This window comes from Malaclemys terrapin, chromosome 9 (genome assembly GCF_027887155.1).
Source record: "Malaclemys terrapin pileata isolate rMalTer1 chromosome 9, rMalTer1.hap1, whole genome shotgun sequence".
Classification (NCBI taxonomy): Eukaryota; Metazoa; Chordata; order Testudines; family Emydidae; genus Malaclemys; species Malaclemys terrapin.
Genome location: NC_071513.1, coordinates 2,250,347 through 2,322,181, shown reverse-complemented (window position 1 = coordinate 2,322,181; position 71,835 = coordinate 2,250,347). Strand labels below are relative to the sequence as shown.

Genomic DNA, 71,835 nt, shown 5'->3' with positions numbered 1-71,835 from the left:
GAGAGCCTTCCACATAGAATCATTAGCAATAGCAAAGTCCCTAGCAGACTTCATGGAGTCTCAGTATAAAAAAGGTGAGGGGATAAATACACCCCTGATGTATCATCCCTTTCTCTCCAGTGGAGTTAAATCTGAGATGAATTTGCCAGAAGCTGCTTTGGAATTCATCACCACAATAAATTAATAGTGTCTATGCCCCTTTTTAAATAGAATTTTATTTTCTGCATTTTCTGTGGGACAAACGGGCGAGCAGACCTTTATTTCATGCTCTGTCTGTGAGGAATTACACATATCAGTGTACACAGATAAACGACAACTTTATTTTTATTTGACTGCTGATAAGAAAAGAGATTAATACACATAATTCCACTACAATTGGCAGGAAAAAAATGTCAAAATATTGGAATAAATTCTGTGGTATGCTGGACTTCTTTGCACTGTTCTAGCGACACAGGTCAGCAATACATCTGCTGTGAATGGCTAATTAGCTGGGTTACAGCTGCTTTGCATTGCCAGCCTTCAGTAAAACAACTGGATATGTATTCTGGCCCATCGGTGTTACTCCACAGGATCTGACTACAGAATCCCCCATGCCCCAATTGAAGAGATTTTATTTGCGTGCTGAAGTTGTGTTCGCTTTGCATTGTGACATTTCCCCAAATCAAGCGTTGTTATGTTTGGGTTGTCCAGGTGATTTCCACTGTCAAGGGACACGTCTTCAGAAATTCAGGTCCTTTCACATTCCTGGGGGTTATTATCCAAATCTTCTGACACCAATCCAAACCCAGAACATTTTGGATCCATCAGCCTTTGTGCAATAATTAATTTGTCCATATTATCTCAACCCAATAATCCTGTCATTTGCTACCTCTCCACATTGGAGATGACATCTGGCCCTTCCTTGCCTGACATGACCGGAAGAAACGTTTGCAAGGTAATGTTGTAATGCAGCTTGACGGAGTGTGGACATCATCCTGGAACAACCTAGCCAGGGAACACATGAAGCTACTGCCACATACCTCATGGAGGGGCCACCCAGACCACGGTTCAGTGAAAAGGTGGCTTTGACAGCGCCCAGGCCAATCAGAACATCAACAGAAGCATTGGCCATCAGAAGACCAGCCACACAAGAGGCTCCAACTCATCATAGACATCCATTGATCGTGAATCTGGCAAGAACATGGCTGATATTGCAGAAATACATATTCTGATCAAGTGGTACCTGAACATCCTGATATCAAGGATGGTAGAAAAAATATTCCCCAAGAATAACAGGAACAAGCTGACCCCTGCCAGGATGACAGTGCGTAACTGGTTTGTATCAGGATATAAAAACGTACCTCAGAGGCGTAACTTGTTTGTATCAGGATATAAAAACGTACCTCAGAGGCAGGATCTTTATCCAGCCAAGAGGGAAATGGAAAGTCCTGCCATTCACTGAGCTGTGTCCATTGTCACGGGCGTACATGTCTTAGTATCCTTGTCGAGTCTGCCAGGTGCTAGTACCATGTTCGCCGGTCTGCTGTGTCCGCTATGTGCACAGAGCTGGGACAGCACACAGAAAGAACACACACACGCAGCCGAACATCTAACCACATGGGTGACTCCGACTGCTGATCTGGTAAGTAAGCGAGCTGTCCTCTGTAGGAATCGCAATCTAACATGACAGAAACCCATGAGCTAGGAACCCCCTTAACCGCTCCCTTCAAATCCTCACAGAGTGTAATAAGGTATGGACGTGCTGGGTTGCTAGCAATAAAGGTCCATATGAATTTTAAAAATATAGTGGGGAAGGAACATGGAATGAAATCTGTAAGGCTAGGGCAAAAAATTGTAGCCTTAAAATGTAAAATATTGCAAACTATAACCATGGCTGTTAAATGGTTAACACAACATGCCACAAAATTGGCAAATGTTATCGGGAAGACATTATGTTGTTAGTAGCTTTTGTTGTGCAATGTTCTGTGCAGAGACAGTGGAGAGGAAGCTGTTTGAGAAGCAGGAGAGATTTTTGCTCAATGGCTTGGTCTCTGATTTGAGTCAGTGCTCAAGCTGGAGTTACTCACGGGGAACTGGTGCTGGGCTGAAATTCTGGAGAGAAGAGATTACCCTCCATGCTGTTTGTCCCCCACTGGGCTGGTGTATGTGTGTAAAGAAAACAAGGGACACTAAGAATATACCCAGTCTTCACATCACTCATATCTCTTCCACTGGAAAGCCAACCTGCCAGGGTACCAATATCTGCTCAGCAGAGGGGTCACACTAGTACCATCAATGGTCACTGGTGTCAGAAGAAAAGACAACACTATAGTGTGAATATTTCCAGCAAGGGGTTAATTCTGATTGTCTGACATTTCTCTTCTATATGCCTAAGTGCTTCCAGTTAGCTGGCTGTATCCGACACACAAAATTGTTTTTGCTGGCTAAGTTGCAATTTTTGTGTCCAACCAAACTTGTTAAACTAGTATTACGAACAAATGGAGGGGGGGGGGGGGGAAATCTGATCTTGGTATAAAGACAATGGGGCTGATTAACGAATGAAGAGACAGCGCCAGGTTTGCCTTTGCATTAGAATGGCATCTTGGACTCAGGGACTTGTTCACACCATGAACTGATTGAAACAAAGACATTTTCACATTTGCAGTCTTACGGGGAATCACAAGGAGAGTTACTTCATGCCTGGACAGATATTTGCCCATGGAAGGCTAGAGGAATAGTGATGGCAACAATCTCATCAAAACTCGGCTACGTTTGTCTTGTTGGAATTTTAGTAAGTTAGACATTTCAGGGGAGAGGGTACATGGGCGCTACTGACAATACACATCAAGTTGTATTCAATGGTTTGAAAAGCCCCTGTTCCTGGTGATGAAGGGAGGCTGGTAAGTTTAAAGTTTTGACATTGCCGATGTATTAAGGTAAATTCTTTAGAGTAATCGCTAAGGGTGATTTCCCATTAGAAAGAAAATGAGGTAAACTGGATTTCAGAAAAACTGACTTACATGCTGGCTCCCTTCCTTGTTCTAGTCTATGGCTCATTCCTGATGAGAAGGGAATGAGGTACAGTTGGTGAAGTTGTGATTACTTTGCCTTTCAGAGCTCAAACTTACATAAATCCACATTTCTCAGGTTTCCCTGGGCTGAGATTTTAATAGGGTTTCTGTGCTACTATCATTTTCCTGGAATCTGGTCTCTCTTGATATAAATCTGAGCCCCGGATTCGGCTTTTAGTCCATTCTGGGTATGCTGCGGATGCTGTGAGCATGGCTGGTTTGTTCCTCGCTAAGAAAAACAGAATTTTTTAAAATGAAAGGAATTTTGTGTGGATGTTGTTTGTCCTCTTGGCTTTTTTATTTTGGTTTTTTTTTTCAAGACTATGTGCAAAGGCAAACATTAACCCAAGTTTCAGTGTTAATGAGAGACACCAGAGAGAGTAGGAGAATGACATTCTAGAAGGACCAGAACGGTTCTAGAGGGAGCAGAATATTCTAGAAGCTTGTGGAATGGCATTTCAGCCAAAGGACTTTACCTCCACATTGGGTTAGAAAAGTGAAAAGAAGGCGCTTGTTCCTTCGTTAATGGGTGAGTCGTCCCAGCTTACACAGCAGTGAGATCACCCATGATCTGGGCTCTGCCTTCTATCCTGTTTGTGGGTCATGGACAGTTATGCACAAAGCTCAGATATGCTGGCTAGGGACAAAGCAGTGACCTCTATGTTATGGCCTTGCTCCCACATGGAGCAAGTATGGAATATTGCTTATAGTGCACAAGCAGTTCCTGAATGCCCAGGAGGACTAAAGCTCCTTCACTGGCCTCAGAGCAGCCCCAGAGCCATGTCCTGCTGAACTTCCCCAGAGTGTAAACCAGCCTGTCAGTGCAGAATACCAGCACCCACGGTCACGTCCCAGCCCAGCCTGCTGGGAATAACGGTTAGCGTGGTCTGTGAGCAAGACCTGACAAACGCAGGGTTCCATCCCTCTATTGCTCCCAGACATTGGAAGCTCTACACACAGGGCCCCTTCCTCAGATGCTGCCCCATTCACACAGCTACAAGACCTTAAAGCACTGAAGGAAACCTCAACACATCGCATGTGCTTTGGAGCCACAGCGAAAGACACTGGACTCTTTGCTAGCCTGTACAGCAACACCTCCTTTGAGGAGGCAGGTTTCACCCACCCTAAAGTACAGTTTCTTCAGCACTACAGACGACATCGCTCAGTCTACCTGACCTCATCCGCTCCAACTCAAGGTCTGATCTCCATTCCCTGAGCACAGCGACTCAGAACCTGGTGAAGAACCATCTCTCAACAGCTCATCGCCTCCTCCTGTGCCGTGGACCCTTCCCATTTGGGTGCAGACCAGGATGCAATGCTGGCTGCACCAATGCTGATCTTCATGCTCCTGGATCATTCCAACACATTTAATAGTGCCGACCATGAGAGGTGCTGGTGCACCCCAGGGACCTGGCCAGGATGAAGGTAAGTGCATGGAGCTTGTTCACACCTTTCCTCTATCCCCTGAGTGGGATAAAGGGCACAAGGGCACCTCCACCCATAGATTCCTCAAGACTTGGAGTTCTGTGAGGTTCTGTCCTCTCTCCCATAAACTCTAACACATGCCGCGTTCTATAACTCAGAAACAGTCACCTGCAATTTCTTTTGCATTTTGCCAAAAAGTTTGTTATTTTTGGACTTCCATTCAATAGGCAATTTGTGGGACCATCCACGTACTGGGCAGTGCATCTCCCAGGTGATGGAGGAAAACCCGAAGAGGTTACTTCTCTGAATGGCTGCAGCAGCCCTCCACAGTCCCCACAGAGCCCTGCCATGAGGGAGAACTAGATGATCCATGCCACAGCCAGGCTTCCAGCCATGCTCCACCCCAGCTGCAAAAGTTGCCATTTCTCATGTCCTAGGAGCCAGTATAGAACTGGTCTCCAGCCACATAGGGGGATGCACTCCCTAAATCCACCCCCTCTTTGTGCAGCCGTGCTGCATTGGTGCCACTGTGGAAGCAGGCTACGGGAAAGGGGAGATGGGGATCCCTGTGCCCAGAGAGAGAGGGGCAAGACTTGTCTGTAAATTACTAGACTGATGTGGTTTGAATGGGAAGCTGTTTGGAGCCAAGCAACTCACTCTGAGGAGGGATGACTGCAATAACATCTTGTATCTTCTATGTTAAGCCTTTAACATCCACGTATAATAGTTCGGCTGGATGTGCGGTGCATTACTGTGGAAATCTCAGTGCTCCATAGGGCCTGGCTGAGCGAATGAGCCCTATGCCAAAAACACATGAACTGAAGTCCAAAATAAAACCCTACGATCGGTAACAAACACTCTGTTATTTCAATCGTTTTCAGTTAGAGACACCACATCCTTGGGAGGGAACATGGCCTAGTGGGTGGAACACCGGGCTGGGGTCAGGAGACCTGGATTCTGTGCCTGCCTCTACCATTGGCCAGCTGGATGACCTTGGGCAAGATATTTCACCTTCCTGTCTCAGTTTCCCCTGATATATTATCCTATATAATAACGATACTGACCTCCCTTGTAAAGTGCTTTGAGAGCTACTAATGAAAAGTGCTATGTAACAGCTAGGTGTTATTACATGCAGAGAGTTTATTGTCTGACACTGCACCCCAGTGCTGTACGTCAGCAATAGGCCTACCCAAACACACCCCCACACTCACCCAGGTTTGTGATGACAGTAGGATAGCCCCCACAAGGGTGAAACTGGAGTGGTTTGTGATGTCATCCAAACCCTGAGGTGCTCTCTCTCCCTCTCTCTCTGTTTCGGAGCGTAGTTCTACAGTTTTCCTTTGTTGTGTTAAATATACTTGAAGGTTATTACAAAAGAATCTTATATTAAACACCCCACTGCTCCTTATGTGATATTTGTGGACAAACATTTTTGCATCCTGGGAAAATATATATGTCCGTAAAAGTGAATCACTTTTCACTCTATTCTCTGTGCAAATTCTGCCTCTTAAAAATTGGACAGACATGCTTTTAAACTACCCAGGTTTAACCCTCACATGCTCTATACCGTCACTGCCACAACTGATGGTTCATATCAGGATGGAGAGTGAGAGAGAAAGCCACACTACAACACTTGCTTGAGGAAGGAGGATAACACGTGTAACTCGTTTGTCTGGCTTCGACATAGAATGCTTTGCCTGCTCCCCACCCTCTTAATGAGATGCCAAACTTAGCTTGTGCGCATGCAATGTAAGATCAGTATCTGCCTGGGTACTGGCTCCAGAGGTGTCAAGCATGCCGATTAAAGACGCCCAGATATTAATTTCCAAGCCCAGCATTAAAAAATTAGAAAGATATCAAATTAATATGGCACATATTACAGGGGTTAAAAGCTGGCTGACTGATAGAGCTCAAAATGTAGTTGTAAACAGGGAATCGTTGAGTGGGTGTTTTCCAGTCGGGTCCCACAGGGATAGTTCTTGGCTCTACACTATTTAGCATTTTTATTAATGACCCAGAAATAAAACATAAAATCATCACAGGTAAAGTTTGCAGACAACACACAAATTGAGAGAGTGGTAAATAAAGAAGAGGACAGGTCACTGGTGAGTGACCTGGATGGCTCAGTAAACCGGGTGCAAGCAAACAATCTGCATTGTAATATGGCTAAATGTAAATATATACACCTAGGAGCAAAGGATGTCGGCCACACTTACACCATGGGGGACTCTATCCTGGGTAGCAGTGATGCTGAAAAAAATGTGGGGGTCCTGGTGGATAATCAACTAAACGTGAGTGCCTGGTAGAAGGGCTAACACGATCCTAAGATGTATAAACAGGGGAATCCGGAGTAGGAGTACAGAGGTTGTTCTGGTCTGTATTTGGCTCTGGTGTAACCGCTGCTGGAATCCTGTGTCCAGTTCTGGTGCCCACAGTTCAAGAAGGATGTTGATAAATTGGAGAGGGGCCAGAGAGGAGCCAGGGGAATGATGAAAGGGTTAGAAAAACCTGCCTTATAATGATAGACTCAAGGAGCTCAACTTATTTTGCTTACCAAAGATGTGAAGCAATTTTATTACAGTCGATACATATCTACCTGGGGAACAAATATTTAATAATGGGTTCTTCACGGTAGCAGAGAAAGATCTAATATGACCCAATGGGTGGAAGTTGAAGCTAGAGAGATTCAGAATGGAAATAAGATGTAAATATTTAACAGTGAGGGTAATTAGCCATTGGAACAGTCCTGGCGGATTCTCCATCCCTGACAATGTTTCAATCAAGGCTGGATGTTGTTCTAAGAGTTCCGCGTGAGGAATGATTTTGGGGCAGTTCTCTGGCCTGTGCTTTATGGGGGGCGGGGGTCAGACTAGCTGAGCACAATGGTCCCTTCTGGCCTTGGAATCTAGGACTATATAAACAGACACCTACTTTCCTCCATTCCTGAGTCTTTGCTCCTAGCTTCCTCGTGCTGAACCAGCCTCTGATTCCACCTTCTCCCCATCTTTTATGGTTCGGGCCCCACTGCAAACTGCCTATACCCATCTCCCTTGAGGCAGCGTCTGTGCTGATGAGCACCACGCTGACATAAGTTAAGGGGGGGAGGCACCTCATGCAAATTACTCATTGTAATCCACATGAATGCCACCATTGTGTGGGCCCCTCAGCAGTAGTCTCCTCATCATTGACTTGAGTAAACCTCTCCTCACCCGCTAATCCCTAAATGCTAAGCTGACGGGCAGTTTTAATGCACACTCTATATTTGCAGATGATAGATTTTCAACAAAATATGTTATGTCCTCGCTTGAAAATATACAATCTACTCCCTTGGTTTGGGGCAAAATCTAAGAACAGTTCTTCAGGAAGAGCAGTTTTCATCTGTTTTCCTCATCAGCGTGGTGTAACGGCCCTGGGGAGTCTGACCCCTGCAACCACACACCCTCGAGTGGCTCAGTTCTCTCTCTGTACCTAACAGCTGTTTCCTCCTCTGTCAGGCTTGCCTGTTGTGAGCATTACTCCTAGCTTTATGACACTGTTTACCTCATTAGTTACCCCCAAAACAACCAAACAATGAAAGCAGCCAGCTATCTATTTGTGAAGACCAGAAATTATTCACCAGCTCGGCAGCAACTGCAAAGAGGCAGGTTGTGGGACCCACACATGTTCACAGGCTGACATATAACAATTATTTACTCTCTGGTGCAGTTACTAAGCAATCAAATCTGGTTGTGATCCATTCATGGCAGAGGTGTTAGTCAACGTGCTTGTTCACCTGCGCGGCCCAATCCTGCAGGCAAACCTCATCTTGACCAAATTTCTCAAACATGACTAGGGATTTGGGGTACCTCCATTTCTGGGTACCAAATGTGAGAGACTGTGAAGGAGAATGTTCTGAACACCCACTTTCCGAAAACCAAGCTTCTTCAGCTAGGCACGCAGAACCACTAGTCGCTATTTGAAAATGCCGGCTCTTGACTTTAATGTCTGGCCTCCCAGCAGAGGGAGAGTGAATGGGGCTTCATGTCAATAAATCTGGTTATTTCGTTCTGCAAACATTGTGGCGAGACAAATGTAAGGTTCCTTTGTCCATAAATGCAGCAACACGATTAATTATAAGGTGTTGAAACAACAAACAACCTCTATACACAGAATAGGTCAAAACCAAGATATACAATTAATCAAGGCTGAAAGAATTGGTTTTGTTTAGTTTGGAAAAGAGAAGACTGAGAGGGGACATGATAGCAGTTTTCAGGTATCTAAAAGGGTGTCATAAGGAGGAGGGAGAAAACTTGTTCACCTTAGCTTCTAAGGATAGAGCAAGAAGCAATGGGCTTAAACTGCAGCAAGGGAGGTTTAGGTTGGACATTAGGAAAAAGTTCCTAACTGTCAGGGGGGTTAAACACTGGAATAAATTGCCTAGGGAGGTTGTGGAATCTCCATCTCTGGAAATATTTAAGAATAGGTTAGATAAATGTCTATCAGCGATGGTCTAGACAGTATTTGGTCCTGCCATGAGGGCAGGGGACTGGACTCAATGACCTCTCGAGGTCCCTTCCAGTCCTAGAATCTATGAATCTATTACATATCCCTACAGCTGAGTAACCATTTGGAACAATTAGTAACAAACTCATTTGCCCTTTAAGGAATATTTTATTCTCCAGTACTTTTTTCCTTAGGATTTTTTCTCAGATCCCTTCAAGACAAACCATTAAGACAATCATATGGGAGTCTAACTCAATGAGTATACCATCCAACCCAGAGAAAATAATTGCCTTCTTTCCTTTTAAATAATAATAGCAATTTAAAACAACACCACCACCACTACTTTTTCCTTTTTGCCATGAGGAAAAGGTATGTACAACCCTTAAAGAAAACCTATGACACTCCAAGATAGCATAGTCACTACTCAGGGACCATCTGTAGAAGCTGGACTCTGCTAGAGAAAGTGTCCCTAGAGATGTACCTGTCCATTTGCCATGGGTGCACTTCTTTACAATCTGCAAATAAAACAATGTTTCCAGACAGTAGTTTCACATTAATACAATTTTCCCTGCCAATTGCTGTATTGTCTATTCCAACCATTGACTTCCCCTTAAAAAAGCTCAGGTAACTTATTTTTAAATACCTGGTATGTTTGCTGTGGCTTACTACGATTTAGCTTTGGAAAGAGGTCTTGAGTCCTTACTAAAATATACTCCCCCTGCTGTGTGAAAAGCACGTCCTTTCCTCGTTAGTCAGGGAGTAATCAGACCAAAGGACTGTGATGTTAGCAGAGAGGGCTCAGGCACATGGGTAGCTGGAGCTCCAAAGGTGGGTTTCTCAGATGGTATGCCACCAGGCTTCTCCTAGCTTGGTGCTATCTCCAGGCCTTGCTCCATGTCATGTTTAGTTAATAGTTATGTGTGGAGTTAAACAGAAACTATATAGAGATGTCACATTAACAGCTGTAGGGCTGCAGTCTCTTCCTGCCACGTTAGAGCCCTGTCTTTTAGGCTGCAGACTGAGCATAAGAACGGCTAGACAGGGTCAAACCAAAGGTCCATCTAGCCCTGTATCCTGTCTACTGACAGGGGCCAATGCCAGATGCCCCAGCGGGAATGAACAGAACAGGGAATCACCAAGCGATCCATCCCGTTGCCCATTCCCAGCTCCTGGCAAACAGACAAAATCCGTCCCTGCCCCTCCTGGCTAATAGCCACTGATGGACTGCAAGGTTAGTGTCTCCTCCTTTCGCCGTTATTGTGCAAAGCCAGTTGGAACCAGACCCAGAAGGAAGCAGAGCTCCGACAAGCACCGTACACATGGCGAGCTGGGCTCACAAAGGTGTTGAGGCACCACTACGATTCACATCCCTCTAAGTCCTACAAGCGCCTGAATGCACAGGGAAAACGTTCCTAGGTGCCTATGCTTCTGCACCTGTCCACGTGCACCTGAACATTTCCCACTACCTAGAAGAGGAGCCACTTTTGGTGCCACATATTTTTCAACATTTGATACATTGCAGGGTTCTGGCAGGTGCCTCTGAAAAACAAAGCCCAGAGCACACATTCAACACCCTTTGTGGGAGACACTGTTTCCACAGATTGCCAATTGGGTTGTGCAGAGAAATGTGTGCCTAATCTGGCCACCCAAACCAGCACCCTGAGAGCACTACCATGCGGGATGCAAATCTTAATAAAGAGTTTGAGAAACTGAGGAGTTAAGGAAAGAGGCCCCAGTCCTGAGGGACTAGGACAATACGCACAAAACTAAATTGTCCCCGGATGCTTCCAAGGTGCAATCTTCTTACAACAGTCTGGTCAAAACTGGAGACCAGCGGCTTATGTGTCACGGATGCTAACAAAACCTTAGGGTCAATATCTTCAAATAGAGAAGGGGGCTTTGGCCTTACTCCATGGGTGTGAAAACAATTCAAGTTGTTATGGCATCCTGTGTTAGCTGAAACTGATCACAGACCCCTAACTGTCATTGCTTAAAGGGGCCTGGCAAACCCCGCTTCCCCCCGAGAATTCAGGGACCATTTGTGCAGCTTCAAACCTGTTATTTGCCAATTGAACGCAAACCTGGGAGAGGTTTGATGATTGCAGACACGCGCTCTCTAAAGCATTTGGCAAAAGAGCTGCAAAGCAAAGTGCAGGGCTAGATTTTGTACACATCAGTATGAATCAAAAATTGTCTGGTCTCAGGCAAAATGTGGCCTGTGCTTGCCAGAGCGACTGCTCAGGCTGACACCCTGCAGGAAAGTATTAAGGAGTGTGGCCAGGACAGCGTATTTCCAGCCCCTATTACCAATGGAGCTATTTATAATAGAGGCACCAGGATGCTGATTCCTAAGGCGTTACAAAACAATATGTTAAAAGGATGTAGGAAGGTCATTTGGGGATTGAAAGAGCTAAAGAGAAGGGCCAGAGACATTTTATACGGGCCTCAAATGAATAGCAATTTTGAAGAAAATTAAGCTTATTCGCATATGCCAGAAATATAGACCAAGCCAAGTGATGGTAGTGGCACAGGAAAAAAATGGCACCCTGGAGCTAATTAGGCATAGATTTGTTTACATTGGCTAGAAAAACCTACATATTTGTGCTAGACTGCTAGTATCACTTCCCGGAGACAGCCTTACTAGAAGATAGGACAGTGAAACCGGTGATTGTGCATTTCAAACCTATTTTCACTAGCCACAGATGCCTGAAATAGTAATGTCTGACAACGGGCCTCAATTTAGTGGCCATGAGTTTAAGCAGTTTGCAGTGAAGTATGATTTGAGACTTATACTAGCCAGTGTCCATGTCACCAGTCCAATGGACTGGTGGAAACCAGTGTCAAAATAATAAAGCACCCACTACAAAGGCTGCAGTCAGACCCTGATCCCTATTTAGCACATTTAAAGCACAGAACAGCAGCAGTGAAGACTGGATTGTCACCTACTAACATTTTGTTCAACAGAAAAGTGAGACTAAGAACGCCTGCACTGTTAGAAGTCACCGGGGACTTGCAGATGTATGAAGAAACAAATAAGGCAAAACAAAACGCTCAGCATGATTTGGGTTCCCTGTCGCTGCCACCACCTCATGAAAATGACGCTATACATCTCTAGGATGGGGAACAACGGCCACAAACATCAGTGGGGTCACAAGAGATTGTCCGTGCTCACATGACGTTGTCACCTGTACTGCACGGGGGAGGCAACATCTTGCCCAAAGCCCAGAAAGGTGGGACCTAGCGGCACTGGGTCTGCTGTTTTGTCCAAGAGCGTGTGTCAGACAGGGAACAACCACAGCCTATTGGCACTGCAGAGCCCCAGGACATGACCCCAGCAGAACAAGCGGACTGGCTACCTCCTGCCAGCAGCAGTGCTGCTGTTCCAGGGGAGCGCGACAGGTCCAAGCGACGGCACAGGGCATCTCCGAGACAGAGCGAACCTTGGTAACCCGTTTAGTTAGTGGGTTGTTATACATATCTGTAACTGTGTGGTATAGCAAAGGGGGTGGGGGGCTTTGAAGTGTGCCTGTTATTAAGTTTTGCCGTAGACGGGAAGACGTGGTATGCGGACGGTGCCGTTAAGGGCTGAGCTCCCCAGGCAGAGCGCCAGAGCGGGATGCAGTGACGCCCTTGCTGCTGGTGTGCACAGCGAGCTGCAACCAGACACGGACCAAAGCAGAGCTCCTGCAAGCGCCGAGTGATCACTGAACTCCACCACCCTCCTTCCCCAGGGGCTCGGATACCAGCCCTGGCTCCCTCTGCAGACTCCCTACTCCATAAAGGCTTCCTGGCCCATCCCAGATCCCTCTCTGCCCCCACTGAGTTTTCCCTCCCTTTCCCCACGTGCCCTTCCTTTGCCTCACACTATCTGCTTTGGGAAAACCCCGTGTATAATTTCCTCCATAATTCCAGATAAAAAATCATTGCACAAACCAGGCAACTCCCAGGCACTGCTCACCGTAGCGCAGGGGTGCTACTGTTTGTTTGGGATGCATGATGCCTGTTTTCTCCTACCTGGCATGTGATTGAGGAAGCTGATCTGTTTACACAACTGGCACAGGGTTAGTCATGAACACACATAACCAGGTTTCCCCTTCCAACCTACTTTATCAAATCAAGTTTACAGAAAGCCCTTGTCCACAAACAGGATTTCACCCCACGTCAGAGCATAGACTTCAGACACTAGTAAGTGTGTAATTCAACCTGTAAATGCCAAGCCACTGAAAAAGGTCAAGCAGTGAAACGCGCAGAGGCAGCTAATCCTGGCCTTCTGCAAAAGCACTTGACATGCCTGTAAATAGCTGGAAAATGACACTTGACTAAATCCTGCTGTGGTGCCCAGCCTTGTGCATAAATCAGCGCGATGGAGACAAGGGTTCGCCTGCAGTCCCAGGAAGAGGCAAACCCCAGCACATGAACCGGACACCACGTGAGTCACTATGGGACGGCTTGATGCTTTAAGCATCAGCGCAGGCTAATAATTAGAGGACAGCCTGGGGCCTACCCGCATTTCTAGCCCTGCTTGCTGTATGCCCCGTCTGCCTTCTCGATCATACTTAGCCACCTTTGTAAAGTGCTTTGCGATTGTGACACAGGGACCCCTTCCTGCCAACTGGCAGAGGGCACAAGGGAGCATCGGGTTTCACAGGGACCCTTGGGTAAGATCTCTGCCTAGTAGTTCACCAAACGGTGGCATCTGAGGTCTCTACTGCGAGCCAGTAGCCCCCTGGTCATCAGAATCATTGTGATATGTGCGTGCTGATGATATTGAAGGAGTATGTATCCATACTATACTATGTTCTTAAGGTTTAGGAGGGAAGGCAGGTCACCGGGAGGTGACATGCCTCAGAATTGTTCCTGGCAGGCAGGAGGTAACTGACACTTATTTCCCTGCCTGGCCATTTGTGCATTGTGCATTGTATGCCTCACAATGTGTGCCTATTTACACACGGAGCCAGTGTGGACTGAGAGATTGCGAAATCTACGCAAGAGGAAATTTACAGGAATAAGCAAACAGCAGAGGGTGTCCTGCTGATGAATAAAGACAAAGGATTGGTATCCTGGAGTGCAAAGGGACATAAGAGTCCTTCACTGAGGAGGTTTCAGAGTAGCAGCCGTGTTAGTCTGTATCCGCAAAAAGAACAGGAGTACTTGTGGCACCTTAGAGACTAACAAATTTATTAGAGCATAAGCTTTCGTGGACTACAGCCCACTTCTTCGGATGCATACCAAGAAGTGGGCTGTAGTCCACGAAAGCTTATGCTCTAATAAATTTGTTAGTCTCTAAGGTGCCACAAGTACTCCTGTTCTTTTCACTGAGGAGGAAAACTAACAGCAGACTGTGGGGGGGGCGGGGAGGAGGCGAGAGGGGCACAGCCAGCCTGTGAAGTGCTGCACAGATTTTGGGTGATTTCTACAAGACGTGAGAGTATCTTGGTAATTAAGGCTAGGTTCCAGAATGCATGTTAACCATTTGTTTCCAATACTTCTACTTGCTACTACTTGAATCTCTGTGTTTTGTTAAATAAACGTAGCCTGGTTTTCACCGGAAGGTATGTAAGTGCTGTGTGTCCGGTGGAGCGCTGATCTGGGGTGGGACTCGTACGCCGGGGTGTCCTGCTTCTTTGGCAGCAGCGGATCAGTGAACACTGAGAGCATGGCATGGAACAGGGGCAGGGCACTCCCGGGAGATTGTTGGAGGGCCTGGGAGTTGATGTGTTCTCATCGCTAAGCAATGGAGAGGCAGGGGGGCCTAGACCTGGAAGGCAACGCTTGTATTGCCCATGTCCAGTGGTGTCTGGGAGCTGACCCCTCCTGGCAGGCTCAGACAAAGCTTCCTCGGGCTAAGGGCACATGGAGCGAGGGGCCTCAAAGCCCTGGGCACCCGCGGGAGGCATCACAGAGATCCCTGGGTCTGAAACACTGTATAAGAGCAAAATAATATTGTCACTGATCTTTGGATTTCCAGATGGCCCATCTTTACCAGTGGCCCATCCTGCTAGATGGGGGAAGGCCTTGGTGACACGGCTCAAAATAAAGCACCAGGTTTCTTTCCCTGCTGACTCCTGATAGAATTTAGGTTAATATTGTTTTGAATTTGCCAAGTCAGGATTTTGGGGGTTTTTTTATCCATAACTTTGTATTATTATCTTGTAATCTGTGTAGGGTTACCATCCGTCCGTATTTCCCCGGACATGTCCGGCTTTTGCGTCTCTAAATAGCCGTCCGGGAGGAATTGGTAACAAGGTTAAAATGTCCGGGAGGGTTTTCTCCCTCCCTCCCTTCCATGCAGAGTGTGGCTGCTGATTGGGCAGCTAGGCCGATTGACCCACTCCCATTGGCCTCCAGCAGCCAGAGCCCTCCCCTGCTCCCCCCTCCCTCTCTCTGTAGTCCTGTGTAACACACAAACCGACCCACGTGGAGCCAGAATGGTAAGAGGAGTGGGGGGGGGGGAGTCAGGGAGCGGGGGAGTGTTGGATGGGTCCCCAGCCTCCACCTGCCACCCCCCCTCCGTGCATCCCCCCCTCCGTGGGTCCTCCATCCCTGTCTGCCTCTCCCTTGTCTGCGTGTACTGCCAGAGCCAGCAGCAACTGCTGTCTGCTGCCCCCGGGTCCTAGTGCCCCCATCCACTAATGGGAAGACAGGCTGCCCTTACCCTGCCCTTCCACCCTAGCCCTGAGCCTCTCCAACACCCCAAACTCCCCAGCCTTCATCCCCACACACCCTAATCCTCTGCTCCATCCCTGAGCCCCCTCCTGCATCATGAACCCCTCATCCCCAGACCCACAGCCCTCACCCCTGCATCCCCTCCTATCCCCAAACTCCCTCCCAATCCCCCTCCCTCTTCCCACACACCCCCTCCTGCCCTCAAACTTCCTCCTAAAGCCTGCACCCCCTCCCTTTGCACCGCCTCTCACCCCCAAACTCCATCCCAGAGCCTGCACCCCTCACCCCCTCCTGCACACCCACCCCCTGCCCCAGCCCGGAGCCTGCACCCAGCACCCAAACTCTATCCCAGAACCTGCACCCCTCCTGCACCCTAATCCCCAGCCGAGGACCTGCACCCCAGACCTCCTCCCAGAGCCTTAGGCAGATGGGGTGGGGGGTTCTGGGCACCACCAAAATTTCTACAACCCTGCCACCCATGCGAGTGGATAAGGGTCAGGGCAGTCAGGGGACAGGTAGGGTCCTGGGGGGGGGGGCAGTTAGGGTAGGGGGTTCTCAGCAGGGGACAGTCAGGGGACAAGAAGCAGGGGGGGTTGGGGTTCTGAGGGGAGCAGTCAGGGGGTGGGAAGTGGGAGGGAGTGGATGGGGCGGGGCGGGGCTAGGGCGGGGCTTCCCCCCCCAGTGTCCTCTTTTTTGTTTGTGGAAATATGGTAACCCTAAATCTGTGTATCATTGCAGGATTTTTCTTTGTGCTCTTACAGAAGCACACAAATCAATATTGCTGTAGCCAGCTAAGCAGTACAGCACAATCAGATCTGATGCCATCTGAGTCAGATATAAACACAAAGACATGATTCCCCCGCGCAGTGAGCAAAGAGAGCAGGCCCTGCCGTGCAGCAGAGCGTATGGGCCCCATCTACCCAGTCAGGACAAAATTCACACTGACCTCACCAGAAGCCAGATTTGGCTGCATGGACGTAGTTTAACGTCTCTGCAGTTTCAGCACAGATAGACCACCCCTTTCAGAACTGCTCAAGCATATCCTGCTTATAAACTACATCATTCCTTAAGTCAGATCCCATTTGATTCAAAGACACTGGAAATCAGGCGTGAGCCAAGGCCGGATTTTAAACTTCTGGCTTTATTCCTGGTTCTAATTATCGTTTTCATGCTGGAAAAGTATTTGAAACATCAGTGGAGGTTAAGATTGTTTGGAAGCATCTTATTTTTTTTTTTTTTTTTTTAATTGGATACTTCAGTTATAGCTTCAAAACAAATGAGTCACTCTGAATGGCTAAACCAGAAATCTTTTCTTACCTGCCTTTAAGGATTCAAACTAGAAAACAAGCGAACACAAGTGCTGGAAATTTCTTGCAGTTCTGCCCTTGGCAGCTGCTTGCCGTCTACCCTGGTGTGGGAGGGCAGCAGTCCAGTTGGCTGCTGGATATGCACCTGGTCCCAATGCCACAATGTCACAGAAATGTTCAGGCTTCCATAACAGCAAATCTTATAGGAGAATGTGCTCGTGGTTTGACCCACTGATGGCCATAAACTAAGAGCTAAATTGTGCAGCTTTTAAAAACCTCGGACAATGGAACCAGTGCAGTTCTTGCAGATTACAGGATATATTCTCAGCACTAAGGGCAGACACTGACTGGCAGACCAGTTCCCTTTGGGACCACAGAGCATGGTAGTAAGGCACAGTCAGCTCTAAATAGACATTTAACCCTGCTGCTGCTGGTGTGCTTTGCTTTTTGTTCTTCACCAGTCACTGCCAGGTTTGGGCTTGTGTGCAAACGGCAAAGGATCGGAAAGGTCTCAGCTCTGGGTCTGCAGGTACTGTGCACAGAGCTGGTCAAGAGGTGGAATTTTCTTCCCATGGGAAACATCAATATTTGGCCATTAATTTCCGTTCTGAATCACAATGGAAAATTCAACATATTGGAACATTTTGCAGAATGAAAAATTCCCAAAAGTGTTGAATCAGAAAGGCTGACACTAAAATGTTGCCTTTTTTTTGGTCAAAACTAAATTATTTGACTTGTTGAAACAAAAAAAAGTCATTGTGTGTCAAGATGTCAACCTGAAGTGAAAATTTTGTTTCAGCAGTCACAAGCAGGAAATCAGAAAATGTCATCGAAATCAATATTTTTCCATCTAATTTTTCAATTTTGACAAATACATTTTTCAATGGGAAAACTATTCAAGTAAAAAGTTTTGACCTGATCTACTACAGAGTACGAGAGTGGGCAGCTATTAACAAATCCTGTTTATTGGTTATTTCTGATATTACAGCACTGCACAGGTTACTGTGGTGATGATGAATTTAAAACTATGATCATGAATTTCATTTTGTTAGATCCAGAGACTATTTTTATTTAGTACTGTACTCATCTGGGTCTCTTCAGTGCTGAAATTGCTAGGAGCATGAGTTTTAAATTATCAATGTGTCTTAAATTGCAACATGAGACTTATCCTTGTGATTCATCAATACTTCTATAAATGTAAAACTTTCAGTGTATTTAACTTCCTCTGTCTCCTGCCTGATCCGATTCTTCTCTGCATTTGTTTTTTGTTTGATTCTTTTTTGTTCAAAACTCACTCTCTTTGTTCATGCTTCTTAAATAAAAACTTCTAAACGAAGACAGCAATGATAGCCACAATTGGTACAGCATACAAAGACAAAAAGAAAACAGCCAAACCATCCATGCCCTCAGACACACGCTCACACTCATGCTCGTATTCTCTAGTGCAGGGGTCGGCAACCTTTCAGAAGTGGTGTGCCGAGTCTTCATTTATTCACTCTAATCTAAGGTTTCGCGTGCCAGTCATACAGTTTAACGTTTTTAGAAGGTCTTTCTCTATAAGTCTATAATATATAACTAAACTATTGTTGTATGTAAAGTAAATAAGGTTTTTAAAATGTTTAAGAAGCTTCATTTAAAATTAAATTAAAATGCAGAGCCCCCCGGACCAGTGGCCAGGACCCGGGCAGTGTGACAGCCACTGAAAATCAGCTCACGTGCCACCTTTGGCACGCGTGCCATAGGTTGCCTACCCCTGCTCTAGTGCTTGGTCCAGTTCACTTTTCAATGACACAAGCGATGGTGTTTCCATACCCCTTCTATTTGGAGGGAGTCCCACTTTCTAAGGATCAGAGCTCCTGCTCCCAATGAAGACAGCAGCACAAGTCACATGGATATCACTGGCAAAGGAAGCAGGCCTTAGCTGGTTTCCTTTGCAGTTATTGTTCCTGATACCCAGGATTAGCTTTCCTGTGTTCAGTTCCATACAGTTACTCCTGGTACTGCCCCTTGTAACACCCGAAGCAATGTTTACTCCCTTGGTCAGTAGCTACCTCCAGCTTTAATGGAGGAATGGGAGCTTTTACTACATTTAAAGTTACCTTTGTAAATAAAGGGTAGAGGCTTTATAATAACAACAATTACTGCAGAAGGTCGTTATTTTATCCTATTAAGAATCATGACCTCATCAGGGCTAGGCTGTAGTTTAGTTTCATGGAGATGAAAGAGAAATCTTCTCTTCTAGCTCACACTGTGTATAGTGCATTACTTTAATCACTTTAATAAGGCTATGCTGGCAGGCCTAAGTAGCCGAATGTCAGCCTTTGGTAGGTGCATTTTTCTTGAAAAGGAAGTACAGTAGAACTCAACGTTATGAACACCTCGGGAATGGAGGTCGTTTGTAACTCTGAACAAAACATTATGGTTGTTCTTTCAAAAGTTTACAACTGAACATTCAAAGCTGTAGTAAATCAAACTTTACTATGCAGAGAAAAAAATATGCTGCTCTTAGCCATCTTAATTTAAATGAAACAAGCACAGAAACAGTTTTCTTACCCTGTCAAATCTTTAAAAAAACAAAACAAAACGTTCCCTTTATTTTTTTAGTACATTTAATACTGTACTGTTCTGTACAGTATTTGTCTTCTTTGGAGGTTAGGGAGGTGATCTCTGCTGCCTGATTGCGTACATCCAGTTCCAAAGGAGGTGCGTGGTTGACTGGTCAGTTTGTAATTCTGGTGTTCGTAACGCTGAGGTTCTATTGTAACAAGGAACTTTATCGAGTGAGGTCAGTGACCGAGTACAATGCTGAGGCTTAGATATAGTTGAACTTGTTTTGCTTAACTCCAACTCCAGGAGTCTGAAAAGTTGACTAAGATTCCAATATTACTGAGTTTGCATTCCACTTAGTAGAGACTAAGCAAACACTTCCACAAGCCAAAATGTAAAGCAAATATTTGACAGTGGTGGGAACATTTTGAAGAATGGGTGTATTTTTGTCAGGCGCTTTCTTTCAAAACACAACCCACAACAATTTTTTTAATAGTTCCCTATTTCGTGTTACAATCATGAAGAAAGCCTCCGCCTCTGAAATCCAGAGGAAGAAGCCGAGAGGAGGGGAAAATTGTGATTTATTTTGTAACACAATTTCTGATTGAGCTTTAATTATGGTTTGAGGCATAAAAGTATACAAGTAACCTAACTTCCTTACGGGCTGGAAAGTTCAGTCCTACTGGGCAAATCACCATGAAGGTAAGAGTATTGGGGAAATCCTCTCATTGTCTTCTATTGGCCCGGGATTTCAGTGATTCTTGTGTGTCCCTCTCCTTTGCACCTTCTCTCTCTTCATGCAAGACAGAAACCCTGCTGAAAATCCGGTGTGTTGACTAATGCAATGAGTATCCAGCCTGTAGGAGATTTCCTTAATTAGAATCTGATTGATTCCATTAACAGATAACTAATCCACAGTGACTAATTTGACTCATTCTGCCTCGGAGTTTGAGGATTTCAGTCCGTGTCCAAAACAATACCAAATGCAGGAAAGCCTGAAACTCAAATGGTTTGGAATAAAAAAAAATTAGCAAAATTGTCATGCTCTTGTAGGCTTTTTGCCATTCAGACACTTTGGGCTGTAGTCAGCGTGAACTGGATTCCTGTGCAGTGTATCCTGAGGCTAACAAAACACTCTTTTCTCCTTGGCTGAGGATCGTATCCCTAGCACCGGAGAACCGATACAGCTGGGCCACTGTAAGAGTGCTGGTGCAGCCGTGTTATGCCACCGGGAAAGAGCTCTCCTGTCGACATCATAAAACCAGCTCCGCGAGCGGCGGTAGCTGCCTGTGGGGAGTGTCTCCTGTAGACATGAGCTCTCATGCTCACAGCGGTTTATAACTCAAAGGGTTTTTTTTCACATCCCTGAACAATAAAAGTTTTGCCAACATAAGGGCTACTATAGACATGGCCTTAGTTGGGTCCCTTTATTACAGCTGCATATGCAGGGACTGGAAAATGTACCAGGCACCCACTAGCCAGAGGCAATATTAAAGAGAGAGGGTCAATAGAGGGACCCCAAGGCTCGATGCTGATGGGAATCCCAATTCCAACCCCAGCTGCTCGGGGGGGAAATGCTCCATTTGTCAGTCCAGGTGTTTGTCAATATGGAAAAGTCCTTTAGGATTTAATAGAAAGCAATAATCTCCCCATAACTTTTCCAGACTGTGAAAAATGTAATAGAGCATCCGATCCCTGCTCTATAGTCTACACAGGCTGATTCTAAAACCCTATGGAACAGAGCTCTCTCTTTCTCTCTCTCTCTCTCTCTCATCCTATAGGATTCTAGGATCATTTCTTTAAAACCCAATCAGATTTTGTCGTGCTTTATTGTTATTCACTTTTTATTGTAACAGTGCCCAAAGTCCCCACTGTGCTGTGTGCCAGAGGTGCATGTGGGAAGAGAGTTTACAGTCAAGAGATTAAAGGCAGACGGATGGATCTGACATACAAGCAGGGCGATGGGGTGAGGGCAGCACGTAGCAGGATAGTTCTGAGCCTTTCGACGTGTTTGTATTATTTGTGGGGGAGGAGCTCTGGAGACGAGGGGGGGACAGGGAGGGACAGTTCCAGTCGGAGGGAGGTGTGACTAAAGACTGAGGAAAAGCGAGGGGAGGGAATTGGAATGGGGTACTGGAAAGGAGAATGAATTGCGTCATGGGCACAGAGCTCCATGCTAGCAGAACCTGGCACATGGAGATTCAGGAATGGCAGAATCGCTGACCTGGCCCTGCCAGCTCGGCTGTCGTCCCGACTGCACGATGAAATGTTTGCCCAACAGACTCGAGTCCTGGCAGCAATGAAGGAACCCCGGTAGGCAAAGCTAGCATCAGACAGTAACTCTCCTAGGGCACCAAAACCCTCCTGCCTAATACGTGCTCCATTGCCATGTTCCTGTTGTGTTTCTCTGTAATGAACACAGGTCTCTCGTACACTGGGGTCATGCTACTGACACTGCATTTGGGAGCATCACACCAATCCAGAGAGCAGAACAAACCACGTGGCTGGGCATTCCTCCAGCCAAAGCTTCTCTGGAAGCTCCGTGAAATCGGATTCCTGGTTCTTTCTCTACATCTTACTGGTAACATCACCCACATGGTCTGGTCACAGGCCAGGGAAATAGAAAGTTCTGACCCTGGCTCCCTCTACAGACTCACTCTGTGTCTTTCATCAAGTCGCTCTTCCTCTTTCTGCTCCAACACCGCTGAAATGGGGACATGGCTATAACGATGATGATTATTCAATTAGGTGCTGATGGTGTACACTGTGCTATTCAGAGCTAAGAGAAACATGCAGGCCCTGCCCTGAAGAGACCTCAGAGATGAGCTGTGAGTATTCATGAGCCAATCGCTACTCTCATTCTGTCTGATGTAAATCCAGAGTAATACCATTGGCTGGGATGGGGCTGTCCTGGATTTCCAGCAGTGTAATTGAGAGCAGCAGCTGGCCCAATGTTTCCAAAGGGTTTGAAGTATGAAGCATTATGTAAGTGCCAAGCAGTATTCCTTCAGGTTCTGGCAAGAGGTCTCAAACAACACAAGAAAGGATATTCCTACAAGTCACCCTGGGCACCGCAGGAAACAGGCTGTCCTCACAAGAACCATAGCCCAATTTTGCACTTAAGGAGTTGAAGATAAGGTCTGTGGATCAGCATCCAAACTTTGGGTGCTCATCGGAATCAGACCCCTAATCTCTTTACATTTCCCGAACCACTCACAGTAATTCATCACCATGGATTCAGTGACAATGTTCCAAACAAGACAATTGCCATGCTGAATGAATGAGACAAGAGGTTTCATTACTGAGGAGACATTTCTTTGGGTCTGTCTACACTGCATTGTAAACCCGGGTCTCTGGGACCTGGGCTTGTGGACTTGGTCGTTCCAAGCCTGCGCTTGAGCATCCTCACTGCATTGTAAATCTGGGTTTATAATTGCTGGACCCAGGTCTGACAGCCATGCTAGTGCATCCATACTGTGCTATGAAGACCTTTTGACTCGGATCTGTGACTTTCCCTGTGTCCACACTGCAAAATGGCAGGGCTTGCACTCAAGTCACAGCAGAACTTGGGCTCTCACCCATACCGTTAACAGGGGCCCGGGACCCAGCTCCGGAGCACTTGCTGTCCTGAGTCAGCCTGATGTGTGGATGGAAGTGGGGCTTGGGCTAAACCTGTGTCAGAGCCCAGGCTTAGTGCACAGCGTAGAAATACCCTGTATGTTCGTAACAAGTCATCCACCACAACGCCGAAAGCTATAAAGCTTTGATTTAAATGTTATTAAATATAGCGCCATTAGTGTGAAGAAAGCGAATCCAGCCTTCTCTTTCACAGCTCGGGCGGTAGATAGGTCTGACAACCTGGAAATAAAGAGTCTATGCAAATATTGTAAACTATAACTTGTTTAAAGACCGATTATCTCAAACAGGAACATACACACACACACACACAAACAAGAGAGTGAGATCAACAGGTGTAAAATCCACAAGAACTGACCTGCAGGGCTCTGGAGCAGGAAGCTTTAAAGGCTGCCAAGTTTATCTACAGTGAGGTTAATTCTTTCTCTTCACCTCCCTGATCTTCATACCTCAGTGTTTTTCAATCCCTGGGTATAGCACTGCAGTGGATGAAGCCCTGTTGATCCCAGAGAGACTGTAACACAATGAGAACCAAGCAGCAGGCGCCTACAGTGTTTGAGGGGAAGGGACCCTTACAAGGGTTTGCCGGGGCTCGACCCTCTCCGGGTTGCTGGGGAGCCACACCGGCTCACCACACACAGTTGATGCTCGGGGGAATTAGTCTGGCCGCGGGGGTCTCCCTCGGCAGCCCTTGCAGTAACTGGAACAAACACTGTAAGCCCAGGCCCTGGGTCAGGGCGGGGGAACAATGGGTCAGGTGCTCAGGCCCTCGGGCAGGGGCTGAGCCACAACAATACAATAGAAATAAATCCAGGCCCTAGGTCAGGGTGGGGCAATACAGAGTCAGGGACTCAGACAGGGCTGAGCAGTACCAGTAGGCCCCAAGCCTCCTAAAGGCCTGGGGAAGGGGGAGACGGCCACCCACGGGGTGGGTGGCAGGGGGGACACAGGCCCTCCCACTCCACTGCATCCCAGCCCGGGGACCTAGCAGCGACGGAAACTCGCTGCTGGTGTGTCAGTGGGGATCCTGGCCACAACACACTGACATGGGCTCTGGCCCTGCTGCAGCCAGAGTGGGGTCGGCTGCCCCCGGGCTACTTCCGGACTCCCCCTCTTGTGGTAGTTGAGTCACGGTGGTGTCCTCAGGGGGGTCCAGCACCATGGGTTCCTCGGGGTAGTGGGCGAGTGGCAGGCCCGGCAACTCCTCCGGGCGGCGGGCAAGTCAGGCCAGTCCCAGCCTGCACCTTGGGCCGTGGGGGTTTCCCAGTCACGGCTAGGCTGGAGACGTCTGGCCTCCCCGTGGCTGGGCTTCAAGTAAGCTCTGAGGGCGAGCCTTTATACTTCTGGGTCGCCTCCTGACCCTCTGAGGGACGGGCTCAGAGCTCCCTAGCTCTGCCCACTCCGGCCTCTGGACGGGTTCATCCTGCTCCGGGACGGCGGGGAGCCACACCGCCTCATTACAGGACCCCTCTGCATTTGTGCCATCGCTAATTTCAACACTATAAAAACCAAAACCTCAAGCACAAACCAAGGCCTGGCCCTGCACGGAGCTCTGCACGAGCAGACCCTTAAACACAGAAATAGGTCAGTGCAGTACTGGGGTCTAAAACTCCACAATGTCTGCCTGGGGGGGGGGGGGGGGGGCACAACTCAACTCATTACTGACTTGAACAGCTGGGACCTTCCTTGGCCAGTTTGCAGTTCGACATGCACTCAAGTCCATACCCAGCTACATTTCTGTTCTCTCAACTTTGCTTTTAGCTTTTCGTTTTGGCATTTTAATTTTGTTTTTGGCAATAGGGGAAAGAAGTTTATGTTTTCACATTGTTTTCCTTTTAAAATATGCTCCTGACTTCTTACCAAATAGAAATCACGCAGAGACGCTCTAGATCTGAATTCAGAAATGCTGGTAAAGCCAACACATGGTATTTTATTATTTATTTTATTGTTAATGCAGCCATCGAGATTTTTTTTTTCATGGCCATGTTTATTTCTGAGCTCTTGGAAAAGAATCAGAGGGGTAATGAGAAAGTTACTCAAGCCAGGACACTCTCTCTGTGATCTCGTTGATGGAGCACAGCTTTTCTAGACTGCAAGCTAAGTTCCAACTCCTTAAAGTCCTTCTGAAGGCACATGGCTGCTGGAACTAATTGGTTTATTAAGGTTGTTTAGTGCACATTGAAACAATCATTATTGCCTAGACAAATAACTAGAGGCCACTCTGCGCTGTTTGCCCTTTCAAGTAACAAAGAAAACTGCCAAAAGAACTTTGTAGGTTGGGTCTTATTCTTCTCTCATTAACGTTCCAGGCCCACTCCACTGTGACTCACACCTGTGAGAGTCTGGACAAAATCTGTTGAAGCCAACAGAACCACTGCACATTTATACTGGTGTACTCCAGAACAGAATTAGGCTCATTGACTTCAGGGGAGTTATCCCAGGTGGGCTGCCTTCGATGGCATGCCTGCGGGAGGTCCCTGGCCCTGCGGATTCGGCGGCATGCCTGCGGGAGGTCCGCCGGTCCCGCGGCTTCGGTGTACCCGCCGCCAAATTGCCACCGAATCTGCGAGACCCACGGACCTCCCGCAGGCATGCCGCTGAAGGCTACCTGACTGCCGCCCTTGAAGGGACCGGCAGGCTGCCCCCCCGCGGCTTGCCGCCCCAGGCACGCACTTGGAGCGCTGGTGCCTGGAGCCACCGCTGTACCTGGGCCATTTCCTGAACAGGATGAGCCCCCCGCATCTCAGCTCTCCTCGGCTGAAATGGAGCTGCCGACCCTGCAGTTGGTCTGGACTGTCACTTAAGCCATAACAATATTTTATGAGTGCTCTGTACATACACCTTGTACCAGTATCAACGTGGCCGGGGTGCTGCTCTGTGACAGGCTGCAATGCTCTGTTTACTTTTCCTCTCTTAAATCGCAAGATTTTTAAAACTCCAACAGCTCAGATTGATTTTTTAAAGACTCGTGAGTAAATCATACTTCATAGCTGTCAGAGCCAAACCCTGTCCTTGATTTAGCCTCAACTCTGACATCCAAAGATTGCATCAGCCCTTTTGGCCACAGCTTCTCACAGGGAGCTCATTTTCAGCTGATTATCCGCCACCACTCCCAAATCTCGTTCAGAGTCCCTGCTTCCCAGGATAGAGTCCCCCATCCCGTAAGTAGGGCAGACATGCTCTGCTCCCAGATGTAGAACTTCACAGCTGGCTGTATTGAAACCCATTTTTTATGGAAAGTTGAGGGGAATTCTGGCAGCCAGGGGATGAAAAGAAAGGGACTTTGTCACTGCTGTGGGAGGGAGAGGTTGGCGGTTAGAAGGGTGCGAAGTTAGAAGGTCAGAAGAAGAATTTTCAAAGCTGAGGAGAAGGGGAGCTTGGCCTTTCCATGGAGGGGATGTGGAAGAGGCGGGAGCTGTCCAAATGGCAGGCTTCAGTCTGCAGCACTCTCAGGGTGTGTCTTCACTACCGGCCAGATTGGCGTGCAGCGATCGATCCAGCGGGGATCCATTTATCGCGTCTAGTCTAGACCCCCCGAGCGCTCTCCCGTTGACTCCTGTACTCCACCGCCGAGAGACGCACAGGCAGAGTCGACGGGGGAGCGGGAGCAGTTGACTCACCGTGGTGAAGACACTGCGGTGAGTAGGTCTAAGTACATCGACTTCCGCTACGTTATTCACACAGCTGAAGTTGCCTAATTTAGATCGATCTCCCCCCAGTGTAGACCAGACCTCAGTTTAGAACCATTTGTTTTTCTGAAAGTAGGAATTCACCAGTGTAGTAACATTCTGATCTTGTATGAATGGAAATGATCTAAGGGCTAGGCAACTGTGAACATCATGTACGAAACAGACCATTAACACTGGCAGCGTTGGTCAGAGGATTCGGATTTTATCACACCCAGGAAAACACATCCTGAGTTTCCCAACAGCTGTTTTTTTCCACCGTGGATGATGAAACAACTACAGTACTACTGCTCTACAGTCACATGACCAAATCCAGAGTGGTCACAGACAGCATGTCCTAGAGACAATGAGGAGCCAATCCTGTTTCTCCCATAAATGAGTCTCTCTCCCTGGCAGCTCCTCGTGGGGCCACACCCCAAATGATGTTGTCAGGGATAAGGGCAGAGATTATTGAATAACGTTTGCCTGCTGCCAAACTAAAACCACAGAGCTGAGGGTTCTTCTTGCTTCTCACTGTTCTTTGGGGAAAACTTTAGTACTTTATTACCTTTCTGCTTGCATATGCATTAGCTCACCGCAGTGCTTTGATATGCACTTCCATCATTGACATTGCAAACGTGAGCCTACTGCTGAATACAAATGATTTATTTAACAAACAAATAACCAAACCAGGGCCTGCCCAAGTTATCCAGCTGATTCTAGCATTAGTGATACACAGACATAAATGGAACACGTGGGTCAAAATTGAATGCATCTTCAGAACTGCGGCTCTTTCCCTGTGCAGGTTAGAGCCAGCTGTCAGGCAGATTTAAGGGTAGCCACATGGCCTACTGGACTGAGGATGGGACTCCAAACCGAGACTGCCTGAGTTTTCATCGTGGCTTTTCCCTGACTCACGGCACATTCCTGGTGCTCCCTACACTCCCAGGGAAGTCAGTGGGAGTTGAGGGTGTGAGTGGAATGCAGGATTGTGGCCCTGAGCAAGTCACTTAAACTTTCTCTGTCTCGGTTTCCTAATCTATAAAATGGGGCTAGCAACGCTTTGTCACATACCTCAGAGGGGTGTTGTGAAGAGTAATGAGGTTAATTCTTGTACAGCACTTTGAAGATACAAAGTGCTTCATGCTATTGTTAACGCACAGCCCCAGAAACTTCAGCCTGTCCATCTGTTTATCAATGCGAGACGTTCAGTACCAACAACGATGACTTGGTGCACTGAACGGACACGCATTTGGGTGCGTACATTTTCCCATCCTGCTCAGCTGATGTCCCTCAGGACATTTCCGGAGAGACCATCTCCCCACAGTCCCAGCTCTCTGTGCCCATTCAGCCCTCCCCCCAGTGTGGTACTAGCAAGGAGAGTTTGGACCTCTCTCCTTCTCCATAACAATCCCCTCCATCCAAGACATCAGCCTTCAGACTGCTCAGTTGGTCATGTGCTCCAATAGCCACAGAGCAAAAACCACTCTCACCCACCCGGGGCTGGCCAGGAGACCTCACCTGCTACTCTCCCATGCTGGCCCAGCCAGGATGACCCACACTTTCACAGCATCTAGAGTGCGCTGTGGCAGTTCCCCTTGGCTGGGAATGAAAAGGCTCCCGCGGGTTCCGAAAGCAGCAGCCCGGTTGTTCAGTAACCTGTTGCCCTGATTCTTGCACTCTCTCCCCGGTGAACTTCAAGCACGTCAAGACATCTGCCGCGATTCGCAAAGCCATGCATCGTATTGCTCCCTCCCTCTTTCGCTTTCCACCAATACGTCCCAAGGCAGCGAGGTCGCAGAGGCACAAAGAAACTGCTGATTAACAGGGAGAGGCGGGTGACTGTGGCAGACAAAGGTTTCAGAGGAGCCAACCCAAGACTGTTGAACTGAGTCACCGCCAGGGGAGAGGGAAACAGCCTCCGATCGAAGCAGCTCTGGAATTTTTCTACAAAACACTTTTTCACTGGAAAATGCTGATTTCTCAAAATCAAACCAGTTTGTGGGAATGTCCTGGGTTCGCCAAGACTTTCTTCAGGAAAAGTTTCTCAGACCCAGGCTGGACTTTTGGGTCAGGGAGAGCGTCCCGGACTAGCCAAGCACCTGGTGGTGAGGAATCTCACTTGGGATACAAACAGCCAGACTGGGTCAGACCAAAGGTCTATCTAGCCCAGTATCCTGTCATCCGACAGTGGCCAATGCCAGGTGCCCCAGAAGGAATGAACAGAACAGGGAATTACCAAGTGATCCATCCCTTGTCGCCTATTCCCAGCTTCTGGCAAATGGAGGCTAGGGATGTGGCAGTCCTGGCTCCAAGTCCGTGGTGGGACTGATTTGGAGTCAGGCCTGGAACTCAGGCCTCCCACAGAAGTGCCCTGACCATGGAGCTCTGGGCTATTCTGGGGCATGCTCTCTCTGTCACACACACATCAAATAACGTCTACAGGTCACAGTCTCATCCTGAGGAAGAACGGGAAACACTTCCGAACTCTCAAAGAGAGTCGCAGGATGGGGAAAACATTCCCCTTCCAGCTCCACTCCTAAGGCTCCCACATTCAAAGCTAAATGCAGCAGCTACCTCTTCACTCAGGTTCCCCTTGGCAACTGCTAAGCCAAGGGTTCTCAGACTGGGGGTGGGGACCCCTCAGGGGGTCATGAGGTTATTATACGGGGGGTTGTGAGCTGTCAGCCTCCACCCCAAACCCCACTTTGCCTCCAGCATTTGTAATGGTGTTAAATATGTAAAAAAAAGTGGTTTTAATGTATAAGGGGGGTCGTACTCAGAGGCTTGCTGTGTGAAAGGGGGCACCAGTACAGACGTTTGAGACCCACTGGGCTAAGTCCACTCAGCTCCCTCCTAGTGGCAGAGAAGGAGAGAGAGCATTGGCATTGTTCGGTACATGTTGGACGCTTGCAGAAAACAGAGCAATGACTGCTATAGAAGGACCTGGGTCAATGGCTACATACCCAGAGTCAGGTCAGTGTCACACAGATAAAAGGCTCTGTAGCACGGCCCCTGGGATAGCGTGGCCATGACGCGAGGAAGGGACCCATCATCTTTTCAAACTTGTTTGTGTTGGAATGAGTTCCAGTACGATCCATATTGGGCACATGAAAGAACATTTACAGAGCGCTTTGTAAACGCGTGGATCTCTGTATCAATAAAAAGTAGTTAAACATTGGCGTTCATAGCCCGTCCAAGTCTCTGACAAAACTACTGGACTTTACCACATCAGCCAGGGGGTTGAAAAATACCAAACAAACAAGACCCAGGAAAGATGCCACCAGCTGTCAGAAACCAGGACAGACATGTATTTGTGCAGAACGCTCATATTTCAAAGAGGACTGAGGGGGCTTTTGTGGGGAGGTGCCTTTCAGAGCATGGGAAATGGGATATAAAATCAGACCTGGGCATGTTTAGTACCTGGCTGATGTCTACACGATTTAAGACTTTTCTTGGAATTCCTGCCTCTCTGCAATTGTAATGATAAAGAGATACTTTTGCAAAGGTGAAATTGTTATTCCGAATACAGCTGAGATTTCATTATAGGAACATTTTGTTCAAGTGTGATTATTTTTAAAGGCCAGTTTGATACTGGAGTCTAAAGAGACTGACAGATTCAAAATGGACTAAGCCCCACCCTTTCCATTAAAAGAAACGACTTTTTATTGTTATTTCAAATACCCCCGAGAGTGATAAATTCTCAGCCTTCCAGAGCAAGAGCTGGAACAGGAGGTAAAAGAGCAGGGAGCCCCAAATCTTCAGACCTGAACCCACAATTTTGCCCAAGGGAAAACACGTCGTTTGAGTGCACACAGCATTTGCTTTGCATTCCCCAGTCACGTGGTTGGGCACCACATGCAAACAACTCTCGTCCGACGAACACGGCCCCCCCTTGAGAAGGTGCTCTCCGTGTCATAGGAACTAAACCCCAGGATCCAAATTGCCGTGCAATGGAAAACACAAAACTGGTAAGCAACGGCAGCCTCAGCACTTTCCAAAGACCAGGACGTCTAGTCCTTTGGACCCTGGTCTAGGTCAGGCCAGAGAAGGAAAGTGGAATTTGTGAGACAGTAACTGGTGACAGGAACAGGGCCAGACTCTGATCCCAGTCAGAGCAGAGTACAATGAGAAGTAGCTCCACTGAAATCAGATGAGAATCAGGCCCAGAGGTTGTGACAAAGGGATCAGGAAGGATCAGGGAAAACGCAGGTGGCTAGCGAGTGGTTAGTTCTTGCAGTGTGAGAGAAGAGGGCCTGGTAAAATGCAAAGACAGGGAATGCTGCTATTGTCTCGTACTGACCGCCGCTGATCACAGTCCACAGCAGGGGAACAAGGCTGGCGAGCAACAACCCATTTCTACATTGGAGCTGGTTTTATTTGAACTAGCAAAAAATCTGGTGGCCTGTTACACAAACGGATGGCACAGAACATTCCAGGGCTGGGAGCTTGGCTGAAATGGGGGATATTTTTTATTCTTATTTGATCTTTATTATTTCTTCAGGCTTAGAAAATGACAGTATTAGTGCTTTTGGAGAATTTCAGAGCTTATCAGAGCAGCTCGGGGGAGGAGGGGACTCTCTAATTCCTGCGTTTGAAGGAATAATGGATGTTTCGTAATTGCACAAGGCCAGAAATCCCAGGAGGAATGTGCAGGCAAGAGTTGGCTCCTTCTTAAAGACGGGGAAGCTGCCAGGAAGTCCCGCCAGGTGATTCATTTTGAATGAAGGAATTGTTTTGCTTCAGCAAAACTGGGAAACAGGTTTTGCCAAAGGTAGAGCAGGGATGCACGGCCCACTTCCTCTTCAGGATGGTACTTGTTTTAGAGAAAGCTCGCTCTCCCTGACCTGCTCAGCCCAAAGGCTCCCGGGACAGGAAATTCTCGTTACTGTGAGCACACGCGCCGATGTATTGCTTTAAAACATTGTCCTTACACCGGGATATCACTGAGCCGAGGCTGGAGGGAGCCATGAAAGGGACTTTAACCCAGTCTCTACTTGCCTTTAATAATGGTTAAGGAAAAATGAAACCCACGCCCACTAGGTCATCCCTGGCAGAGCCCATCTCTTTTAACCAAAACATTTAGGGACAAGGTTGTGATAGCCTGGCACGTGTTGAGTAGCATCTTACTGCACATTCGGTTCCCACGGACCCCACATAATATAGAATTCAGTGAGACTCCGCATGGAGGGAAGTGCTACACGACCCCCGGCAGAGGGTCAGAGCCTCACCCTCACAATAGACTGCCCAGCACATTTTTTCAGCCAGTTAAGCTTATCTTAAGTCAGGCAAGAAACTGATCTGCCGTGTGTCCCTCTGTGCTAACATCACAAGTGCCATCCCATCAGGGTAAGAGGGTTGCCTCCAGCATCCGGCTCAGAAATGTCATTTATTACAAATAGAGTTCCCAGTTTATTCCTCTTGGGAAGTCAATACTTAATGAATTTTTAATCTTCAGGGCTGAATACAATGGGTACAGCTTCCTTTGGGCTTTGATATAAACCCACTGTGAATCAAGCGCTGAGACGATGATACAGGCTCACCCAGTACCAAGTACAGCTTCCAGACATTCTTTATAGTAGCTGATTGGAACTCCGATTGCTTCAGTTTAGAAATGCAGCTATTATAACACAATGTTATTTGGTGGTGGGTTTTTTCAACATCTGTTCCATTTAGATAATGTTTTGAAAGGGATTTGGCCATTTCAGGTGAGGCAAGAATAGATAAGAATTTACAGGAACATACTTTTCAACAAAATGTGCAGTGATGCACCAGCAAAATTTTTTGCATACCCGGGCTGGAAGTTAAAGCGAGAAAAATTCAGACCAGAGCTGAGGTGCCATTTTTTAAATAATGAGGGTAATAAATCATTGGAACAACTTACCAAGAGTCATGATGGGTTCACCATCACTGGAAAATTTTAAATCAAGATTAGCTGTTTTTCTAAGATATACACTGTCTTCCTAGACTCGACCTCTAGCGAGAACAGAAAACTCTGGGTCTCTTTCTTGCTCTCCAGATCCAGAGGGCCAAGTTAGGACTACCAATACAAGGCGTGGGATTCACTATGGAATCTCAGACAGTCATCTCCTGGGAGGAAGGTTTCAGTTATATGGTGTTCTAGAAGTAACATAGGCCCAAAGTTGCACAAAAGGCCACTGATTTGGGGTGCGTCTATTTTGCAGCGCTCAGTTTGACGTGATTTGGGAAGAGCAGAGTATATGCATATCCCATTGGAGCGCCAACTGGAGCACTGGGTGCTCAGAATGTTTGAGAACTGAGGGGGGGAAGGGAACACGAAGCCTCTAAGAGTTGAAGATTTTGGCCATAGCGCTGGGCTATCATCTTGCGGTAAACTCAGAAAGCGAGCTGGGAATGTATTTATGCTTCCTCCCAGTGTGCCCATCCGTCTAGAGTTGGTTCGTGTAATTTTGCCAGATGATGATAACTTCACTCTGCACTGGATAGACACATCCATGTCCCTTACACGTTTTTGTGGATACTGATTGCTCTAGGCCAGTGCCAGCAGTAGGACTAAGGTGCAATGCAATACCCACTGAAGTCAAAGGAATGACTCCCAGTGACTCTAGTGAGTATTGGATGGGCCCTTAGAGTACAAGCGCTGCTTTCTCAGAAGAGGTAGTATATTCACCTGATGTATGGCACACCAGGAATCAACTTCTCAACAGAACAGGCCATGTTCAGTTGGTAGGAACAGGCTACTAGAATAGGGAGATGTTTTGTCTGAAACTTTTTTTTTTTTAGCTGAAAAATGCAGAACCAGGCTGACCGAAACTTTTCATAATTTCACGTCAAATCTGCCAAATAGTTTTTGTTTAAAAAAAAAATCTACAAAAATCAAATACTAGTGCTTCAATCCTTTCAAAACAAAATGTTTCAATTGTTTCTGTTCAAAATTACTTTTAGTTTTAAAATATATTTCTATTATCTTAAAGATGGTATTAAAAGTTTGGAAAAATCAAAACATTTAGTTCAAGTCAAAGCATTTTTTTTAACTTTTTGGTTTGACAAAATTTTTGAAACATTTTCATTTCAGGTCCGAAACATTTTTTTCCCAATTGTTAAGTAAGAGCAGTAAACCAAAAAAACCCAGCTATTCGCTTGGCTTTATTCTACAACTGTGTACCAACGGCATGAATGCATTTTGCACAATTAAAAAATGTCCTTTAATAAACCTCTGTCCACGCATCCTTGACTTCCCTCCACTTCATTTTGCTCTACAAGACAGTGAAGTTCTCAAATGTATCAGCAGGTCACTAAATAGAGTTAGAATTGACAGACTTCATCATTTTTTTATAATGGTGATGTAAAATAAAAATAAAAAAGCTTCAGAATAAAAATCTCTGTCAATTTACATTTTTCACAGTTGTGGGAAATTATGGAACACGGGAGGGGTGGGAGTGGGGGGTCAGACAATAGTTAATGACAGTGGACATTGAGAGTCAACAAGTTAAAGCTTCGTAATGGTTGAGACACAAATTGTCAACATCACACGTCAAACCGTGCAAGGTCAATGTCCTCCAATCCAGCGCAAGAAGTTTTCCGGCAGCGTCGCTCTTTCTTTGCCTCGCTGCGAATTTTGATGATTATTGACGGACTTTTTTGCTGGTGGTGACTCAAGTTCCCCATAAGCTGCACGGCCGCACAGCAGCCTATTTAGTGCCGTGCAGGCGCTCAGGGGACCCACCCGGGGACCTGCTGCGGCTGGGGAACAGCCGGGGGGGGGGCGCCCCTTCCCCAGCCCCAACCTAGCCTGGCCCCCCACCTGCCCTGGCGCCCCTCTGCCAGCCCCAAGTCTACTGCAGCCCGGATCCAGCTGTGGTGGCGCGGTCCCGGGTGAGGCTGGAGCAGCCCAGCCCGGCCCCAGGCCCCTCCCCCAGCCCGAACCCTGCCCCGGCCCAAACATGCTGGGGCTGGGGAAGGGGCGCCGATCCTGCCACCCCAGCCCCGGAGCTCCCACAACAGGAAGAGGCCCCTCTTCCTCCCCCTCCCCCAGCTCAGGTGCTGCTGCAGGGAGAAAGAGCTGGGGGGAGTCTTCGCTCCCCGCCATAGCCCCAGAACACCCTCCTGCACCCCAAACCCTCATCCCTAGCCCCACCCCAGAGCCCGCACCCCCAGCCAGAGCCCTCACCCCCTGCACCCAACCCTCTGCCCCAGCCCTGAGCCCCCTCCCACACTCCGAACCCCTCGGCCCCACTGCCACCACATGAATTTTGTTATGTGCACCAATGTGGAGATCATGTGTCACACATCACCTCCAGATTGATGCATGTAACAAAATTCATTCCACACATGGGGTGGAGGGGAATTAAAGATGCTCGGGGTTCTACTGGTCGCCATATTTGGGGTTGGGAAGGAATTTTCCTCCAGGGTAGATTGGCAGAGGCCCTGGAGGTTTTTCGCCTTCCTCTGCAGCATGGGGTGGGGGTCGCTAGCTGGAGGATTCTCTGCGACTTGAAGTCTCTAAACCACAGGATTTGGGGACTTCAACAGCAGAGTCAAGGGAAAGGGTTGGGATGGCTTTGTGGCCTGCATCATGCGGGAGGTCAGACTAGATGATCATAATGGTCCCTTCTGACCTTAAAGTCTATGAGTCTGAGAACACTTTTGTGTGTGTCAGGTCAAATCAACGTTTACTGATGTACACCAATCAAATCTATTCTTTCCAAGCCGAGCTATAAGGCTGTGCCAGAACTCTTACGTATAACAGATGGTGGACAGGTCCACAGAACTGTCCATTTAAATTTGCTGAAGTACCATCTGTATTGATTTAACGAGGGCTGAAATTCCCATTCATTTCTGCAAATACTACTATTATTTCAAGTCAGGCTATGCTTCAATACCTTTCGATCGGCTATTTTTCTATCGCACTAGCTTGTAATGTGTGATTAGGCACTCTAGAGTAATGTTGCCTCTTTTTTTCTTGCAATATAGTCAGTTAAGAGGCTTTCTGTACGATACTCCTAGCATTTAACAGAAAATCACTGGTCACCAAAGCGTTGGGGCTGCATTCGGAGGTGTTTCCATAACAGGATAACAGCAGCAACAGTAGTGGCTTGTTGCTCCCTAACTGGATTAATTGTATTGTACAGAGTAGAGATGTGGACACTAATTTCCCAACCCCATCTTGTGATTGGCCGGCTGGGCCTTTGTGATAAGAACGTAAGAACAGCCATACTGGGTCAGACCAAAGGTCCATCTAGTCCAGTATCCTGTCTTCCGACAGCGGCCAATGCCACGTGCCCCAGAGGGAATGAACAGAACAGGTAATCATCAAGTGATCCATCCCGTGTCGCCCATTCTCAGTTTCTGGCAAATGGAGGCTAGGGACACCATCGCTGCCCATCCTGGCTAATAGCTATTGATGGATCTATCCTCCATCAACTTATCTAGTTCTTTTTTGAATCCTGTTATAGACTTGGCCTTCAGAACAGCCTCTGGCAAGGAATTCCACAGGTTGACTGTGTGTTGTGTGAATAAATACTTCCTTTTGTTTGTTTTAAACCTGCCACCACATCCACGCACCAGCTGCCAGTAATGCACACCTGGTGCCTCCTGGCAGAAAAACAAAACTATATCCCTTGGCCCAATTGTGTGCAGAGAGGAAGAGGGGGTGAAGATAAAATGATTGTGAGCTTTTCCCCTTCCCGTTCATGACCTGTTTTTCCAGGTGATAGCTGAAAAGGCAGACCAAGCCTGTACCCCATTCTCAGCCCAACAGCCTGGCTCCAGCGGCCAATGAGCTCGGAGAGCAGCAGCAAAGAAGAGTGGCATTGAATGAGGAAGTGCCCAGGAGACATTCCCTAGTTAGCATGAAACTAAGAAGAGAGATGGTGATCAAACTTTTCTGACATGGAGACCTGACTGATACAGCTCTGGAGTTTCCTACAGCTGGTTCACGGGGAAACTAAAGATGGTCAAAAATGGGGAAACTCCAGCAAAATGATTTTATGGATTTTTTTTGCCTTTTTTTAAAATCAACATTTTGATTTTTTCCAAATTTTCCAACCAGAGCAAAAACAGTTGCTTTCTTGAAAAATCAATTCTCCCTCTGCACAGCATTCCTTTTGCTGCATAAATGTATGTAAAAACATTCCGATTTCATGGCAACATGCCTCTTAAAACAATGCACTAAATCAGTACTACGCGTTGTTTGCTGCTCCTGGGATTACAGACATCAACTTGCCCCATCGCTGGAAATTGGATGACTTGCTTACAAGGTGGACAAAAACTCAAGGCAGGAAACAGCGCCCAGGCCCAGCGCTGCACAGAAACAGAGGATGGAGCCGGTGTCAAGATAACAGCACTGAGAGAAAAGGGTTCCTCATATGGGAGGATGGCACCACATCTCCAGAGAGAAAGTTGGTAAAAGGAAATAATTTGCTAAATTTTGCTTAATCACATGTGACATGGGAATCCCGGATCCTTCACTTCGGGCTGCTTTATTTTAGTGCCTTTTTTTTTTTTTTTTTTTTTTTAAAAACAGTGGCATGAGGCTTTGAAAACTGCAAAGACGAAGGAAGCAAGTCTCTGTGCACTTCTAACATGCCTGTCATTGCTGTATCTGTGAACCCGGCGGGGAGAAATGGGGCAAGAAACATTTCACATCCCTACTGTGTTGATGTTTGCTTGCAGGATTATTTTACAATGTTATGCCTTGCACCGATAAAATATTCATGTTGCAAATTGGAAATTCTTTAGAGGCAGCTAGTCAGATGTAAAAGGCAGTGGACAAGTGCAGTTGGCGGCTTTGAAATGTTCAAGGACTGATCCTGGCAGCAGCTGTGATGGGAAGGGTCTCGGCGTATGAACAGGGCAATATCATTCATGTTCTGGCTTTTTCTCAAGTTCACTGTGTAGCTAATTAGCACTATTTAACTGGGCCAGCGGTTATTAAAGTGCCTTTGCATTTCAGGGCAAGCTCGCAGTTGCTTCACTTGTTTTGTAACCAAAAAAGAGCACTTGAACTTTCTTAAGTATTTATTCAATAGGATTCATGAGGCCTGGATGCAAAACCCACCCTGTTGGATTTAGCAGGCATTTCGGAGGCACATAAACATCTGGTTTTTGGATGTCCCCAAGACGTCTTAGACAGTGTCTGGAAAGCTCCCGCGACTAACCAACAATAATAAGGACAACATAATTCCCTCCCCATACCCCCCCACCCCCCATACTAGCTTTCCAGGCAAGGTCAGCTTTATGTTCAGCAAGGAGTTTGCTCGGACTCTTCCTTGCTCCTGGTCTCCTGCAGCACGTTCAAGGCTGGAAACTTTCCCAGCTGTTACCATGAAGCATGAGTGCCGCTGTTCACGCTTCCGAACTGCCCCAGAGTACCCTGCAAAGTATCAAATCATCGCCTCGGAGGAGCACGGTCTCTAGCACGCCATCCAGCCTGGCTGGCTCCCGAATCGCAGGTCTCTGCCAGGCTCCGAGTTGAAGCGAAGGCTGTTGCTGACACCCTCTGGGAATTTTGTTCTTTGGCATGCTAGGGGCTGACGGAAGGATAGACTCAGCTCTGCATTATGGCGAGGAATGTAACTAAAATTAGGCGAAGGTCCCGGAGGCTTGAAGTCAACGAGTCTCTCTCCATCGGTTTCAACAGGCCCTGACTGAGGATCTCTCTTTTCCGATTGGCATGGAGCTGAGCTGGAACAAGAAGCCGCAGTCTGGGTGCTTGGGCACGTCCCCTGGGTCTCTTGCATTTAAAAACCCTGGATTGCTCCCAGGGCAGCCGGTGGTTTCTCGTCATGCCAAAGACAGATAAATATTCTCTCTCCTAGTACCACAGAAGCAGGTTTGAGTACTGATTTTGTGGGGACACATTCCAGTAGAAGTGTGACAAGGAAGCATACTGACCTGCAGGTTCAGAAGGCCCTATTCCTAGCAGGCCTGGGACCTCTGGAGGAACAAACCCTGCTTACTCATGTGTCCACAATAGGACTATTGCTGTTGTTGTTCATACAGGTCACAGGCATGCATGGCCCTTTACAATGAAAGCAGGGAACCTGACCTCATGCGCATGCAATCTACACCCATTGAATGCAGACAGGGCTTGGCTATGAATGCAACTTGCAAATGGCCATATTTTGCTACTCTGACTTTGCAAGGAGTCTCATTGTACTCAATGGTACTATGTGCAAAGTAAGGAGTTACTCAGTGTGAGTAAAGGTCACAGAATCTAGGCCACAGTGAATAGCGCCGGCATTTCATTATTCATCAACCCCCGTAACTCACCTTGAAAGAGCAGCACTGTAAAGCCAAACAGGCCCGGCCTGCAACTGCTCAGCTACACGGATCTCCAGACAGTGACAGAGCCCAGTCTCCCAATAACAGCACCACAAGCATTGTGGAGGACAGGACTAAGGATTCAAAACAACACTGACAAATTGGAGAACTGGTCTGTAATCAACAAGAGAAAATTCAGTAAAAACAGGTGCCAAGTACGTCACTTAGGCAGTCGTACTGCCGAAAAGGATCTGGGGGGTTATGGTGGATCACACATTGAATGAGAGTCAACAATAAGATGGAGCTATGAAAAAGACACATATTCTGGGGTGCATTAACAAGGGTCGTATGTAAGACATGGGAGGTCATTGTCCTGCTCTACTCAGTGCTGGCGAGGCCCCCAGCTGGAGTGCTGTGTCTAGTGCTGGGTGCCACGCTTTAGGAAAGATGTGGATAAATTGGAGAGAGTCCACAGGACAGCAACAAAAGTATTAAACTGTTTAGAAACCTATGAGAAAAGGTTAAAAAACTGGCATGTTTAGTCTTGAGAAAAGAACACTGAGGGGGGGGACTGATCATAGTCTTCAAATATGTTACGAGTTGTCGTGAAGAGGACGGTGATCAATTGTTCTCCACATCCACTGAAGGCAGCACAAGAAGTAATGGGTTTAATCTGCAGCAAGGGAAATTTAGCTTAGCTGTTAGGGAAATCTTTCTAACTCTCAGGATAGTTAAGCATGGGAATAGGCTTCCAGGGGAGGTTGTGGAATTCCCATGATTGGAGGTTTTTAAGACCAGGTTGGATGAACACCTGTCAGGGCTAGTCTAGGTTTACTTGGTCCTGCCTCAGCACAGAGGCTGGACTTGATGACCTTTTGAGGTCCTTCCCGCCCTATGTTTCTGTGATTCTATATTGTACAGCCTCATTCGCTATTGCCTTCTCACAGACATAAGGAAACAGACCTACAGCATGCTGCTTCATTCTTCTTCTAAAAGGAACCTAGATACTGGTTCCATGTGTGGCTTCTGGTTGTTTTCTTCCTTCCTAACACGTTGCAAAGTGCCAAGTTCCTACTAAGCTTGGGTATCTTGATGGACCACAGTAATCACTGGTTTGTGTAAGCAATCTTCCAGCATTCCAAGCTCTGAATTCTCTGCGGTGTCTTCATATTTTCACTTCATATTTCACTGTAAGGATCTGCATTATCTGATGAAGTAAGTTTCTGAATGTCACTAGACGTAAGAATTTCCATACAATAACTTTAAAATGCCACGTGTTGTGTGAAATATTTGCAATAAATCAATGGGGCTGAGAATTTCTCTCAGACACGGGTGACCAGAGTGTGAATTGTATGTAGCAGTCAAGGTCTGAATCACAGTTTAAAACACTGTAGGGGAAAAAAAAAACTGTTTCCAAAGACCAGGCTTCAGTTTTGGTTAGACTCAGAGTTCCGATGATAGGTACATGCCTGCCATCTTGTGGCAAAACGTTATAGAAAAACCTGGTGTTCTGTTTGAAATTGTGAACGAAAGATGCAGGTCTTCTGGCAAAGGGATGACATACCATTGTTAGAGACTGAAAATCCCAGTTTCATCTACACCAACTAGAACAGATAGACTTTGCATATGATGTCCTGGATAAACTCATATTGGGAAGTGACAGAACGGAGGATATATGGGTAATGCTTTGCAACAAAGCCAAAGAACTGTGGACAACACAAAGGAAGTAGAAATAATGTTTTATTTAGAGGATTCCCTCCCCATCTTCATTTGCACACAGTCTCTAATATGAATAGTATTGGGGGGAGTGAAGGCAGGGAGCTGGACTCAATGACCTTTCAAGGTCCCTTCCAGTTCTAGGAGATGGGACATCTCCATTAATTTATTTTTATTTTTTTTATTTTTTAGTTATGCCCATTACATAAACGTACAACCCCACAATATTCAATTGCATCCTACCTTATATCCTCAATAAACCTTCATATGTATCTATTTTAATTCAGGTTTCCTATTTCTCTTTCATGTTGGGGATGTGCCGTACAGTTTTGCTCACACTTCTCTGTATTTTCTCTTTTAGGTTCAGGGAAGATTCTCATACTGTGTCTTGTTCTCTCTCTCTCTCATGTCAGTTTGGCATCTGCATTTTATACTTAACATTTGAACTATAGCAGTTCATTTGGTTCTGGTTGATTTTCTTGTATTTACTGTAAAAACCAATCAAATGTTTGAACTTAACATTCTTAAAACAAGCCCCAGGCGGACTCTTGGCATCCCTCAGCCAGGCGTCTTTGCCTTAAAGATCCAGCTTGTAGCACTGTAAACTTTTGTTTGCTTAAACTTGTGAACTGCTGGTTGTCAGCTGGGAGGAGTGAACTTTGTATATTCAACTGGATCCCATTCTAAGTCAGTAGATTTAAGAGCCCCAAGTCACCTCAGTGTTACTCCAATTTCATGCCAGTGAAACACTATTGAAATGAATGGAGTTGCACTGGTAACTTATACCATTAGATACAAACTGTGTCTTGGCATGTAGCATCAGATACAAATGGTGTGTCAAGCTAGAAAGCTACAGAAAGTATCACGCAGAACTGTGATCATGCCCCTTAAAAACCCCTCTCAAATTCCAAAGGGAGTGACTGGGTTAAGAGTTGCGGCTAGCAAGAGATGTTAAGAGTAACAAGAAGGGTTTCTTCAGGTATGTTAACAACAAGAAGAAAGTCAAGGAAAGTGTGGGCCCCTTACTGAATGAGGGAGGCAACCTAGTGACAGAGGATGTGGAAAAAGCTAATGTACTCAATGATTTTTTTGCCTCTGTCTTCACAAACAAGGTCAGCTCCCAGACTGCTGGACTGGGCAGCACAGTATGGGGAGGAGGTGACCAGCCCTCTGTGGAGAAAGAAGTGGTTCGGGACTATTTAGAAAAACTGGATGAGCACAAATCCATGGGGCCGAATGCGCTGCATCCGAGGGTGCTAAAGGAGTTGGCAGATGTGATTGCGGAGCCATTGGCCATCATCTTTGAAAACTCATGGCGATCGGGGGAGGTCCCGGATGACTGGAAAAAGGCTAATGTAGTGCCCATCTTTAAAAAAGGGAAGGAGGAGGATCCGGTGAACTACAGGCCAGTCAGCCTCACCTCAGTCCCTGGAAAAATCATGGAGCAGGTCCTCAAGGAATCAATTATGAAACACTTAAAGGAGAGGAAAGTGATCAGGAACAATCAGCATGGATTCACCAAGGGGAAGTCGTGCCTGACTAACCTAATTGCCTTCTATGATGAGATAACTGGCTCTGTGGATGAGGGAAAAGCAGTGGAAGTGTTATTCCTTGACTTTAGCAAAGCGTTTGATATGGTCTCCCACAGTATTCTTGCTGCCAAGTTAAAGAAGTATGGGCTGGATGAATGGACTGTAAGGTGGACAGAAAGCTGGCTAGATTGTCGGGCTCAACGGGTAATGATCAATGGCTCCATGTCTAGTTGGCAGCCAGTTTCAAGCGGAGTGCCCCAAGGGTTGGTCCTGGGGCCGGTTTTGTTTAATATCTTTATTAATGATCTGGAGGATGGTGTGGACTGCACTCTCAGCAAGTTTGCAGATGACACTAAACTGGGAGGTGTGGTAGATACACTGGAGGGTAAGGATCGGATACACAGGGACCTAGACAAATTAGAGGATTGGGCCAAAAAAAAACCTGATGAGGTTCAACAAGGACAAGTGCAGAGTCCTGCACTTAGGACAGAAGAATCCTATGCACTGCTACAGACTAGGGACCGAATGGCTAGGTAGCAGTTCTGCAGAAAAGGACCTAGGGGTCACAGTGGACAAGAAGCTGGATATGAGTCAGTGTACTCTTGTTGACAAGAAGGCAAATGGCATTCTAGGCTGTATAAGTAGGGGCATTGCCAGCAGATCGAGGGACGTGATCGTTCCCCTTTATTCGACATTGGTGAGGCCTCATCTGGAGTACTGTGTCCAGTTTTGGGCCCCACACTACAAGAAGGATGTGGAAAAATTGGAAAGAGTCCAGCGGAGGGCAACAAAAATGATTAGGGGTCTGGAGCACATGACTTATGAGGAGAGGCTGAGGGAACTGGGATTGTTTAGTCTCCAGAAGAGAAGAATGAGGGGGGATTTGATAGCTGCTTTCAACTACCTGAAGGGGGGTTCCAAAGAGGATGGAGCTCGGCTGTTCTCAGTGGTGGCAGATGACAGAACAAGGAGTAATGGTCCCAAGTTGCAGCATTGGATATTAGGAAACACTATTTCACTAGGAGGGTGGTGAAGCACTGGAATGCGTTACCTAGGGAGGTGGTGGAATCTCCTTCCTTGGAGGTTTTTAAGGCCTGGCTTGACAAAGCTCTGGCTGGGATGATTTAGTTGGGGATTGGTCCTGCTTTGAGCAGGGGGTTGGACTAGATGACCTCCTGAGGTCTCTTCCAACCCTGATATTCTATGATTCTATGATCTGCTCTGTCTCCATCATCAGACGAAGGCCAGCAGCCGCCGGTGAGCGCTATGCAATCTGCCCACACGCAGGCCTAAGGCCAGCTCGACAGTGGCCCAGGACAGCTGGAGGGCCTGGTTCATGGACAGCTGCCTTGCCACAAAATCCCCTGAATTCTCCCCAAGAAAGCAAGCTGTGGGCCGATCAGCAAGGCTGGCTGCAGCAAGGGCGGGCTTCAGGGATTTGTAGTTCGAATGCTTTGGGGTTCATGCCCGGCCACGGAGGGAAGCCTCAGGTTACACTAAAATGTAATCGCTTTTATGGGGAAAGGTTTCCGCAATTAGACCATTCGTTTCCCTTTACGACAGCTCGGCTGCATCTCAGCCCATATGGGCCGGGCTGCAGGGAGGGGTGTCCACATAACACGGGCCAGCTGGGGGATGGCAAGAGAATATTCTTGTCTGAAATAAATCAAGAGGAAATGGACGAGCTTGTTGAGTGGTTGCCAAGACATGCTCAGGCTTGCTGGCCTCTCAGGGAGAACACACAGTACTAAATATTGTTGTCTTATTGTGTACAGCATGCAAACAAGCCACTTACCACCACAGGGCCTGCGCCCATTAATGACTGTTCTCAGCCTCTGCGTAGCTCAGCTCAGCTGCAGGGACGGGATGCCCACCCAACTGCAGGTTCGCACAGTTCATGAAAGCAGACGGGAGAGCAGTGCAGTTGGGAGCAGGAAACTGGAAATTGGGGTTTGTAGTGCTGGTGCCAGACCCTGTAAGGTAGAACCCCACCACCGCCTGAGCTCTGCCCCCCCGGGGGGGAACACGGTGAAATCCCCGAATACAGCTCCCCCAGGGTCTCTCTTTCAATAGGGGGAGAGGAGGAGTTGAGAGACAAATTATTCAAAGGAGCAGTGTGGCCATTCTTAGATTCTTAATCTCCATGCAACTGCAGAAACTAACAGTGCAATCAGTCTGTGGGGGGGAATGAATATCCTTGACAGCGGGAGTTCCTCCACTAAATTCCACCCTCTGTGGCATGCACACAATTCCATTGGGTTACAGCGTATTGTGGGTGCAACTGAGGGCAGAACCTGGCCCTCAGCGCTTCTAAATTACCCCTACCATATCTGTGTAGCAGACAAGTCCCACCCCCTCCAGAGCTCCCGGCAGAGCTGTGCAAATCACCAGAGGGAGTAATAGTGAACCCCAGGCTGTTTGTTAATCTGCTGCAGGGGGCGTTTCCAGGATCACACACACAGGTTGCTAGTAATTGTTTGCATACAGCTACAGATTTCAGCGTAGTTGGATTTAAACTCAGGGCACAGAACGTTTCTCGGTCCAAAGAACTTTTTGGTTTGGCCTCTGCAAGCTGGCAGTGAGACTGCCGGCAGAATGTAGTGCTTGCAAAGGGTGCCACACTGACCAGACAGATGTACGACTCATAGTCTGAGAGCAGAGGCGGTGGAGGGGCCCATTAACGTTTCTAGTGGGTAATTGCGGATTCATTCAGGGGTTGGCTTCTCTGCTCAGAATGAGAAAAGTGCCGAATATTGCCCCTCACTACTGACCTTGCAAGGGGTGATTTGGAGCTCGAAGGCTCAGTATCCGTTCCATGACCCTGTCCCTTTAAATACCAGGCAATTATCCCAATATGATTCTTTGTGTGGCTGTAGCGCCACTCTCGGTTTCAGTAATTGCCAAGCAATTAACCGCCAGCGCCCCTTCCTAGCTCATTCCTAGCGCAGGGAAGAACATTTCTGACAACAGGAAATCTTGGCTAACCCACAATGTTTCCTGTGGTTGTATCTGTTCTGTGATGAGTCAGTATCACAGACTGATGCCTAGGACGATGGCCTGGGAGCCCCACTCGCTGCTCTTCCTGATTCTGTGTGACCCGGGATGGAAAACTCTGCTCTCAGTTAGGAAGATCAGGAACTTCCATCTCCCACATCCCAGCCTGCGACCCCAACCACCAGGCTGTAGAGCAGGTGTGTGTCTCTTGCTCCACCCAAAAAGCTTTCCTGAATCAAAAGGTTCCCCTCCAAAAATAGATATTTCAACAGTTCTGGCTTGGGGACAATGCTCGAAAGGGCTTGGTTTTGATCCAATTACTGTCTATTTGCTGCAATGGTTCCAGAATCAAACAAACAGGAAATAAGTCCAGTGTTTTCAAAACATGGGGGGGAGGGTTCTTTCAGAACGCATGAATAATCTGATCTCTTAATCAAATACTTTCACTAAATGAAATACAGAACAAAATCTTTTCTTACAAACAGGTACAGGAATATCTGTATTTTACTCATTTTAGAACACGATTGACAGCTTTTTGTCATGCCAAACTTTCTTTCAGGAAGACATTTTAATGAGGGGGTGTAATATTCACATTTTTCTCTATTGCACAGTCTTTTATTAGCATTATGTTTGGTCATCCTTTCCTATGTCATTAAACTGCATTCACGTGCCCCCAGCTACATGCAAGCTTATAATTTTAAAATGTCATGTATAGGTTTATTTTACATACATTACACCTTATGTAAAAATTCTACATTCATTGCTCTTCGCCAAAAGGCAGGTAAAGTAGATAACCAGGTACATTAAAATAAATTCTCCTTTGAACATTTTGCGCCAGAAAATATGGAAAATGGAAGGAGAAAACAAAAACAAAACAAAACAAAAAAGAGGACAGTGTTGTGGCATTAATAGCGTCCAGATGCCCCAAAGAAACCCTGTTTGCTACCTACAGTGTTGGTTTACAGTTCAGTCTTTCTTTGTCACAGTCCCCAGGGGTCTCGGCCTCTTTAAGGTAACTCCCTTTTCTTGAAGAAGAGCTTTGCCGGGTGCTGTTAAACTGATAGACTCGCAGCTTAAACAGATGTTGGAGCTTCTCTTGGAACTGGTGTCCAATGAAACAGTACAACAAAGGGTTGATGCAACTGTTTGCAAATCCCAGGCAGATGCCAAAAGGCAAAGTAGTGTCAATGACTGTTGTAATGTCACAGTTATCAATGATGTTCATCCGAGCCAGGGCATCCAAAAAGGTTAAAATGTGGAACGGAAGCCAGCAAATTAAGAAAGCCACAACAACTGCAGCCACCAGTTTCAAGACTTTGTCTCTTTTTTGTTTGTTTTTCCTGAATTCCCGTGCTTTCATTAAGTGCATCCAGATCCACACGTAGCATGTGGCTATGACAATTAAAGGAATCAAAAAGCCAAGAGTGTTTTTCATTAAGGCTGTTCCAGCAGACCACTTTGCGTATTTCTCATAGGGAAAAGCCATAATGCAGGCGTTCACCCCCAAGCTTTCAATGAAGTACGTGTCACGGAAATAAAACGTTGGCAGGGAAGACAAACAAGCGAGGCCCCAAACCAGTAAGGCTATCAGTGAAGCTTGTTGCAGTGTTCTCCTTTGAGATCGAATAGGATAGACAATAGCCCGGTACCGGTCCATGCTCATGCAGGTGATGAAAAATATACTTGCAAACATGTTCAGAGACAGAACGGAACTGGAAATTTTGCACATCACAGATCCAAAAAGCCAGTTGTATCCGTAGGCATAATAGGCTGCCCAAAGGGGAAGTGTGGCTAGGCACAACAAATCAGCCATGGCCAGATTGAAAATGTAAATATTAGCAACAGTTTTAGGGCCGTGATGGCGGCAGAGTACCACGACCACCACACTGTTGCCAGCAAGCCCAAGGACAAAGATAACACAGTAGAGCACCGGAATCAGTGTAAATTGATAATCTGAATAGAGAAGTGGACAGGGGGAGGGAGACATCTGCTCAGTCGATACGTTTGTAGCGGAGGAATGTACATCTTGAAGCGTTTCTTCCGTAGTGTTGAGCCTGGAGTAATTACTGTACATCTTGGGGATTGGCGAGGAGATAGTCACTGCTGGAAATTCTTGTGCTAGAGACACCTTTATCACCACATTGTTCACCTGCAAATATAAAACAAGTGTTAGAGTCAAACAGAGCCTACAAAATTACCTTTGCTATTCTCAGAGCTTCTATCCCAGTGACAGGGTACAATCAGCACCAAAGAGAGGTGACGGCACGTCCTAAGTAGGACTAGCAAAGGGATGAGCTTCTGGGTTTGTTCTGAAATTCTGAGGAGGTTCTTGCTGTGGGCAGCAGAAGGGAAAGCCCATTGATTCAGGACAAGTCCCAGGCTGGGTTTCTCCTGATTCTCTTCCCCACGTGCTCATCCTGTTTCCCAGCTTTCTCACAGCTGACATAAAACAATCATTCTTTGCACGTCCATGCGAAGAGTTCACAGTGCTTTACAGGCATTCATCTCACCTCCCAGCCAGCCCACAAGCGAGACAAAGCCCCATTTCATGGAGTGGGCAATTAAGGCATGGAGAAGGCTACAAGGCTTGCAAATGTCACACAAGGACTAGTGCAAATCAGGGAATAGAACCTAGTCTCCTGCCTCCAAGTGCTGTGTATTCACTGGAAGAGAAGAACGTATCAGGGAAGCAAGGGCCTGGTCCTGCTCCCAATGAAGTCAGTGGGAGTTTAGTCATTGGACTTCAGTGGGAGCAGGACTGACCTTCAGTTCAGTAATGCAATGCAGGAGCAACACCACCACATAGCTACGAATACAGGAATAAAAGACAGACCTTGTTCACAACTTTTGGGGACCTACTTCATGTGAAATTTCAATTCAACATTTATTGCATGTGCACACCAAGCAGAGCATTAGTCACATTGTATATTGGAATTGGAAAAGGTTCAGAAAAGGACAACAACAATGATTAGGGGTATGGAATGACTTCCGTATAAGGAGAGATTAATAAGACTGGGACTTTTCAGCTTGGAAAAGAGACAACTAAAGGGGGATATGATAGAGGTCTATAAAATCATGACTGGTGTGGAGAAAGTAAATAAGGAAGTCTGATTTACTCCTTCTCATAACAGAAGAAGTAGGGGTCACCAAATGAAATTAATAGGCAGCAGGTTTAAAACAAACAAAAGGAAATATGTTTTCACATAACGCACAATCAATCTGTGGAATTCCTTGCCAGAGGATGTTGTGAAGGCCAAGACTATAACAGGGTTCAAAAAAGAACTAGATACGTTCATGAAGGATAGGTCCATCAATGGCTATTAGCCATGATGGGCAGGGATGGTGTCCCTAGCCTCTGTTTGCCAGAATCTGGGAATGGGCGACAGGGGATGGATCACTTGGTGATTCCCTGTTCTGTTCATTCCCTCTGGGGCACCTGGCATTGGCCACTGTCGGAAGACAGGATACTGGGTTAGATGGATTTTTGGTCTGACCCCGTATGGCCGTTCTTATGTTCTTATATTTTTATGTAAGAGTTTAATCAATAAAAAGGATGTAATTTTGACATTCCATTATTTGTCATTATGTAAGATAAAACGACACTTGCTGTTTGTTTAAATACTCGTGGAACCATTTATATTTATGCTACTAACAATCCTTGCAAGGGATAAATGCACCCCAGACATTTCAGACCTAGCCAAGGTCTCCGTAAGACATGGGGAGTTTTGACCGGTAAGGACTGCAGGATCTGTCCCACTGAGATCTAACAATGCTGTTTTATTTAACAAAGGGTGAATGACAGCCTCAAAAAGTCTCAATATTTTCTATCATTTTAACAACTTTAGGCAATTCTTCTCATGCATGATCATGTATGGTTTGCACAAAATATTTTAATACTACAGTAAATAATACACTGCCTAGAAAAATCTGGTAAAACGAACTTTTAAATACACAGTTATTATAATATAGTAAGAATTAAATTGGCAGCAGATAGATGTATCCTAATACATTAGTGCTTCTTCACTGAAAGTCACACACACACGATCTTAAACTCAATTTACTGTTAATTAAACAGTTCCTCCACCATGGTGAGGGATTTGGTTTGGTTTTCATTTTTTAACTGTGTAGATCACCTTTTTCTCATGCCTACTCTATCTTGAAACCTTTCGAAGTGTTGGAAATAGAGCCATGAAGTCTTATCTGTTTGATTTACTCTCAGTAGGACTGTTTTATGTTTACTTTTAGATAATTTATCATGAACTAGCACCAGCTGTTTCTACATGCTCAACTTAAATGATTCATTTCAGATTTTTTATTTCCATTTTATTTCATTTTTTGTAAAGTATTGTACTTATATTTGCTATGCTTCCACTTAAAGCAGCATGACACATTGCCTTATGGTAGGTAGAGCAATGTATTTTTAACAAAATTTTAACAGTAGATAAACAAGAAGTGACGTCCACTTACCTTAAAAGTGTTGGAATTCAAGCTGAAGATGGATATAGAATAACGTGGTCCCTTATTCCACTTTCCTTCTAGCGGGCAACATCTCCAGCTCTCTGCTTTCTTTCTGATACATTCTGTTGTCTCCACCAGGATACTTTAACCTACATAACTCCAGGACTGAAATATGAACGCTTGCCAGTTTGTTGATTTTTTTTTTTTTTTGGCAGCAAAACTGATTGAGAATCCCCCATCCAAGATCATGTGAGTACACATAGTAAATCAGAAGAGGAGAGAAACAAGAACAAAATGAAATTCGCATAAACATATTGAGCTGTTTTGCTAACATAGATAGTGGGTTCCTTATACTAGGAAGGTGTACACACACACACACACACACACACACACACACACACACACACACACTCTGTAGTTAATGGTTTTCAGGGGGAAAATCCCACTTTCTTTAAAGGATTCTCAGTCTTTGACAACAAACTCAAGAGAGCAGTAGATGTTTGTGCTTATTAAAGAAAACAGGAAAGTCAACAAAGGGAGTAAAATGTGCAGAAGATAATGTAGACTGTGGGAAGCAGGAGGGGAAACTGAGGCAAGCTCACAGTGGGAAAATAATTTGTAAGTGAAGGAAAAACTCAGGGGGCTGCTGCCTTCTGATACACAGTATGGACATACATTACCCAGGTGTCTTAAAACAGGTACCTTGCTTGTGAGATGATGCACAAAAGTCTAAGTTTTCAGCAGAGCAAATCCCAGAGCAGAGAGAAGAATCATGCTTCGAGGTAAAGCAACAACAAGCCCATTGTTTAAAAGCACAGCAGAGCTGTAAGCCTGCAAGTTCAAACCCAGATACAACGCACAGTAAATGGTGCACATGAACGTGCTTCCCCATCATTCCCATTTCGTGCTTCTTTTACTTGTAGGTTATTTAGTTGAAGACACTTGTGCAAGAGGATGGGTGCAAGCTAAACATTCACAAGCGCTGTAAACATTTTGTTCTCTTGTTAGAAGTCTGCTTTCCTCTGCCGCCCCAAACATCTCTGCTGGGGCTATGTGACTGCTCCTCCCAACGAGAAGGGACACTTGCCATGCAGAGAGCGCCCCAGGCCCAATGCTGGACATTGCCCTTAAAAATGCCCAGAGGGCAGAAAGCTCTTCTCTGCCTCAAATGCTCAACGCTGCCCCCGCTATAGCTTCCCTCATTGCACACGGCCTGCACGACACAGCCCCCACCACCAGCACTTCTATGTGCCTCTTGCAGCTCTGCATAGACCACTGGTTCTGGAGCGCCGGCTCCCTCGGACGTGCCCAGGAGCCCCACTGCCAGCAGCCCACTACAGCCTTTGCAACCGGTGGGCAGAAGGTCCAGATCCTGCCCACTGCCTGCCACGACCTGGACAGCACTCAGGCCTGCAGCAGTAACAATCAAATACCGCCCCAGAGAAGCTGGCGCTTGGGGGGCTGCTGCAGAGAGCTGCCCCTGTTCTGGTGACTTTGGGGTTATTGAGACTTGGGGCTGTTCTCAGGGAGCTAGCCCCTTCTGTCAGGCGCGTACGTGATCCGCAGCCATTACTGTAGTCACCTGGCAGGCAGGGCGGTGCTCCCTTCCCACTGCACGGCCACGCTTTGAGGCACAGCCAGACCTGCCTCGGGCCCACACGCAGCCTGGTTTGTTAGTGCCCTGCCTGCTGGAGCAGTCTGTCTTGCCAGCGCCAGCTCACAACACCCTTGACAGAGCCGGTGGGAATGGCCCTCTGCTGTTCCCTCACAGCCTAACCGGGTCGTGGCGACGTATCACTGTCCCCTTTCCTGATGAAAACATCAAGAGAGATTCTCTCTCATACTTGATCACCTGGCTGGGGCACTGGCACTAGCTGGGGCTGCCTAATTCAGAGCCAGCTCACTCCAAATTAGGGATTTGACCCTGGTCTTCCACATGCCTGGGGAGTGCTCTGACCAGCAGGATGGACACAGCCACCCCCAGTGGAGCTGGTGACTTGGGAAGAGCCTCTTGGGCCAAGCGACATGGAAGGGATCTGTTCAAGAGAACATGGGAGGGGAGACGCCACACCGTGCTCCCCTGATGGCAGAGTTAACATCTGCTCGGAAATCCAGCTAATGCTGTTAAAAACCAACCTCCAGAGACTCTTGGGGCTCAGTGCGCCCTGGAGACTGACCTACCCTCTCCCTCCACGTGGAGCCTGTGGCCAAGAAGCACATATGGGAATGGGATGATTTTGCTGCACCTGATCAGCCAATACACAAATGTCTCAGTTTCCAGTGCTGGCTCTTTGCACAAAATCCCATTCCCTAGAAAGCAAATCAACCACACTGCTCGGCAGACTTGCTTTTGACTCAACGTGTAGTAAAACCTGGCCCTTACCACACAAAACAACATGATTGAAAAGCAGAGAAACTCCCTTATTCCCTCTTTTCACTGCAGCGCACCTCAGCCAGTGCTTCATGGACAGAACGACCGAACAGACGTGCCCAGGATTTAAAATCTACCGATATGACAGTGACGCTGCTCTGGGGAGCAACGTAGGAAACGAAAACAGTCGCGTGTCCTAGTGAAACCATGTGCCACGGGCAGATAAACAGCACATCCTGAATCCAGAGCATCACACGCATCTTTCAGGAAGGACGATATAGAATTCACCCTCCCTGCAGGGTAACTCCCCCGCCCACACATCCCCACTAGCACAGGGCCAGCTCTAAGATTTGGGGACCGTAAATCCAAATCAGAGCCAGCTGAAAAAAGAATATGTTGGGGTGTGGGTTAAAAATAAAGTAACCTTGTTCTCTTGAAATTCTTCATGGGAAGTTTCAAAATTTTTCAGTGATTGATGAAAAACAACTAGTTTTCAAAACAAAAAAATAAAACTGTTCTCATTTTCAATTCAGTTTGGGGGGGTTTCCACCTCCCCCTTCTTTCTCTTTAGCCACTGGAAAAGATCAGGGGAGAAGGGGCAGAAACAAAACCAACAAAAGAAAAAAGTCTAAAAATGTTCAGGTTTAAAATTTAAAAATACAATCTGAAAAAAATTTTAAAACAGAAAACCTTCCACAATTTTTTTAGAAGGTGCCATGTAATTAGAAACCACTGAGAATGAAAACGTTCAGCTCGCTCATATCACGGTGCTCCAGCACTACAAGGAGGAACAGAACTTTTGAACGCTGTAACGAGGGTTATGTTTCACTAGGCGCACCATGTTCTCTATTGGATAATTAGCACCGAACACCTCCGTAGAGAACGCCTGGCACATGCACACAACACAAACCCGACTCCTTTCAGAGCTGCAGCTGACATCATGTGCCTCGCACACATGAGAAAAATTGCACGTTTTCACAAGCCCACGTCATTGCTCAATAGCCCTGTGCTCATGTGCTGCTGGGCGGGAGTTGCGAGAGCGTCGCCCTGCAGCCGTAATTCTTGCTGCCAGCTGCACTGTACTTAACTGCTTCTGACAGCGCCTTTGCCCTGCTTGTTCAAACAGCCGATAGGCTTTGTAACGAAGACAAAAAATCAGTAGCATGTGAAAGTTTATTTTGCATGATACGGAGAGCAAGTTACTGTTTAGATTGAAATATAAACTGTTTTCTTCTCCAGATCCTTTTCCGTTCCTCGTGGACACTTGCTCTAGCTGCCCTACCAATACCTCTGGGAACGCCTAAAACCTCACCATGGCTTGTCTCAGAATAGGTCAACCTGGTAATCTGAGGCGTGATCGCAGCAGGGTTAAAAACAGAAGCTTGGACACAGCAGCAGAGGCTAGCAATGGGAGGATGTGCCCCAGGTCCCCCGCGCGCTTGCACGGCCCACAGGGAAGCTAGCGTCTCAGCATCTAGGCTGCTGTTTGTTGCCATGCTAGAATGGGGAAAGCCACGGTAGTTACGTCCACCCATGCTGGGATCGTCCCTCAGATTACAGGCCAGACGTACCCTTAGTAGCAGCGGTATAGGCCCAAAACAGGCATGGCCTCTGGCTCCAGCTCCAGGCGAAAACATCACCACCAGGTGGGTCTTTGCACACTGGCCACACTCCTCGCACACCCATTCCGCAGAGACCTCTGGAGCTGGGCTGGTGGGGCACCTAAGGAGGAGGGGCTTGGCAGTGTACTCCCCCTTTCTCTAGGCTCCCCAGAGAGATCCCACAGGAATCCAGGCCCACAGGGTGGGAGCGGGCGGGGCAGGGAAACCGGCTGAGTTCCACTGAGAACTCTTCTTCAAACCCTCCTAGTGCAATCCTATGGTGAAACGGCCCTTACCCACTAGATCAAGAACCATGCTTTCGAGGGGCTCCAGCAGCGGGGAAGACCAGCCTGACGCATGGTGGCAAATGGCCCTTTTCCTCTCAGACAAATGACAGGCAACCTGCAGGTTTTTGGGGACGGGGACAAGGGCAAGGCCAGCCAGCCCTACTGATGGACAGATGAGCAGGAAGCGCCTTCTGTTTCAGCCCCCTTACCTGAAGCTAACCCAGCTCGGAGCCTGCGTTGGACATGTATACGAGCATTGGGCCCTGCACGTCTATTGTGCGCATCTTGCTAACATCCGGCCCAAACGTTCAACGAGTTGGTTGGAAAATTACAACAGTAAAAAAAGCTGATTAAGGAGAGTAAATATGAACCCATAATTCATCTTATTGTTTTTGTAAATTAATAAATGTACATTAAGGAGTTTGTGTCTGGGGTTTCACGGGGAAGCTGATAACTGTTGCTTTCCCAGCCCTCGCCTGGAATATTCCAAACAATGTCATATTTCAAAATGTTCTAGCAACTTGTCAAGTTGTACTCTTGAGGTTAAAACCTCCTTGGCCTGCCAAATTCCTCCATGCAGCTCCAGAATCACAAGGCATTTGTGGATTTAATTTGTTTCTTTTAGGAAAAACATGGGGGAAATTCATGTAAATCTCCTCCCCAAGAAACTGCATCAAATGTAGGTCAGTAACCCACAGCAGAGTCCTACTCCGGATGGACTTAGAACAGGATGCCGAAGTCGGAGAGCAAGGTCTGCCTCGGCCACATGCCAGGAGCCCCAGGGACTTGCCAAGAGCACACGCACTTTTGAAACAAAACGTGCCTTTATGTTTCACTGGTTTGCGGCCACTTTGCACACTCACCTTGAGAGTGACCTGCCCGCGGCTGCTTTCTCACAACGCTTCATACAAACAGAATGCGACACTCCAGGAAAGGTTTGGGGATTTTTAACATGCAGCCATCAGTGAAACGTGGGCGCTCATCTATCCCCTCCAATGTCCAAAGACACTGCCTGTGGACAGGCATGGCCTCCAGAGTCTCTTTGGAGGGATGGGGCCGGCTGCGGTAAGCCAGTGTTCTGGATGACTACCCAAGTCCTGCTTGGGTCCATCATCTCTGGTCCTGGCTTTGCATGGGGAGGTCTCCATGCTCTCCCCTCTCTGGAATGGCACTGCTGGTCCTGATGTTGGAAATACAGACCAAGGAGCCCAAAGATAATACAAATCAAACACACTAGTAAGACTTCACTGTTCCTGCAGTCAAATAGAAAAGGTACCAAAATTATCCTAGCTCCATCTCTCCTCATTTAGAGGTAAGAAATAAGGTTTGCTGCATTTATAGCTCATTGGACCCACCAGGAACAACAATCTCACCAAACACTAGGAGAAGTAGCTGATGTTAATAGTACGAGAGAGAGACCAGGAGAGAGTTTGGCACAGTGGAATGAAACCATCCGGGGCAGTCGCATTTAAACCAGCCACTCCCTCCACGGATGCTCTTTCACCTCTAATACTGTCAACAGCAAAACCCAACCAGGACAGGAAAATATTAGAAAAGTGACCAAACAGGTGGATCGTGGCTTGGGTAAAATACTAAGCAGGACATTAGACATCTCCAGCTCCATAAAGCCTCTGCAGTGGGTCTGCTAGGAAATAAATCCCAGGGAGCATCTAAATTGCTGTCTGAAGAACAGTCAAAACAGGAATTTAGCCTGTGCATGGGTTTGAGACATGGTACCAAATGAACTGGAATGGCTCAGCCTTCCCATGCAAAGTGGAATGGCAAGATGTCTAAGCCAAAACACTTGGTGTATGTACTCTAGGAAACATTAATACCAGAAGCAGCAATGGGACAAAAAGAAATAATCCCCGTGAAACACAAGATCTATGGCCCTCCTCTTGGGAAAATAACCAGGAGACTGGCTATAAGACACAGATGTGTCATGGTGGAAACAAAATGAAAGACAGTACATCAGCAGTAGCAAAAGGTGACCCTTTGAGTGGAAATTCCTCATGGCAGGAACCTCGTCTTCGATCTGTCTGTAAAGCTCCACACACACTTATGGCACTATGTAATTAATAGAGTTACTGTCAAGTTGGGCAGCCTTGATTTCCAAAAACAAAACCTCTCTAGGTACGGTATACTGTGTGAACATCAAGTGCTTGAGAAGCAGAGCACGGGTTGCATGGAACTAGCTGGAAATGCAGCTCAATCAAGCAACATTTGGCGTAACGGCAACATGCATTATTTTCACAGCTAGTGCGAAGCGTAGGCAACTTTGCACGTCATGAGGCCACATAGGGCCAACCTGCAATCATCAAAAAATGGTTCTGCACGATGCAGCACCTTGCAGTGGCTGTGTCTCCCAACAGGGCTGTCACCGCGGCATGCGTCTGGAAGTTATAAAAGGGCTATAAACAGACAAGGAAATGGAATCACTGAAGCCATAACAAGATATAAATATGATATTTATGATATCCAAAACCACTGTGTGTTTAAGGAACATTTTGAATCGACAGTATATTCCTCAGCCCCAGATGGTTCTACTTTCCCACTAAGTTTTAGTCCCACTAGGAAATATCTGGCTATAAAAAAAAAATTCTAAGAGCAGTATAAATTTTGATATCTGAACATTTCCATTAAGAAATTAACTGCAAAACAGCCAGCATGAAAGGGAAGAGAGCGGAGTTGAAATCAGGACCCTGAGAATGGCTATGTCAAGCTGCCCAGAAGATGCGTGGTTGAGGAATGGATAAGTCCTCCCGGGAGCAGAGCTGCTGGAGTCACGAAAACAAGCACAGAGCACTTGTAAAGAAGACGGGCAGCACATCAGCTGATCTACCTTGGTCACTAGGAGCTAGCTACAAAAAGTAAACAAGAACAGAAACGGAACATCCCTGGCTGGAAAAACAAAGCAGCTTGCCAGCCCACTTGGAGAAGGGTAACCCCTGCCCGCCTGCTGAGGCCCACACAAGGTCTCAGAAGTACCAGATGGTTGTAGTTCTGCTGACCTAGGTCAAGGAGAAGCCAGAGGGACACTGCCTCGGGGAATGGTGCACAACACAACGTGCTGCGGTTGCACAGTGCGTGTCGGCACACAGGGTTGGGAAGAAGGAATGTGTTTGGATCAGTGTCGTCAGAACGCACTAGCCAATACTCCAGACATGGGCACAGATGCAAACAGCCAGTAAGGTCTAGCTAATGGCCCCAGAGTGCATGTTTCTGTGCTCTGTCTGGGGGAGGGGGGCAGGTTCTGTCCCCCAACCCTCAGGGAAGTCTCCTGCACAGAGCCAGACCCTTCAGGTTTGGGGCTGAAAAAAATCAGCATTTGGCCTCTAGGAGGGACCTCTGCAAATTGCCACATGTCCTCCTAGTTAAACAAATGGTGTTGTTTCCAGCTGGGAGGTGGAGGCCATTACCCAATGCTGCAGTCCCAGCCAAGCTTCCAGAGAAGAGTTGTTCTTATGGGGCTTTTGTTCCTCTACTTAAATTCTGAAAGGAAAAAAAACAAATACAAGCCGCAGCAAACAAAGGGATCAAAGGAAGAAGGCACCTTCTAATCTGCTGCTGCTACAACAACACAATGCACATTGGTAACGAGATTCATCTAGTTCTCACTTAAGTTCAGGCAGAGCTGCATTGTATGTCTTCTGCTGCTTTCCAAACACAGCTGGCAAGGCCGAACGGGAGCGAGACCATTGTGAGAGATGCAGGGAAGAGGGAGGAATGGAAGGAAACCAAAATCTGGAGAATATAGAAAGGAAAAGCTGAGACAAGAAGGGGTTGAAAACAGACAGAGAAATGAATGGCAAAGGGGAAAAAAGCATAAAGGAACAGAGACATTGAGGGAGAAGATGCTTTTAAAAAGCCCTGATTAAAACTAGTGAATTCCAGTATAGGGAAGAAGAAAAAAAACCCTGAAATCATTAAAAATTAAAGAGCAGAGATTGTGTCACTGGTTATTTTGTTACCATGTCAGCTGTGATCAGTTGTCTAGTCAACTTGGCGTCTTAAGCTAAACAATGAGATCTCTCACTGCCAGCCATCAGTTGCCAGAGATATGATAATCAGTCCCCAGAGGCCTCTCAGATATTCACCACGACTCAGATAAATTTTCCACTCTGGGGCGGGTGGAGTCTGACAATGGGTCTGCACTATAGCAGGCCCCCCACTCTCCTGAATCCACCAAGCACATTGGTCAGCAAGGGGTCTGCGCTGTAATGCACGCCAGCTCTTTCTAACGGCAGCCCAGTGTTTCCCTACTAAATACTGTATTGGGGGGAGCAAAGGGGGGACTGGAGACTTCCCTGGGGGGATGTGGGTACAGAGGTCCTCTGAGATTGGAGGCCGTGTCATGCCAACTGAGACCATCCCCTGCCCCAAGTACTATGGTCGGAGCTGGGCCAAAACCCCAGACCTGCGACGTGGGTCTGGATCCAGATTTTGGATGTGCCGCAAAGTGCAGAGCGGCCGGGATTCCACGTTCTCGTTCAGTCCATTACAGAGACTGGGGGTTGGGTCGAGAGTTCAAGCAGGCCCCAAAGCTCAGGAATGCTCGGGTCGCAGGCTGGCTCACGAACAGCTTTATAAGACTGCAATGAGCAAACCCCATTACCTCGAAGGAAGAAACCACTACAGGAGAAGCCAGAATACTAGGCCCATACCCATGCCTTTCGCCGGGACCTTTGCTTAGCCTCTTTGGGTAGGCCTAGCACTTTTGCCATGGCCCCTAACCGGACCAATTCCGGTTCACCAGGACCCCACCATAATGCACATTGCTGGTCTCAGGACTTGGAGGGGAGAGGGGTCCGTGAGGCAATCCGTTGGGATATCCCCCCAAAGTGAACTCACTCCTTTTACATGAGCATTCGGGGGAAGAAGAGGGAGTGTGTTAATTTGAATCCTCCAAATCCTAACAGCAGTGGTTCCCAAACTTGTTCTGCTGCTTGTGTAGGGAAAGCCCCTGGCAGGCCGGGCTGGTTTGTTTACCTGCCACGTCCGCAGGTCTGGCCGATCGCGTCTCCCACTGGCCGCGGTTCGCTGCTCCAGGCCAATGGGGCTGCAGAAAGCGGCGCAGGCTGAGGGACGTACTGGCCACCACTTCCAGCATCTCCCATTCGCCTGGAGCAGCGAACCGCGGCCAGTGGGAGCTGCGATCGGCCGAACCTGCGGACCCGGCAGGTAAACAAACCAGCCCGGCCAGCCAGGGGCTTTCCTCACACAAGCGGCGGAACAAGTCTGGGAACCACTGCCTAACAGCCTTCTCTGCAGAAGTGGAATCCAGTTGCTTGTTCCCTTTTTTTTTAAAAAAAAAAGTTACGTCTTCGCAGGGAAAAGAGCCAGAAACACATTCGGGGTTTTAAATGACAGTTGAGGTTCATCTTTCCATTCTAGCTCCAGGATCAAAACCAAAGGGCGTGAGGACGTTACCCCAGAAGCAGCTCTGGCTGCTTGCCTGAAACCTTCTCCTGTATTAGAGATGAGTAACACTGGGGTAAAGGCAATGTAAGATTTCTGTGCTTCCCCCCACCTTGATGATTTGCCATTTACCTTCCAATTAGAGTGAGACAACATTTCAAACAAAAATGCAGATTCTGGTCAACTGAAATATTTAGTGAATTTGTGCCAAACTTTGCAAATTGTTTTGGTAAAATAAAATATGGAAAAAAAATCCAAAAGGTCTAAGTGATTTGTTTTAACAATTTTTAAATTAAACATTTCAAACTTTCCAATGAGAAATGACTCTTCATTTCGAATTTTACTTCAATTTTATTTTAAAAATTTGTAAAAAAGTTAAAGAAAAAACCCTCAGAAACAAAAACGTCCTGTTTAAGGTCAAAAGAAGTGTGGTGTTAACCTAAAATGATTCATTTTTCAGTTCAGTCACTGAACCAAACAATTGGTCATTCTCAGAGCTTTAATTCCAATAGCACTCCCCAGGGCGCTATCTAAACACATAGGGAGAAATAGTCCCTTTGCCCTGTACTAGGGTTACCATTCGTCCGGATTTACCCGGACATGTCCTCCTTTTCGCGCTAAAAATAGCGTCCGGGGGGAATTTGTAAAGCACTCACAATGTCCGGGATTAGCAGAGCGAGCGGCTGGGAGGGCTGCAGGGAAGTCCCGGGCTGGACTCAGGAGCAGCTGTAGAGGAGCCGGATCCGCCCTGCATTCTGAGCCGGCAGCTCCCTTGCAGCCCAGTCCAGCAGCACTGTGCAGGGCCAGACCGGGTTTTGTTGTGCAGGGCCAGACCGGGTTTTGTTGTGCTGGGGAGCTCAGCCACGTGTCCGGCTCGGCTGCACAGAGCCCAACACCCTGTTCTGAGCAGCAGGGTAAGGGGGACCGGGGGCAGGAAGGTTCTGGAGGTGGCAGTCAAGAAACGGGGGGGGCTTTTTGGGGGGAGTGGAGAAAGTTTTGGGCAGTCAGGGTACAGGTAGGGGGTGGGGTTCTGGAGGGCAGTTAGGAGCAGGGGTCCCAGGAGGGGGCAGTCAGGGGACAAGGAGCAGGGGGGGGTGTTTGGGAGTTCTGGGGGGGGCTGTCAGGTGGCAGGGGTGGGGAGATGGATCGGAGCAGTCAGGGGACAGGGAGCAGAGGGGTTTAGATGGGTTGGGAGTTCTGGGGGGGGCTGTCAGGTGGCAGGGGTGGGGAGATGGATCGGAGCAGTCAGGGGACAGGGAGCAGAGGGGTTTAGATGGGTTGGGAGTTCTGGGGAGGGAGTGGGGAGTGGTTGGATGGGGCGTGGGAGTCCCAGGGGTCTGTCTGGGGGTGGGGGTGTGGATAAGGGTTGGGGCAGTCAGGGGACAAGAGGCAGGGAGGCTTAGATAGGGAGTGGAGTCCTGGGGGGCAGTTAGGAGCAGGGGTCCCAGGAGGGGGCAGTCAGGGGACAAGGAGCAGGGGGGGAGTGTTTGGGAGTTCTGGGGGCGGCTGTCAGGTGGCAGGGGCGGGGAGATGGATCGGAGCAGTCAGGGGACAGGGAGCAGAGGGGTTTAGATGGGTTGGGAGTTCGGGGGGGGGGGCTGTCAGGGGGTGGGGAGTGGTTGGATGGGGCGTGGGAGTCCCAGGGGTCTGTCTGGGGGTGGGGGTGTGGATAAGGGTTGGGGCAGTCAGGGGACAAGAGGCAGGGAGGCTTAGATAGGGAGTGGAGTCCTGGGGGGCAGTTAGGGGCAGGGGTCCCAGGAGGGGGCAGTCAGGGGACAAGGAACGGGGGGAGGGTTGGGGGTTCTGGGGGGGGCGGGAAGTGGGAGGGGCAGGGGCGGGGCTAGGGCGGGGCTCCTCCCGTCCTCTTTTTTTCTTGCTGAAATATGGTAACCCTACCTGTACAGCGTAAACTTACATCCTAAGGCCCTGGTCTTGCAGTGAGTTCATGGAAATGAACACTTACGCCCATGCAGAGCCCAGCTGAAGTCACTGGAGAATCTGCTCCCACATTGCTCATTGTAAACTGTGGACAGCTTATGCAAGGCTGGGCTGGGCATTGGAGAACTGGTGCCAGAGCAGAGTCCCAAGAAGCATGCATCTGGTTTTGCTCAAATGAAAAGTCAATCATTCAGGCCTTATCTCAAGCAGTCACTGTGTCAGGATCATTTCACGTTAGAGTGCATTCCAGGCTGCCAAAAGCATCCATCACTCTGACACAAGGTGGCCTGCCAGCTGAATCAGGGTCAAACCGAGGCTGAGGGAAACGGCTGAGAGAAGTAAAATGTGATTGTCAGCACAGTGCGGTACACAGGCAGTGGTGCCCGTGAACTAGACGTATACAAGAGCATGAACCCAGCGTCTGAACGCCTCTGGGGTAGATCGGCTGTGGTTTGGTTTGGTATCAGCATGAGCGCCATGCACTTCCTTCCCCAGGGCTGGAGCAGCAGGAGATCCTTTGAAGGGGAAAGGAGGGAAGAAAAAGTCTAGTTGAATTAGACCATTTAATTCAACTGTCTCGTTATGCAGGATACCCGCTTATGGACCACAAGTGCTGCAGATCAGTTGTATCTAATAAGAGGTTGCATTTAAAGCTGGCCACTCCACACGAACGCTGCCTTGGCTCATTCCCGGGGGGCCTCGCCTGCTCCCCAGTCACTATGGCTGCCCCCCACCTCAGCAAACAGTTGGCACAGATGCTATTTTAAAGCAGTTCCTTTCAGCATGGCCATGGCCCCCCACCCCTGGAATGCCCTATTGCCCAGTGGTCAGGGCATCCACCCGGTCTGCCACATTCAGATGCTGGGTCTCCCACATCCCCAGGGAGTGCCCTCACACTGGGCTATTGGCCATTCTGGGGTGGAGTCTCTCTCTCTCTCTGACCCAAGGAATGTTTAATTCTTTAGACCAAGTGGAGCAGCTCCAGCAGGAGAGGCTGTCCGAGTGAGAGCCCGGCTCGGAGGAAGGTTTGGCTGTCACGGATACGTTGCGGCACAAAGTTTTGGTTTCACCTAATCTGCATTTGCCGATGACAATTTTCCCTACTCCTCTACTGTCAACAGGCACAGCAGTGCCAGGCCAGTTCTGGTCGCCTGCCCCTGCTCCTTTCCCTGCACCTCTTCACTGCACCCCGTTGCAATGCCAGCCAGGACAGGAGATCGGGGTTGCAGTCAGAGCATTGTGGTCAGTCTTCCCAGCTCAGGCACACCTTCAGGGACAGGGCCGCCCAGAGGATTCAGGGGGCCTGGGGCAAAGCAATTTCAGGGGCCCCTTCCATAAAAGAAAGTTGCAATACTATAGAATACTATATTCTCGGGGGAGCCCTGCGGGGCCCGGGGAAAATTGCCCCACTTTCCCCCTCTCTGGGCGGCCCTGTTCAGGGAACGCTTGGTGACCTGCCCCCAACCATTCTCCCGTTCGCATACCACAGGCCAGGAACTGCAGCAACAGCATCTACTTCCCCAGACAATCCCTTCCCAGCGGTGCACTTGTGCACAGCACGACACAGTAATGCAGCCGCATGGTCAGAGGTGTGTTCAGGGCGCGGCTGCAGCGGCACCTGGGACAAGTGCTTTGCATGGATGTGGCACACCAGTTTTACAAGGAGCTGCCTGTGAGGGGGCTGTCTGCATCCAACACTGATCCGGCACAGCAGCACCGTTTGTATCCACATTTCTCCAGGCCTGACGTGCCCTCAGCTTTTGCCTGTTGACAACTGGTACTTCTGTGCTCCCAGACCTGCCTTGGCAATTTCACTGAACATCCTGCTCCGAGACAGGTCTAGGCACTGGGAAGTGGCAGGTTTTGCAGAGCAGGTTCTATAGCAAAGCTCATTGTTCCCTAGCACCATTAGAGAGAGGGGCAGGAAAAACCAGCCCTGTATCTGAAAGCAGCACATGGCTGAGGAACTCTCCTATTTCCCAGCAGGATTCTTTACAAAACAGAAAACACCAAAGCAGCTTTTGTCTGCCTAAGAACTTGATCCCCACGGGGCTGCAGCCCTCTTAAGCTGCCTAAGTTAATTTCACCAGTGTTCAGAACACAGCCTAATTAGTCTTGCAGTGTTTGCTAGTCACTTCTCCAGGAGGTATGTGCTCCTTTCTCCCACCCTTTCTTTAGGAGCTACAGAACAGTTGATGTGGGGTTGGGGTTCTGACGGGTCATGTTCTTTCTGATTATTTCTCTGTTTACCTGTGCAGCGAGGATTGGCCTGGGGGTGACTGTGGCTGCATGCCCTAGCGTGTGCAAGTGCTCTCCTGAGGACACCATACGCTGTAACAAAGCCGGACTGAGAACTCTTCCTGCAGAACTAGCAGCAACTGCCGTTTCTTTAAACCTGTCTAACAATTTGTTAAGGATTCTTACTGCCAACACGTTCCGAAATCTGACTTTCCTCCGCAGCCTCTGGCTGGATCGCAATAACCTCACCTTCCTGTACCCGGGAACCTTTAGTGCCCTCAGCAATTTACGGGAGCTGGATCTCGGCTGGAATTCACGCCTGACACACCTGCATGCTAATACTTTCAGGGGGCTTTCCAACCTCATCAGCCTGGATTTATCGAGCTGCAATATCTTCGAAATCCACCCAGTGGTGTTTTCGTATTTGCTCTCTTTACAGGTACTTGACCTAACATCCAACAACCTGCGTTACATCCCGCAAGCCTTCAGAAGCCTGTCCAGCCTCACGAGACTGTCTTTGGAAAGAAACCACATCGAAGCCATAGGCCGAGATTCTCTGAAGGATCTGAAAGCCCTGTACGAGCTGAACCTCCGGAAGAATCGGATCTGGACGATTCAGAACGATGCCTTCGCAATGCTGAACAGGCTGGGGGTGTTAGATTTAGGGCACAACCATATATCTGATTTGCCTAATCAGCTTTTCGTTGGTCTGATCCAGCTCAAGACCATGCATCTTGAGGCCAACAGGATCACCAGAATCAACTGCTCTTTCAACAGCCTACTTAGCCTGAGAAACCTGTACCTGAACAACAACCACATCTCAGCCATCTCCCACGCTGCCTTCTCCGATCTAAAGAAGCTGCAATTCCTTCACTTGAACAAAAACAATTTAAGTTCCCTTCCCAAGCACTTGTTCGCAGAGCTGCCCAAGCTGAAATACGTGTTTCTATCCCACAACCCCTGGAACTGTGACTGCAACATGCTTTGGTTCCCTTCCTGGATAGCAACATACAAAGGGGCGGTTGAGGGGATGCCATGTGCCCTTCCAGTGCTTCACAACCAAACCCGGCTTGACGTCTTCACTCACAGCGAATTGATCAACTGCTCAATACCACCTGGGCTGGCAAGTGCAGACAAGTGCGAAGAGACCGATGCCAACACTGCTGGCACGCCACATGCTATTTCTGACACATTACTTGGGATCACACTCGCGTGGTGTGCTTGGCATTTGGCAGAGACACCGGGCAAATCATTTTCTGGACTAGGATCAGATGCGTCAGCATTTTTTCTGTAATCTGTTTATAAAAAGCGAACAATGGATTTAGTTGCAGGAATGTGCTGAGGTTTTGTAAATGAATAAACTATTGACAAACAGCATTTCCATCTTGCTATTGGCATTGCAAAACTAATTAACACAATTACTATGGTAACCGGATTCTAATGGGATTGCAGCATTCCGGGGGGGGAGGGGGAGGGAAAGGTCAGGTTATCAAGTTCTATGCCAGGGCTCAGGCTGTTAATCTGTATTAACGCTGCAGTGCATGAGTGGAGGGAAAGACTGCTCCAAGCAGCACTATACTTCACATGAGACAAAACCAAAGTCCCCTTCGCTTGTTTCTTGTTGGCATCTAGTTGAAAGCTGAAGATCCTACTTTTTGGTCGGTATTCCCTATTTACAAAAAGCTTCTCATGTCCTTGTCTGTGTGAGCTGCTGTTAAATGTAGAGTGTCTTCACCACCAGCCTGTGATGTGGCACTTTGCACAATGCTTTGAGATGCCCCGAGTATGAGCATTCCTATATATATCTCTCAAGCTCTAGTCTCTTTAGTTTAGAATTAATCAGGTTAACACAGGCTTTCCTAGGGATACAGAATGTCGTCCTATGCGTCTGGACAGCACTTCCCACATTTATTTGCATTTCTTTAGTGTGCCCAATGTCCCATCACATCTCAAACATCTATAAAACCACTTCAATAATTTAGGGTCTACTTAAATGTGCAGTGTTTTCCCTCAGCTGGTACCCGGGAATGTGATACTGTATGAAACTCTTCTGCAATAAGAATTTAAAAGACAGCGAGTAACGGAGCACCAGCGAGTGCGTGCCGGTCACAGAACGGTGGCATAAAACAACAGTATTTTAGCTCTCAATTATTCCTTACAGTATTTTAAGCCTCATGTAGCACAAGCCTCTGTTTAGGTGCTTGAAGATGTGACTGGTGCACGCATTCGAAACCAGATTGGCCTTGTCACCTTTTATCAGTAAATATCCAGCACAGTGTAATTTCATCTCCCACATTCCTAAACACCATCTCCAGCTTCAGGGAGTTTCCACAAGTCCCTGATGGTACCGCAAGACCCCTCCCCCACTATTTGAGCCGTGCATTCTTTCCTCCCTGTCCAAGAAATTAGCCTCATTTATCTTCCCAGGAAGAATGTTCAGTGTATGTGGGTGTTTAAAACAACAAAGCCCAAAGCCCAGTGCTGGCCAGGGGACCCACTATTTGAGAGCTCTGATGTCCTCAAAGTACTATATTTAATACTAGCAGAATTGCACAGACGTGAAATAAACCTTTTAAACTGTAAAAACCAAAGCAACCTAGAAGTAATTGCATATTTAGTGATTTGGTATTGGTGGGTTTGTTTTCAATCTTGATCTGTGACTGTTCCTCTCTCAGCTCTGTGCCGGCTGGCCCGGGTTGATTTACTGCCTTTCTACTCCGAAATACCCCCTGCAAACCAGCTTCAAACATTCCATTAATATCTCTTGAAAACTGGCAACCAGCCACCATCGGCCAGGAGGCTGCTTTCTGCGGAGACTCAAGTGAAGCAACAGGCCCGGCACAGGAATTCTGTAAACAGAATCACTCAGAAATGGATCCCGGCTGGACAGCAGAGCCTGGCTGCAGCTGGGAGACCGTATCTGAAAGCATCCGGTGTGCCCTTTTGTGAGCTCATCCACTTTCTACATGCTACTAACCAGACATACCTCACTAGGGCTCTCCACAGACCGACGGCTAACTGCCCTAGGGGATCCCTAAAGCCCCAGCTTCTCACCGGCACACGGCGCGGTGCAGCTCCACGAGGGAAGGCAGAAGTGGCCTTTCTGGGATGACCACCATCTTTGTCCAATATTTAGGACTGAATCAATGTCCTCCAGAGCTAAGATCATAGGCCAGGCTGTGGAGACTCCAAGGGTACGTCTACACTACAGTAAAGAATCCGCAGCTGGCCCACGTCAGCATTGCAGTGTAGATGTTTGGGCTCGGGCTGGAGCATGGGTTCAGAGACCCCGTGAGGGGGAAGGGTCTCCAAGCCCAGGAACCAGCCCGAGCCTGAATGTCTACACTGTTCGTTTAGCCCCACGGCCCCAGCCCCGGGAGCCGGAGTCAGCGGCCCCGGGCTCTGAGACTCGGTGCTGTGGGTTTTGTATTGAAGTGTAGATGTGCCCAAAGAGACAGACTCTCACACTAGGGCCGTAACACATTCACACCCTCTGCACCCTGGGCATGGGGGCACACAAGACACTGATCCTGGGCTGGCTGCATGCCAGGCTGGGTCCCTGGCATACGGCAGAGCAGCCAGCTACCAATGGCCCAAAGGCACCCATGCAGAAGCAAGGGGTCACTAAGGGTACGTCTACTGCACTGTCAACCTGGGCTTGTGGGACTCAGACTTGTAGACTCAATGTTTTCAAGCCCGGGCTTGAGCATCCGCCCTGCATTGTAAACCTGCACTTACAATCACCGGGCCGGGGTCCCACCGGCGCGCTAACACGTCCACACTGCACTACACAGCCTTTCTGACTTGGGTCTGCGGCGCGACCTGCGGCCACACTGCAAAAGTCACAGCAGGACTCGGGCTGTGACCCACCCTCCAGCAGGGCCCTGGGACTCAGGTCCTGAGCACTGGCTGACCCAAGTCAGACCGATTTGTGCGTGGATGGAAAGGGGGCTTAGCTTCAAACCTGAATCAGAACCTAGGCTTGGTGTGCAGTGCAGACGTACCCGCAGGCACCCCACACCTGGCCACACTACCTACCCCAGCTCCAGCCCCAGCCCTCCTCTGGAGCAATCCTCCCTCTGCACCAACACTCCAGTGAGAATCGGCCAGCACAGCAGTGCCAGGAGGCCACAGCACAAGCCCCGGGTCCGACCTGATTGGAGAGAGGGGCAACTGAATCGAAGGCGATTTAAATAAGTAATTACAGCACTTTTCCAGTCATGGGTGGCACTCTCAGGAAGTGCATGTCCACAGTTTTAGCCACAAGGTTGTTGAAATTTGCGATGAGCATTGAGCAGGACTTTGATCACAACATAGCACGCTTTGTATACAATACACGACTCTAGAGAGTCACGCGACACACACAAAAATTGAAGGAGATTTCAGAGGGCCTTCATAGATTACAGATTGATGACACTACTGAGACAGTCTCACTAGCAGGCTGGGTAGATCTAAGTTACGAAGAACTGGAACCACCCGAGGATAGAAGCAAAGTAAGGTTTAGAAAAACTATGGAATGATTCCAACTACTTAGCCAAATAATTGAACAGAGACAGAGACCAGAACAGGAAACAGAGGCTGAAATGTGGGTGATGGAACATAATCCTCCTCTTCTAGCATTTCAACACTGAAGATCCAGATTTCCACTTCAGATCTATATTTTCAAAGAAGATTGAGTTGCACAAAAATGGTAGAAAACTGTGGAAGTAAAATCTTAAAATCTCACAAGACAGAACAGTCAAATTCAGCACTTTGTCAATTTTTAAAAGTCCTGTGCTCCTTTGCAGGCGGCTGAGTGTCACTCAAGTGCCCTTAGTATTGGAAATTACATAATAGGATTGGTGCTAAAAAGTAAATATGTTGGTAAAAGTGTGTTCTTAGCTAAGGGCAGGTAACTGGAGTGGAAGGAGTAACTAGTTAGTAGACTAGGGACAGTTCTTATCAGCATTTCCTGTTGGACATGTGTGTGAGGATTTCCTATTGTCGTGTGTGGGGATTAAACATGCTTACAAAGTGAAGCGCACAATGTGTATTTTGTGTTTCAGCTCACAACAGCTTTCTTGGTTTTCTTGCATTTTCCTCAGAAGAAAAGCCTCTGGGTGGGCAATATCCCAAGCCTGCCATACTTCCACCATATGGGGCTACTTCTTATCTGAGAAGTGATCAGAAATCAGGAAAACTCCCAATCGCAGTTCAGCCTGCGCCTCTTTCACGCCGCGTCAGCGTCCCTTAGGTTCCTGTAGATTACGGGCGTGCAAGGGGTGGGACTTGGCTGGAAGCCATACAGTGACTTCTGCTTCCAGGTTCTGCTCATTAATATCAGGTGTACAGCACTTGTCATCTGAACATCTCCAAGCACTCAAACGCTGTACACGGATTACAAACTGGGGGTCAAAATCTGCCTTCCACAGCACACGTAGGACTCCCAGGGACTTTGGTTTGAGGTGTGAATTTGGGAGGCCAGGGTTTTGCAGAATTATATATCAATGTAACACGTACAGGTGTACACACATGAAAACAAAGTTTCTGCCAGTGAAATGCACCCATCTCTAGGATAGACGGCAACAGCCCGGCAGACCAACACAAAGTGAAAATAGCGCATACAGCCGAAACTCCAGGAAACGTTTTAGTTCAGCAGACTAGAATCACAATTACACAGTTTGAATGCGGCCGGGACCTCCCTTACCTTGCAGAGAGTGTCAGAGGAGGTTCTCTCAGCTGCCGTGCTCAGGACCGAGGGGTGATGCTGGATTTGGGTGGGAAATGGCTCACCGCCAATAAAAACATTCAAGATTTCAAAAAAATGTCCTATTCCACATTGGGACAAAACGGAGACCTTTGCCAATTGCTCAGGCAGAGCCCTCGAATAGCCAAGAGCCCGGTGGGAAAGGCCGTCCCCGGGGATGGGGGAGACCCAGGTACAAGCTCCTGCTCCAAACCAGGCAGAGAAGCTGTCAAGGCTGCGTCCCCACTCTGAACTTTAGGGTACAGATGTGGGGCCTGCATGAAAACTTCTAAGCTTAACTACCAGCTTAGATCTGGTCCGCTGCCACCACTCCCAATGTGCTAATTCCCTTCCCTGGGTAGCCTTGAGAGACTCTTCACCAATTCCCTGGTGAATACAGATCCAAACCCCTTGGATCTTAAAACAAGGAGAATCAATCAGGTTCTTAAAAAGAAGGCTTTTAATTAAAGAAAAAGGTAAAAATCATCTCTGTAAAATCAGGATGGAAAATAACTTTACAGGGTAATCAAACTTAAAGAGCCCAGAGGACCCCCCTCTAGCCTTAGGTTCAAAGTTACAGCAAACAGAGATAAACACTCTAGCAAAAGGTACATTTACAAGTTGAGAAAACAAAGATAAACTAACACACATTGCCTGGCTGTTTACTTACAAGTTTGAAATAGGAGAGACTTGTTCAGAAAGATTTGGAGAACTTGGATTGATGTCTGGTCCCTCTCAGTCCCAAGAGCGAAGCACCACCAAAACGAAGAGCACAAACAAAAGCCTTTCCCCCCCCCCCGAAGATTTGAAAGTATCTTGTACCCTTATTGGTCCTTTGGGTCAGGTGTCAGCCAGGTTACCTGAGCTTCTTAACCCTTTACAGGTAAAAGGATTTTGGAGTCTCTGGCCAGGAGGGATTTTATAGTACTGTACACAGGACAGCTGTTACCCTTCCCTTTATAGTTATGACAGAAGCACTTTAAGCACCACAGAATCCCTCCCATCAGACTGGGAGCTTAGTTCAGGACCAGTGACAAGGGAAGCGTGCTGCTGCACCTACTGCATCTGGGATGCTTGTAGGCCATGCTCTCGTTTTATAGAATTGTCTGTCTAATAACAAAGTTGGACCCTAACAGTAAGTCTCTAACCGCTGACCCCACCTGACCTTTCCTAAGCAAGAAAAAGAGAAAGATCAAACATTCGACTTGAACTCAAGCTAAACAACCGTTTCCTCGGCCAGTCAGCAATCTTGGCTGTTGGCAGTTTCTCGATTGAGGATCTTGTGACTAGTTTCATATTGCAGAGTTGCTGTCAACACCCCCTTACCCCTCACTGCGCCCGGCAGGCTAGCCAGGGGGTCTCCTGCAGGATGCAGACGCAGTGATGTGAGAGACGACGCACTGCAAGAGCAGAAGGTTTCCATCTCTGCTTTTCCAGCTGGATTGGAAAGAGGGAAACATCTCAACTGGGAAGTCAAAAAGTGGGAGCACAACAACTTTGCACTTCCACGGCTACTTGCCAACTCTGCAGTTTGATACCCTGATTATTGCTCACGTGTAGCAGAGCTGGGCTGGACTCTAAAATCCTTAATTTGCTGCTAATTCGTACATTAAGTCCCACGATTTCATAGCTGGATTATGTTCCCTGCCTGCTCAGTGAGTTACCTGGCGGGCAGTGCAGCCCAGTGGCTGGAGCACTGGACTGGGAGCCAGGAAACCTGGTGGAACTCCCAGCTCTGACACAGACCTGCCGGGCAACCCTGAGTGAGTCACTTCCTCTGTCTGGACACCAAGCTCCTTTGGGCAACCTGGGACAGCTCAGAGGCTCTGTCCACGTGTGGACAGACTGGAGGCAGCCCCATGTCGTCCCATTGCCCAGCAGGATTTCTGGAGCACCCGCTGCCTCAGTTCTCCTCCTGACACCTCAATCTGTTCCCTGGGCCCCCCGAGTGCAGAGTCTGCTATCGCCAGGGCAGGAGAGGTTTGAATGGGGCGGGGGGGAACCAGTGCCCACTAATGGTAAGGGAGGGGGGCCCTTTCCCCACCCAGGTTTGGTTCATGGCTTGAGGCACGGGCCAGTGGACAAAATGCTCCCCTGCAGCACTGTGATATCTGTGCAGCTCTCAGGAGTCCCCTCTTGCTCCCCGTCCCAGACCAACAGCATTGGCCTAAGCCTGCCCCAGGCCCCTCTCCTGTCCATCAGTCTCCAGCTGGTCTCCTCCGCGTCGGCAATGGGAACTGGGAATTTGAATTTTCCATGCAGGCCGGCAGACAGGATGTTCAGTATGGTCCCTTCTGGCCTTAGAAACTTACAGCTCTCCTCCCTCCATCTCGCACCATCTCCCAAGGCTCCGGTTCCTCCCAGCCCCCCAGGCTTCTCCCCCCCTCCACAGCTCTCCTCTTTCTTCCAGAGTCACCTCCCTTCACTGCCACCAGCTCTTGCCTTCCAAGCCTAGTTACATGGCAATTAAAGTCGTCTATTCACACAGCAAGAGAACCCCAGGAGTTCGACTCTAAACTTTGAGAACTGGCCC

The 71,835-nt window shown here is 47.7% G+C and overlaps 2 protein-coding genes across 2 annotated transcripts; one reads left to right on the top strand and one right to left on the bottom strand.

The window, feature by feature from the left end:
* Window positions 1-45,614: 45,614 nt before the first annotated feature.
* On the bottom strand, window positions 45,615-49,849 carry AGTR2 (angiotensin II receptor type 2). The gene is made up of 2 exons (XM_054040440.1): window positions 49,734-49,849; window positions 45,615-47,415 (listed from the first exon to the last, which is right to left on the bottom strand). Exon 2 carries the CDS (start codon window positions 47,338-47,340, stop codon window positions 46,213-46,215), a length of 1,128 nt encoding a protein of 375 aa, XP_053896415.1. The 5' UTR covers window positions 47,341-47,415; window positions 49,734-49,849; the 3' UTR covers window positions 45,615-46,212.
* On the top strand, window positions 48,982-64,903 carry LOC128843103 (nyctalopin-like). The gene is made up of 3 exons (XM_054039647.1): window positions 48,982-48,998; window positions 49,954-49,973; window positions 63,598-64,903. The coding sequence occupies exons 1-3, from the start codon at window positions 48,982-48,984 to the stop codon at window positions 64,869-64,871; spliced, it is 1,311 nt and encodes a 436-aa protein (XP_053895622.1). The 3' UTR covers window positions 64,872-64,903.
* Window positions 64,904-71,835: the final 6,932 nt, after the last annotated feature.

What these genes read in the sequence shown, in the direction of transcription:
- AGTR2 (XM_054040440.1), bottom strand. Translation starts at nt 47,340, where the DNA reads ATGTACAGTAATTACTCCAGGCTCAACACTACGGAAGAAACGCTTCAA.
- LOC128843103 (XM_054039647.1), top strand. An exon ending in AATCCCCCATCCAAGATCAT is followed by an intron (nt 49,974 to 63,597) that starts GTGAGTACACAT and finishes TTACCTGTGCAG; the next exon opens with CGAGGATTGGCCTGGGGGTG.